This window comes from Rutidosis leptorrhynchoides, chromosome 4 (assembly GCF_046630445.1).
Source record: "Rutidosis leptorrhynchoides isolate AG116_Rl617_1_P2 chromosome 4, CSIRO_AGI_Rlap_v1, whole genome shotgun sequence".
NCBI lineage: Eukaryota > Viridiplantae > Streptophyta > Magnoliopsida > Asterales > Asteraceae > Rutidosis > Rutidosis leptorrhynchoides.
The window spans coordinates 346,117,134-346,189,222 of NC_092336.1; the positions used below are offsets into that span (position 1 = coordinate 346,117,134).

At 34.1% G+C, this 72,089-nt stretch overlaps 1 protein-coding gene across 1 annotated transcript; it reads right to left on the reverse strand.

Moving 5' to 3' along the window:
* Window positions 1–3,411: 3,411 nt before the first annotated feature.
* LOC139841741 (uncharacterized) lies at window positions 3,412–29,651 on the reverse strand. Its single transcript, XM_071831947.1, has 3 exons — window positions 29,496–29,651; window positions 11,222–11,671; window positions 3,412–4,503 (listed from the first exon to the last, which is right to left on the reverse strand). The coding sequence occupies exons 1-3, from the start codon at window positions 29,649–29,651 to the stop codon at window positions 3,412–3,414; spliced, it is 1,698 nt and encodes a 565-aa protein (XP_071688048.1).
* Between the last annotated feature and the right edge of the window lie 42,438 nt (window positions 29,652–72,089).

Here is a 72,089-nt window from a genome sequence, read left to right on the forward strand (position 1 = left end):
TGGATACTTTGAAAAAGGATTTGCCTGATTTTCCAAAAGTTTTACCTAAATCACTTATATCTCAGTTGAAACCTGATGCAGAAGACAAACTTAAAGTGATAAGTGATCAAATAGAACATCTGTCATTTCCTGAGTTAGAAAATTTGTGTAATAATGCTGCTACATCGGTAGATGATGTTTTAAATTTTAAATTATGATCGATATTGCTTGTATTATCTGTTAGTGTATATTATATATGTTTTTACTTTGTTGTTAATTTTGCCAAAGCTTTATATCTTTGATTTAAACAATCAAAAATGATGACTAGTCATATATTGTTTGTATTATTTTTACATCATAACGGTCGTAGATACATTCTATTGTCTGGATGTTCAGTGGATTTCTACGTTATCCGCTGCCATTTCAATCTTTTGTGTATGATTGAACTTTTGCCACCGAAGAAAAAACTTTTCTTTTGCAGGCAGGGATGATACACAGCTTTGTGACATCTGATAAAAATCCTTTGCCGGATAGAAGATTATGAATAGTATGCTATAAGAATTTTATCTGAATTCTTGTTCTTTTTAAAGAAATTTTTACATATATGATTGCATCTCATATACTAAATAGTTGATCATGCTATATGAACTTGCAATACTACACATAAAATTTCTTTAAGCTCATTGCGTTACATGTTCTTAGAATTTCTTCAGCGGAGGGCGCTGCAAGGGTATATGATCCGTTTGGATGTGCCCTTATGATTTTGTAGGGACCTTCCCAACGTGGGCCTAACTTCCCTTGCTTTTCCTGTCTGGTTGCTTCATTGTCTCTCAACACTAAATCTCCTTCTTTAAATTGAACATATCTGATACGTTTGTTGTAATATTTTGCCATTTTTTGCTTAGCATCCGCTTGACGGATAGAGACCATGATCCGCCTTTCTTCTAATAAATTCAAGTTTTCACGTAAAATAGATGAATTACTTTGTGTCGGAACACGGATTTCAGCTGGTATTACTGCCTCAGTACCATATACTAAGCTGAACGGTGTTTCACCCGTGCTCCGTTTTGGCGTTGTACAGTGAGCCTACAAAATATATGGTACTTCATCTACCCACTTAGTTTGACTCAAACCCAATCTAGCCTTTATGCCTGCTACTATTTCCTTATTTGTTACTTCAACTTGACCGTTGGCTTGTGGGTGAGCAACTGAGGTAAATGTTTGTTTGATGTTTAATTCTTCACACCAGCTTTCGAACGGATTATCTGCAAACTGTTTACCATTATCACTTACAATTTCATTTGGTAAACCATATCTACAGACGATATCATTCCACACAAACTTTTTTATATTTTCACCCGTTATCTGTGCTAACACCTTTGCTTCAACCCACTTACTGAAAAAATAAATTACAACCACTAAAAACTTTGCATTTCCTAAACTTCTTGAAAATGGCCCCACAATGTCAATTGCCCACTTACAGAATGGCCATGCAGATGATACTGAGATTAAATCATACTTGGGTAAGCGTTGGATGGTTCCATGCCGCTGACAGGCATCACATGTTTTGATTACCTCTGTTGTATCTCTGTAAATTGTTTGCCAATAATATCCTTGTTGCATTATCTGTCCAACCACGGTTCTATAACCAGAATGTTGTGCACATAAACCTTCATGCATCTCTCTTACAACATCTATTGCTTGATGCGGTGTTAAACACCTTATATTTGTTCCACTGAAGGATTTTCTATAAAGTACCCCGTTTTCCAGGACGTAAAGCGGAGCACTTACCTTTATCCATCTTTCTTATGTGACATCAGTTGGCAATGTTCCGTCCTGCAAATATTTCACATAAAGAGTCATCCAACACGGTCCCCCTTCCTCAACTGTTGCCACCACTACCTTTTCATCAATGGATTTATCTTTTAAAACCTCTACCAAAACCTTCTTGTGCAAATGATCAAATGTTAGCATTGCTAACTTGCTTAAAACATCTGCCTTTTTATTTTTATTTCTTGATATCTGCACAACTTCCAGTGTTTCAAAATTTTTTGAAATGATCTCAATTAATTGTAAATATTGTTTCATAGAGACATCATTTGCTTCAAATGCTCCATTAACTTGTTGTGCTACAATCTGAAAGTCTACATATGCACGTAAATGTTTTATTCCCATCTCAGTCGCTATGCGGTGGCAGGATAGGAGTGCCTCATATTTTGCTTCATTGTTGGACGCATAAAAACAAAACTTTAGTGCATATGTATGTTCTTCCCCTTCTGGACTGGTAAGCACTAATCCTGCATCAACTCCTTCCTCACTTGATGCACCATCAGTGTGCAATTCCCACACGTAATTACTGTTTTTAACATCTTGCAAATAATCTATTTTTTCTGTTGTTTCTAATAGAAAATCTGCTAAAATTTGTCCTTTAACTGCATGTCGCGGTGAGAAATTTATTTCATAATCTCCCAATTCAATTGCCCACTTTGCTAGACGTCCTGAAGATTCTGGATTTCTTAAAATATGCTTTATTGGCTGATCTGTCAGGACGAGAATTGAATGTGCCTGAAAATAACGTCTGAGTCACCTAGCTGTGTGCGTTAAAGCATACACCAATTTCTAAATTGGCGGATAGTTAACTTCACTTTGTTGAAATATCTTACTGACAAAGTATATTGGCATTTGTATGTCATTCCGTTCTGCGATTAAAACTAAAATAATGGCCTCTGTGGATGCAGCCAAATACAAAATTAGCATTTCTCCTGCTATTAGGACAGTTAAGGTAGGCAATTCCTTTAAAAGTTGCATAATATCCTGAAAAGCTGTCTCAGCTTCTTCTGTCCATATAAAATCCTTTTTGTTCAAACAACTTTTTATGACCTTCATGAATGGTAATGATCGATCTGCTGCTCTAGATAAAAACCTTGTTAAAGCTGTCAATCTTCCATTCAAACTCTGCACTTCTTTCTTTATTTTTGGAGATATCATATTTTCAATTATTTGAATCTTTTTTGGATTAGCCTTGATTCCTCTCTCTGTAACAATATGACCTAAAAATTTGCCTTCTTCCACACCAAAAGTGCACTTCTTGGGGTTCAACTTCATATTGACCCTTCGTAATGATTCAAATGTTTCAAGAGTATCTCTGAACATACTGTCTTTTGTATGACTCTTGATAACAATATCATCAACATAGGCTTCTACATTCCTGCCTATTTGATCTTTAAACGCTTTATCAATTACACGCTGGTAAGTTGCCCATGCATTCTTTAATCCAAAAGGCATCATGATGTAGCAAAAAATTTCATCTAGTGTGTGGAATGTTGTTTTATCTTGATCTCGTATTGCCATTGGGATTTGATGATATCCTTTGAATACATCCAAAAAAGATTTAAATTGATATCCACTGACGGACTCTACTTTCCAATCGATTTATGGTAAAGGGTAGTTGTCTTTTGGACATGCTTTATTTATATCTGTGAAATCTACACACATCCTCCATGAATTATCTGGTTTTCTAACCATCACTGGATTTGCTACCCATGTTTGGTATTTTACTTCCCTTAATATTCCAGCCTCCACTAGTTTTTTAACTTCGTCTCTGAGAAAATTTGTTCGATCGGGAGCCATACCTCTTTTCTTTTGACATACTGGTGGGATATTTAGATTCACACCAAGCTTATGTTCAACTATATGGCACGGTACTCCAGTCATATCGGAATCTTGCCACGCGAAAACATCTAAATTGGTTGCTAAAATTTTATAAAGCTTTTCCTTTGTTGCTTTTGCTAGTGTGTCTCCAATAATGATTTTCTGATATGGAAACTCTGGATTTGGTGATACTGACCCATCTTCATGAACAATTAGAATAATAGTTGTTCTATTTATTTGTACACATTCTATTTTTCTTCTCCGTTCAGCGTATAGCGTGGCGATGCCAGCCGGTATGAGAAATTTCATCATTTCGTGTACCGTTGACGTCACAGCTCCAAATGTCATCATAGCTGGTTGTCCTAAAATGACATTATACTGTGAATTTTCTTTGATAACTAAAAACTCGATATGAGCAGTTCTTTTGAATGGTGTTTTTCCCAATACTACTTCTAATACTATGCTTCCCTCTGACCATGACGGATCATTAGCAAAACTTTCTAAGGGAACAAATGTATCCTTTAACTTTTCCTTAACTCTTTTCGGTAGTTGTACAAAACAGTGCTCATACATGATATCTGCACCAGCTCTAGTATCAGTATATATCCTTCCAACAATACAATTTGCTATTCGAGCTTCAATCACTACAGGAGCATCAGATGGATTGGTATTAATCATGGAAGGAAAAGTAATCAATTCCTGTTTCCAATCTTCTAATGCTTCTGCTTTTCTTCGTTGTCCGGCTTGCCATGAGTGTATCATGTTTGCTTCAATAGGTATCGTCTTATTTTTACGCCTTTTGGTGCTCTTGAGAGTCGAGTGATCCTTTAGAACGGATGGCACCATTTGTTGGTACGCTTTTTCGTATAGCGGCTGTAAGGTACCAGTACAAGACAATAACTGCTCAGCGTGTGGCGTATAATGTTGATTGATGTTTGCCCTCGAGAAATAATCTCTGCAGACCCGGAACACGGATGAGTGATCCATGGAGTGGCCTCAATCAATCTGAGGATCAATCTGAAATTGATCCGTATAGTGTACTGCTGCTAAGCAGCTAATGTGCGTTTAGAGTGAGAAAGAACTGTGCGAGAGAGAAAGTATCACACCCCCAAATAGGGCCTGGGTGAATGTGACATCAATATCAAAAATACCAACATATTATGTAATGAGAACGACACTATATGATAAAAACAAACTTTATTGAGTACGCAGCGGAATGAAATGGAATGTCGTTACAAGAATTGAAATTACAAGAATGTAAATAAATGCATAAATAATAAATGTGACTCTTTCTTCAAGACCTAGAGTCCAAGTAGCATCACATAGATAAGAGTAAGCTGAGACAAAACATGCTAAAGTGTCAACCAAAAAGGTTGAGTGAAGTTCATAGGTTTAACAAAATAGTTGACCGTTGTTTAGACCACAAGAATTTTATTTATAAAAGTAGATCTTACAGGGATCTAAAAGTAAGTGCCAAGTTTGTGATATTTAGACTAAATAGTTTCAAAGTTTGCCCCGTGATAAGTTGTACTGTCCTTGTCGGTTTGAATCATTATTAAGTAATACAATGACTTGGTCAATTGTATTGGGGACGTTACTCCCGATAGGCCTACCCCTAATAATTAAGAATGAGTTATGTAAAAGTAATTAAAAATATCACAGTGGGGACTTGCAGGACATAGCCAGGTATAGCACAGTTTAATAGTTGGTACTTGTGTCAAAATTGTAAATATTAAAAGCAGCATGTGTCTCACCCTAGTAAGTTTAAATAAATTACGCAATAGTAAGTGGGGCTATAAAGTTCACCTTAGTAAGTATGAGAAGAGTTTGTTATTCCTCGGAACAGAAGAGTTGGATGAATGTGAGCAGAAAGTCAACCTAATGACATTTAAGAGTAGTTAAATGTTTTCCTAAGTTTAAATAAAGTATGCAAGTATTTAAGTGTAGTTTGTTTTACTAAGTTCCCATTCTTAGTAAGTTTTCCATTTTTAGTAAGTTTCCATGTTTAGTAAGTTAGTGTTGAATACTAGTGAGTTGTCCTTAATAAGTCCACCACTTATTAAGTGTGTAGGTGACTAGGTGTTGTTCACTTAGTGAGTGTATGATTACTATAGTCGGGTTTTATATTGTGCAACATACCCAAACATCTATGCCATCGGCAAGTCACTCGAATGATCTATTGTTACCGGTTGGCCCATGATCTCTTGACCAGAATCTAAGTCTTGGCATTCGAGATCCACAAGCGTCCCATAATGGTACCAAGGATCACCCTAGGCTACAAGTAGCGTAGACGTTCAAGTAATCTCACGTTATCGTGAATGACCATTGTAATCGTAGGTTATAATCTTATAATATAAGTATTATTATATAAGTAGTACATTATAAGTGTTAGTAGTAGTATAAGGGTATAAGTGTTAGGTAGTAGTATGTAGTATATTAGGGTTTAGTAGTATTAAATGTTTTAAATAGTATTTTAGTATTATTAGGTTTAGGGTTTAGTAAATGATTAGATTTAATGATTAAATGATTAGGTTTAGTAATTATTATTATATGATTAGGGTTTAAGTAATTAATGATTAATAATTAAGAAATGATTAGGTAGTGATTATTATATAATTAGGGTGATATAATTAATGTTTAGGGTTTAAGTAGTATTAGGGTTTTATATTATTTAATGTTTATGTATATATAGTATGTATATGTCGTGTATATATGTATGTATATATAGTTTTTTATTTTTTTTATGTATATGTAGCCGTAGATATATATATATATATATATATATATATATATATATATATATATATATATATATATATATATATGTGTGTTATATATTTGTTTTTTTTTACAATTAATAAACATGAGTAATAACATAAACATGATTAAGTTTTAGGGTTGTGAAGATCTAAACATTTTTTTTAAAAGCCGTACATGTATGTGTATGTATATGTTTATATTTTTTTATATATGTATAAGTATACGTGGTATATGTATATATATATATATATATATATATATATATATATATATATATATATTTTGTATATTTTTGACAAGATTACATGCATGTTAATGATCCAAATAATTAGGGTTTAAAGATTCAACAAAATTTCCTTTTTTTTATAATCGTGTATATGTATATGCATATTGTTTATATATTTTTTTTTACATGAACGATATGAATATTAAGAACAACAATGAATATGATTATGAATATAAACATAAATTGAAAGATAGAATTTAAAATATTTGGATCTAGGGTTATACCTTGATGATGTTTGATGAAGATTAACAAAGAAAAGATGAATATTACTTGAAGATGAAGATCAAATAACCCGAATAACGAAGAACACACTTGAAGATCTTGATGAACACGAAGAATAACCCCGGAAAATAAGAAGTAATTAACCAAAACTTCAAAAAGGTGGTGGAGGTGTTGTGGTGGTGGTTTGGCCATGAGCCAAGAGAGGGGGAGGGAGAGGGAGAGATTAATGAGGTGATTAAGTGAGTATGAGATGATGAAAACCCTTAACCTAGGTCCCTATTTATACACACACACATGGATCATTCTAGAGCTAGGGGTAAATTAGGAATACTTGTGGCAAACGTCAAGATTAGGGTTAGGTTTAAAATGGGTGTTTTGGTCGTGGGTTTGGGGGGCAAAATGGTCTTTCTGCCTTGCCCAAAATCGGCTAGGGTTAGAAGAAAGGAGGTGGAACTTTTTCTTTTTAGACCTTGTACATTTGCTTGGTTAAAATGGCTCCTTGTGTGTTCAAGTTTAAATGTTTAAAGGCTACAAGTTTTAGAGTTTTACATTTTGTTCAGGGAAGTTAATAAGATTTTATTTTCATCTTTTATAAACTTTTCAATTATTGTACAAAGTTAATTAATATGTTTTATAATTCTTATTACTTAGCAATTGTTGATTAAAGTTTAAACATTAAGTTTTAATTATATTGTTTGGGTATTTAATATTGGAAGAAATACAGAATGGAAAAATGAGGGTCGTTATAGTACCTTCACGTTACTAGAAACTTCATCCCAAAGTTTTAGGTAGACTTCTCGGATGCATCAGCGTTTGAGAAGAGATGGGGATATTTTCGTATCATTTGGTCTTTACGTTACCATGTATATTCGGGGCCTCTACGCGAATTCCAATGGACTTTAACGATAGGTATGTTGCTTTTACGCGTTTGTTTAACCTCTTCATTCATAATATCTATAGGTTCTTCAACGAAGTGCATTTGCTCATCAATGCGGATATCATCCAAAGGAACAACAAGTGTGTCATCAGCAAGACACTTTTTAAGATTCAAGACATGAAACACATCATGTACTTGGCTAATTTCAGTTGGTAGTTCTAATCGGTATGCCACGGAACTGACTCTTTGAGTGATTGTGAAAGGTCCAACATTTCGTGGACTGAGTTTACTTCATTTACCTAAGCGGATGACACCTTTCCAAGGGGATACTTTCAACATGACTTTATCTCTAACTTGGAATTCTATATCCTTCCGATGCTTATCAGCATAGCTTTTTTTGTCGGCTACGGGCAGTTTCTAATCGTTTCTTAATCTGAACGATCTTTTCGGTAGTTTCATGAATAATTTCAGGACCAGTTAAATGTCTGTCCTCTAATTCATCCCAGCACAATGGGGATCTACATTTCCATCCGTATAAGGCTTCAAAAGGTGCAGCCTTAATACTTGAATGATAGCAGTTGTTATAAGAAAATTCAGCTAAAGGCAAGTGTCTATCCCAACCTTTGCCAAAATCGATTGCACAAGCACGTAGCATATCTTCCATTGTTTTGATGGTTCGTTCACTTTGACCATCAGTTTGCGGATGATAGGATGTACTCATGTCGAGTTGAGTTCCAAGAGCAGTTTGCAAAGTTTTCCAGAACCTAAAAACGAATCGACTGTCGCGATCAGAAATAACTGAGATAGGAACTCCATGACGTGAGACAATTTCTTTAATATAGAGTTGCGATAATTTCTCCATCTTGTCGGTTTCCTTGATCGGTAAGAAATGTGCAGATTTTGTAAGACGATCAACTATGACCCAAATAGTATTGTTACCGTTTGAAGTCTTAGGCAACTTAGTAACAAAATCCATAGTGATACATTTCCACTTCCACTGTGGGATATCGAGTTCTGTCAACAGACCAGAAGGCTTTTGATGTTCAGCCTTGACTTTCAAATAAGTGAGACACTTACTAACATAAGTGGCAATGTCGGCTTTCATGTTAGGTCACCAGTAGAATTCCTTCACATCGTGGTACATCTTACTGGAACTGAGATGAATAGAGTACCTAGTTTTATGAGCTTCATCCAAGACTAGATCACGAAGATTACCGAAGCGAGGAACCCAATTTACCAAAGTACCGTGTACCATTAGCTTTTGCTTGGAGTTGATTCTCGAAACCGATAGGTCCTTCACCTTCGATAAGTGTTGGTTTAATAGCTTCAAGTTGAGCTTCACAGATTCATGATATAAGATTCGATTTGATTTTCTGGTTTTAAGCGCGAACACGTCTAACATTGTCTTTTTGACTAAGGGCATCAGCAACTACATTTGCTTTGCCAGGATAATATCGAAGTTCACAATCGTAGTCATTTAATAACTCAATCCAATTCCTTTACCTCATGTTTAATTGCTTATGGTCAAAGATATGCTGAAGACTTCTATGATCGGTATACACCATGATTCTAACCCCCTAGAGGTAATGTCTCCACATCTTTAGTGCAAATACCACGGCTCCTAATTCCAGGTCATGTGTGGTATAGTTCTTCTTATGTTTCTTCAACTGTCAAGATGTATAGGCAATAACCTTTTCACGTTGCATTAAAACACAACCAAAGCCTTGCTATGAGGCATCGCTGTAAACAACAAAATCATCAGTACCTTCAGGTAAAGATAGAATCGGGGTTGTGGTCAATTTATCCTTCAGAATCTTGAAAGCAGATTCCTGTTCTTCGGACCACTCAAACTTCTTCCCTTTGTGAGTCAACTTTGTAAGGGGTTTAGCAAGGAGGGAAAAATCTTTTATGAATCTTCGATAATAACAGGCAAGTCTCAAAAATTGACGAATATGCTTTGCAGTCTTTGGTATCTCCCAGTTCTGAATAGCAGTAATCTTAGCTGGATCGACATGTATTCCGTTACGATCAACAACATGTCCGAGGAATTGTACGGTTTTGAGCCAAAACTCGCACTTTGAAAACTTAGCGTAGAGTTGTTCCTTTCGTAAAAGTTCAAGAATTATGCGCAAATGCTGCTCATGTTCCTTCTCACTCTTTGAGTAGATTAAGATGTCGTCAATGAAAACAATAACAAATTTGTCGAGATATGGTTTGCAGACATGATTCATAAGATCCATGAACACGGTGGGAGCATTAGTTAAGCTAAAAGGCATGACACAAAATTCATAGTGCCCATAACGAGTAAGAAAAGCAGTCTTAGGAATATCATATTCCTTGACCCTAAGTTGGTGATAACCGGACCTCAGATCAATTTTTGAATAAACACTCGACCCTTGAAGTTGGTCAAATAGAGCATCAATACGCGGTAATGGATAACGGTTCTTGATAGTAAGCTTGTTGAGTCTGCGGTAATCAATACACATCCTTAGCGTACCATCTTTCTTTTTAACGAATAGAATAGGAGTTCCCCATGGGGACGAGCTTGGATAAATGAAACCTTTATCCAATAGTTCCTGGAGTTGGTTAGAAAGTTCCTTCATTTCGGAAGGTGCTAAACAGTATGGTGCTTTAGCATCAGGAGCAGCACCAGGAGATAAATCAATCTGAAATTCGACTTTTCGAGGAGGTGGAAGACCAGGAAGATCTTCAGGAAATACATCGGGATAATCTCTAACCACCAGTACGTCATCAATAAGCTTTTCCTTTGGTTCGACTATCTTAACATGGGCTAATATCGCGGGATAACCTTTCATAAGGTATTTACGGGCTTTGATGCAAGAAATGATGTTGAGCTTGGAACCACTCTTGTCACCTTGAATGACGAGAGTCTATCCATTTCCCAATGGAATATTAATGGTCTTATCGAAACACAAGATTGCAGCATGTAATGGACGTAACCAGTCCATTCCAACTACGATATCGAAGCTTTCTAACTCGACCGACAAAAGGTCAATCTTAAATTCTTGGTCGGCTAGCTTTTGATTACAGTTTTTATAGATGTGATCAACTTTCATAACTTTTTCGTTTGCTACCTCTACCAGTCATTTAGTTTCTAGGGGTTGTGGCCTCTCAGTGAATAAGGTACAAAATTCACTAGACACATAACTCTTATAGGCACCCGTATCGAATAAAATGTTTTCGTAGCAATTATTGAAAAGAAACATACCCGTAATGACTTCATCTTCCTCACGGGCTTCCTCAGCCGTTATGACAAATGCACGGCTCTTCGCATTGGTGGTATTGGCTCAAGTAGCAGGGGTATCTTTCTTCTTCGGGCAATGAGGACTAACATGCCCCTTCTCTCCGCAGGTGTAACAAGTAGGAGGAGCTTTAGCAGGAACAACAGCTTTATCTTTCGGAGGAGTCTTACAAGTCTTAGCTACATGTCCCACTTTCTTACATAAAGAACAAGTAGCTGTGCACCGCCCTGGGTGGTGCCTTTCACAACGAGCATAATATGACTTAGTCCCTATGTAACCGGTCCTAGTACTATCAGCTGGCTTCTTAGCAATATTCTGGTTTGAACCCTGAGACGGCTCAAATTTTATTTTACCATCACTACTCTTAGTATCAACTTGCTTACTAGCCAAAACTCTTCTTCTTTTGGCCATCATCAGATTTTGAGCCATGAGAATCACTGTATCAAGGGTAACTTTCTCAGCAGCGATAACATTTCCCTGAACATCCTCAGGGAGACCTTCAATGTATCTTTCGATCTTTCTCGACTCAGTAGGAAACATTTTAGGACACAAGGTAGAAAGCTCTAGAAAATGATTAGTGTAGCTTTCAATGTCGGTACCCTTAACTTTAAGTTCCCAGAACTCGGTTTCAAGCTTTTATACATGACTTCTAGGACAAAACTTAGTAACCATCATGCCTTTGAGTTCATCCCACGAGGTTGCATTAGCATTATCGATTCCCACAGACTTAGTATGAGTGGTCCACCAAGTCAGAGCTGAAAGGACCCGTTCATATACATTATAAACAATTCACAATAGTTGATTTCATTGTGAGGTACTTGACCTCAATATGATACATTTTACAAACATTGCATTCGTTTTTAAAAGATAAACTTTCATTTACATCGAAAATTGATGGCATGCATACCCTTTCATAATATATCCATCTATAATTGACTTAATAATAATCTTGATGAACTCGACAACTCGAATGCAACGTCTTTTGAAATATATCATGAATGACTCTAAGTAATGTCTCTAATATGAGCTAATGCACAGCGGAAGATTTCTTTCATACCTGAGAATAAACATGCTTTCTGTAGAGACCCGTCCTAATCAATCCGGACGAAGTCCATATCGATTATAAATGATTCACAACAGTTGATTACATCACAAAGTACTTGACCTCTATATGATACATTTTACAAAACATTGCATTAGTTTTTGAAAAGACAATCTTTCATTACATCGAAAGTTGACGGCAGGCATACCATTTCATAATATATTTAACTATAATTGACTTAATAATAATCTTGATGAATTCAACGACTCGAATGCAACGTCTTTTGAAATATGTCATGTATGACTCCAAGTAATATCTCTAAGATGAGCAAATGCACAGCGGAAGATTTCTTTCATACCTGAGAATAAACATGCTTTAAAGTGTCAACCAAAAGGTTGGTGAGTTCATTAGTTTAACAAAAATAATCATTTCATAATTTTAATAGACCACAAGATTTCATATTTACATTTCTCATAAACGTACGTACCATGCATAGAGACAAAAATATCATTCATATGGATTGAACACCTGGTAACCGACATTCACAATATACATATAAGAATATCCCCATCATTCCGGGATCCTCCTTCAGACATGATATAAATTTCAAAGTACTAAAGCATCCGGTACTTTGGATGGGGCTTGTTGGGCCCGATAGATCTATCTTTAGAGTTCGCGTCAATTAGGGTGTCTGTTCCCTAATTCTTAGATTACCAGACTAAAAGGGGCATATTCGATTTCGATCATTCAACCATATAATGTAGTTTCAATTACTTGTGTCTATTTCGTAAAACATTTATAAAAATTGCGCATGTATTCTCAGCCCAAAAATATAAAGGGTAAAAAAGGTAAATGAAACTCACCTATTGTATTTTGTAGTAAAAATACATATAACAACATTGCACAAATGCAGGGTTGGCCTCGGATTCACGAACCTATATCAGGTATATATATTAACAAATATAATAACATTTAAACAAGTTCGTATATTAATATTTATTAATAAATAACTTAGTTACATCTAATTAGATAGTTTAAATAAATGCTTAAAATTTAAATATTAGATTCATATTAAAGTGTTTTAATTAAAATATATAATGTATTAAAGTTTATATATATATGAATATATTAAGATATTTTCATATATTATGTGTAACTTAAATAATAATAATACTTTAGTTTTAAGATATTATTATGTAATATGATATATGTATATAATAAATATGGTTTTGTAAAAACATTATTTTTTGATAATATAATAATTATAATAATAATAGTAATTCTAATAATAATAATAATAATAATAATAATAATAATAATAATAATAATAATAATAATAATAATAATAATAATAATAATAATAATAATAATAATACCTAATATAAACAACACGCGTTCTATTAGGGTTTCCCCAAAAACAGATCAAGATAGCAGAAGTACCACAGAGAAGGGTTTCATCATCGAGCAATCGTTCAAAAATAAAATTATCATCATCCTCATCATCATCTTATCTTCCCTTCCACATCATTATCATCGTCAATCGAGCACTCAATTTTTTTATTGGTATAGTTACAATAGTTTGAAATTAGATTTCAATTTCCCATGAGTCCGTATGATTTTGTGTAACCCTAACTGTAATTTATTATGAATTTGTTTGTAATTTGGGTTTTTAAGTGGCTTCTGTTGAATGAGGGGTGTATCGAAGCTATTTCATAGCAGAAGAACTCGTTATGGTATTCGACGACTCCGGCAGTTAGATTCACCTCATTTGACGCCAAATTTACACCGTCGCCCCATAGACCGTTGACATCATTACCATTGCGTATCGGTATTTGTCAAAAACTTAACTAATTAAAATTCATTTTCCTATTTGTAAGTTCTGTTTTACCTCTAATCTTAGTTATAAACCAATTGCTTATGATTCGAACATAATTCAGTAATTGTAGTAGCAGTAGTTGTATGAATTTAATTATTTGTGTGATCTTCGTATAGAACAGAAATAGAATAGGTAGTTATAGGACGATGATGATGAAGGTGTATTATTTTGATGGTGGGAATGATACCATTTGTGTGTGAATTGACTTAGAATTAGTAGTAGTAATGACTAATTATTATATGTGTGTATTTGCGTTGGTGTTCTTATATGTGCAGCAGGTTTATCAAATCGCAAGATAAGGTAACGGGCAGTGGTAGCTTGAGGTTTATTGGTGGTTGGTTTTGTGCAGCCCATGAACGAAAAGTATATGTAGTTTTGTGTGAGGGGGTTTGATATAGTGCACAATATGAAGTGGAACAAATTGTAGGTGTAGCAGTTTCAAGATACGGTGTTGTTGTTTGGACAAACAAAAAGGAAGTAATAGCAGCAACATATGTTAGTATTTTAATGGTGCCGGTTGGGATTTAATGCGAACAGAGAATAAAGTAGTACCGCAGTAGAAGTTACCTGCAATTCGTGACGTGTTGTGGTTTCAAACAAGGGTAATCGCAGCAGCAGAAGTAACTAAGGTGGAGAGGTGGTTTGGTGTTCTCTGGTGGTGGTGATTTTAATGGGGTTCGAATAAACCGAGATCAAAGGAACACGTGCATTAGCAACAGCCGAAGGTTTGCAGGTTGTGGTCGTGGCTTCCCAGTTAGACAGAAGCCGAAAATAGAAGTTACCAGTGGCAGTTGGTTACAGAAGAAGATGAAAGAGCAAGAAAGATGGTCATGGGTCAAAGTGGTTCATGAGTGAATTGGTTCAATGTATATGTATGTATATATCAATAATATAGGTAGATAAAGATATATGAAGGTAGATAAATATAGATAGTGATAGATTGTGATAGCTAACAGAAAGGTGTACTAGTGTGTAGTAAAAGAGATTAATAAATGGAATTTGAGTTCGATTTTTGTGGCCATCGAATATATGGAAGATATATAATAGGAGACTTATAAGTGGTCTCTTTAGTAGTGATGTTAAATCATACAGAAAATGCAATCTATATATATATACTATAGATGTTAAAGTCCAACACTAAAAACAAAGGAATATATATACCGTAAGATTTGTTGAAGATGAAATTGATATTCTTTGAATATGAAAATAGAAAAGAAGTAGAAATAAGAACAATTTAAATGATGATGGTTGTTTTGTTAGTAAGAGACGAGTAGTCTCAGTAGGCAAACAAAATTAGTTGTTGGATGATAATGATAAGTAGGGTACCTATATATATAATAAGATAATTAAATTACATTCAATCAACTAATATCAATACCCATCAATTAGTTAGTGGCAAGGGAATCAAACATCACACACTCATTATATTTGTTATATTTATATATTTGTTTTGATAGTTTATAATTAGTATTACTAATAATTATTATTATTATAACTATAATAATAATACTATCAATGTCATAAATATTAATAACACAAGTTTATAATGATATAATAGTAGTAATATTATTACTAATGATAATGATAACAATTACCATGAATGTATAGTAATAATATTGTTAATATCAATAATTCGAATTTTACTAATATTATTAATAACAACAGCAATATTAATAATAATAATAATAATATATATCAATTTTCATATATTAACTTATTCATACCAAATTTCAAATATTATATATATATATATATATATATATATATATATATATATATATATATATATATATATATATATATTTAGTTGCTTACAATCATTTGTTCGTGAATCGTCGGAAACAGTCAAGGATAAATGAATACATGATTACAGTTCAAAGTTTTTGAAACATCAATATTACAGACTTTGCTTATCGTATCGAAATCAAATAAGATTTAAGTTTAAATTTGGTCGGAAATTCCCGGGTCATCACAGTACCTACCCGTTAAAGAAATTTCGTCCCGAAATTTGAGTGAGGTCGTCATGGCTTACAATAAATATATTTTCCTAACGAATATGAGCTGATAAATAGAGTCTTATCATTATTGAATAATATGGATAAAACAATTCGATTACTCGAAGCGTAAGAGTGAAGCTATCACAAAAGATTGAAATAGGAAAAGTAAAGATTCGTCTTAACTTTTGACAGAGTCAGGGTTGAATTTTGAAAGTAAGGTGTATCTTAACTTTTGACGTAGTCACGATTGAATTTAGAAAACAGTATGCGTCTTAACTTTTGGCGTTGTTTTGGTTGAATTCCGGAATTCAAGGGATATAAAGAAAATTTTCGAAATCTAAAAGATTTGATTCTTTGGTGAATAAAGGAATTAAGATCTCTATAATTAAATACGAGAATCTGCCTCGATTACTCTGTCTGATATTTCCATTATAAATTAAGCTCTTCCGTTCCATTATTCTCACCATTCCTATACTTTCTTTCTTAGTTCATATATCCAAAAGATTGTGAAAATGCTTAATCCAGTTCTAATCTTTGATATTTTTCTAATTATCAGTTCTGTCATCCTTCTTTTCAATCTTCCATCAGAAGAATCTGTTTACTTCTACTATTACCTTGTGGTGATACTATTCTTAATTATACCGTGTCTTTATATTACTATTCGTATTAATATCCACGGTTTGTAATCTCCGTGTTGTTATTGGGCTTTATATTTTCCCTTATATATCGAAGCTTCATGCTCTTAGTTTTCTCTTCCCGACTTTAAATCAAGCGAATAATGATCCAGAATTCCTAAATGTGGAGTTTCAAATGAATTTAATGTTCTAAACAAGAAAGAATGTAATCGCACGATTTGATTTGTCAAATTACCCGAATCTCTGAGAATAGAACTATCAAGAATATATTTTCTTGATATGTTCAGAAGTTAAGTAGAATGAGAGAGTTTTGTAACATGGCACGTGATGACGTTATGATCTGTGAATCATCACGTCCCATTAGAAACTCAGCATGACTTACTGTAATATAATCACGGTGATCAAGTGTCATTATATTATACTAACTCATGCATCAATTCCCAACATTACTTCAAAATCATTCATAATTTAAACTTGAAGGTTTACAGAATATAGAAACTAACAGTTTCTATATGATGTAACACTGATAGCATGAAGAGATTAATGATTTCTGATAAGATTAGTTATGAAAATATATTCAGAATATCGAGGATATTTATAATGAGAGATACGATAATATCTCGGAATATCTAAGATCAAAGGATGATAGAAACTATTGTCTGCAAGGGTTTAGAGTAAAGAGCAAGATATTCACTAAAGACTTTAGTAGACGTTGAATCATTTGGATTCTTTGAAGTCAAACTTATTCTTTGTGATTTGTCCACAGCTTTCTTCATAGTTTCGCATAATCTGCTTTTCGGTACTAAATTTTCTATTGAATGTTTCCAACATAATGATACACAGGAAGCACGAAGAGGTATATAATTTCGGACGAGAATATTTATGAAAATATTCTCTGAAATATCGAAGATATTGATGATGATATTTTGGAATTTCTAAGTTCGATGGTTGATGAGGAAGATTTTCCGCAAGATTTTAACATGAGTACGGAGCAAGATATTCATTGAAGGTTTCATCGGATCCAGAATTACCTGGATTCTATGAATATATGGTATGGTACTTGTATTTGTCCTTGGTCTCCTTCGTGGTTAGCTCACTCCGTTTTCCTGTTCCAACTTTTCTGAGCTTTTCCAACATACTATTCTTTATCATCAAACTTTCGATGATTAAGGTCGTTTACGGTTGTCTATGGTTTCTGCTGCTTCATTCAGCTTTTTCAACATTCAGAGTATTGATTTGTGACTGAGTGCTTTTCAGAATTTCAGACCAAGATATCATAATTCTAAGAGATAAATGTCATACATATAACTGTTGATGTAGATATGCTGTGAGTTTTCAAAGTACCGATTGCTGATTCATGGTAATTGTTATGGCAGTTCTCGTTACAAGATGCGGATGAGTATATGATAGGGTTTCAATGGATAAATATAGTGATTTATCGGAGAGGTTTAAGCCAAGGAGCAATGAGGTTGCTGGTAAGTTTACTGCTAATGTGGTGGAATATAAACGGTTCCCCGGTAACGATGAAAAAAGGTAAACTTATATATCAAAGTTATAATAAGACTTATTCGAATGAAAGGTCGATGTACTAGCTGGAGCTGTGACAAAATTTGCTACTTTGAAAAGGGATCGTAAAATTATTTTTGCTAATAAATGCCAAAGGATCTGACGCGGCTACGTGTTAAACTTTTACTCAGTTGTTGAGAGTTTCTCAGGTGCATAACTAGATGCATAAATCTTTTCTTCCGTAGATGAAGTGTGGTTGATTCATCCTATCATTTGAGGTGTTTTCAAGAATCATGAGAAGTTTGAACGCAGATTGTAATCGTCAAGATACAAATGAGGTTTAAGATGAAATCAAGTGGCAAACTTGAAGAGATGTTTAGTTTCATATGTTATAATCAATATTTTAATTCATTTTAATTGTCCAATTTTATTAGTCCATAGTCGATAATCCACAGTTGACAGTCCAATAATTCATATATAATTTAATATATAATATTCGAATTAATTAATATGTATCGTGACCCGTGTACATGTCTCAGACTCGATCACAACTCAAACTACATATATTATTTTAGAATCAACCTCAACCCTGTATAGCTAACTCCCGCATTACGGCATATAGAGTGTCTATGGTTATTCCAAATAATATATATAGATGGGTCGATATGATATGTCAAAACCTTGTATACGTGTCCCGACATTTAAAATGCGTAAAATAAATAACAGAATTTAAATGACGATAAATAAAGTGCGTAAAGTAAATAAAAGAAATTAAATGACGATAAATAAAATTGCGATAATTAATTTGCGATAAATAAAATGTAATCAGTTAGCTAGGAACAGTTAGCTAGGATTTTGTTAGCGTGGATTCTTAACAAAAATTTCTCATAGTTAATTTGTTTGTTTCTAACAAATTTTATTTTGTCCAATGTTTTCTTCATTATGCCACTTGTCGAATTCTGATATGTCAAAATACAAATATGAAATTGAATGAAAATGGTTATTCTGTGGCGAACGGATTCGTATAGCTGTGGTTGCAAGTAGGATAGTAAATGACTGTTGAATCAGATTCGAAGAATGTACAGTGTAACTTATAAATGCGAAATCTAAATATTCCTCGGGTATTACCTACCCATTAAATATTTTTACCATTAACAGTTTGTACAATAAGAATTTTAATTACAATCTTTATGAAAACATATATACATATATATTTTCTTCAGACGTAATTATGGATTTAATGAGTCAATGTGATATTAAACTCGACAGTTTTACGGCTAGAACGAGGGTACATAATCTTTAAAATATTAGAGATTACATAATCACCATGAAGGACGAAGATAGTTTATGTAGAACGATTCGTAAAATGATTCGTAGAACAATGATTATGCTTGAGGTATAGATTGCGAGGTTGAGACGTGTGATGATGTTGTTGTTGTAGGTACTCCTTGGTATCCATGGTGCGTATGACGTTGATGTTCGAGGTATAGATTAAGACGTTGAGGTGTGGGATGCGGATGTTGATGTTGGTGGTAGTACTGGTTATGCTGCTGGTGCTGCTGCCGGTGTTTGTAACCTTCGCACCATATTCTCTAAAGTCACTACCCGAGCGCGAAGCTCGTTGACTTCTTCTATTACACCGGGGTGATTTTCGGTTCGGACTAGCGGATAAATATAATCTAGAATTTGGTATAGTATATAATCGTGGCGAGATACTCTGGAAATGAGAGAAAAGATGGTGTTTCGAACAGGTTCACCGATAAGTGCTTCAGGTTCTTCGCCAATAGGGCAATGTGGCGGATGAAAAGGATCACCTTCTTCTTGTCTCCAATGATTGAGGAGGCTACAAACCCATCCCCAATTCATCCAGAATAGATGATTACTAATTGGTTGATCCATTCTGGTCACACTACTTTCAGAGCTTGAGTTGGATTCCATTTCGGAATCTGAGGGACTTGAACTAATGACGAATTCCATTTCATACGATTGAATAAAGGATTTTTTTAGATATGAAATGATTTTTTTGGCTAACGGATGGTATTCTTAATTACATAGAATATCCATATATATAGAACAAAAGGTTTCGTAGATTACGGAGAAATTTACGGGATACGCCAGGTAAGGTTTACAGTAACAGATAAGCTAAAATATGAATCTTGTCTATACACTATTCATGCAATCAATGCAGCAAGACGTGTCTAGACTAAGAATGATAAGCAGATAATTTTCGACACAAAATGATAAGCAAAACTTTTTGACATGCAGACCAGGTCGAAGTCCATACTTACTAATGCATTCTAACGACTATCAGTTAGACTCACTAATGCAAGACCTGGTTCGCTAAGACCACCGCTCTGATACCAACTGTAGTACAGTTGGGGACAATCACCGTCCCACCCAGTGCCTTCCCAGCTAACTACCTGGTGACCACTGAGTGTACCTCAGATACTGATTTTAGGGCCTACCTCTTGGCAATTTCCAACCCTCGTGAGGGATAGCAAGGAGTAAGAGCCAATGCTTCGTCACAGGTAACACTGTGAGAACCTCCTTTACGAATATCTGCCACACATGGACGACGTTATACCAGCTCTGATACCAACTGTAGAGACCCATCCTAATCCATCCGGATGAAGTCCATATCGATTATAAACAATTCACAACAGTTGATTACATCGCAAGGTACTTGACCTCTATATGATACATTTTACAAACATTGCGTTCGTTTTTAAAAAGACAATCTTTCATTACATCGAAAGTTGACGGCAGGCATACCATTTCATAATATATTTAACTATAATTGACTTAATAATAATCTTGATGAACTCAATGACTCGAATGCAACGTCTTTTGAAATATGTCATGTATGACTCCAACTAATATCTCTAAGATGAGAAAATGCACAGCGGAAGATTTCTTTCATACCTGAGAATAAACATGCTTTAAAGTGTCAACCAAAAGGTTGGTGAGTTCATTAGTTTAACATAAATAATCATTTAATAATTTTAATAGACCACAAGATTTCATATTTCCATTTCTCATAAACATACGTCCCATGCATAGAGACAAAAATATCATTCATATGGATTGAACACCTGGTAACCGACATTCACAATATGCATATAAGAATATCCCCATCATTCCGGGATCCTCCTTCGGACATGATATAAATTTCGAAGTACTAAAGCATCCGGTACTTTGGATGGGGCTTGTTGGGCCCGATAGATCTATCTTTAGAGTTCGCGTCAATTAGGGTGTCTGTTCCCTAATTCTTAGATTACCAGACTAAAAGGGGCATATTCGATTTCGATCATTCAACCATATAATGTAGTTTCGATTACTTGTGTCTATTTCGTAAAACATTTATAAAAATTGCTCATGTATTCTCAGCCCAAAAATATAAAGGGTAAAAAAGGTAAATGAAACTCACCTATTGTATTTTGTAGTAAAAATACATATAAGAACATTGCACAAATGCAGGGTTGGCCTCGGATTCACGAACCTATATCAGGTATATATATTAACACATATAATAACATTTAAACAAGTTCGTATATTAATATTTATTAATAAATAACTTAGTTACATCTAATTAGATAGTTTAAATAAATGCTTAAAATTTAAATATTAGATTCATATTAAAGTGTTTTAATTAAAATATATAATGTATTAAAGTTTATATATATATATGATTATATTAAGATATTTTCATATATTATGTGTAACTTAAATAATAATAATACTTTAGTTTTAAGATATTATTATGTAATATGATATATGTATATAATAAATATGGTTTTGTAAAAACATTATTTGTTTGATAATATAATAATTATAATAATAATAGTAATTCTAATAATAATAATAATAATAATAATAATAATAATAATAATAATAATAATAATAATAATAATAATAATAATAATAATAATAATAATAATACCTAATATAAACAACACGCGTTCTATTAGGGTTTCCCTAAAAACAGATCGAGATAGCAGAAGTACCACAGAGAAGGGTTTCATCATCGAGCAATCATTCAAAAAGAAAATTATCATCATCCTCATCATCATCTTATCTTCCCTTCCACTTCATTATCATCGTCAATCGAGCACTCAATTTTTTTATCTGTATAGTTACAATAGTTTGAAATTAGATTTCAATTTCCCATGAGTCCGTATGATTTTGTGTAACCCTAACTGTAATTTATTATGAATCTGTTTGTAATTAGGGTTTTTAAGTGGCTTCTGTTGAATGAGGGGTGTATCGAAGCTATTTCATAGCAGAAGAACTGGTTATGGGATTCGACAACTCCGGCAGTTAGATTCACCTCATTTGACGCCAAATTTACACCGTCGCCCCATAGACCGTTGACATCATTACCATTGCGTATCGGTATTTGTCAAAAACTTAACTAATTAAAATTCATTTTCCTATTTGTAAGTTCTATTTTACATCTAATCTTAGTTATAAACCAATTGCTTATGATTCGAACATAATTCAGTAATTGTAGTAGCAGTAGTTGTATGAATTTAATTATTTGTGTGATCTTCGTATAGAACAGAAATAGAATAGGTAGTTATAGGACGATGATGATGAAGGTGTATTATTTCGATGGTGTGAATGATACCATTGGTGTGTGAATTGACCTAGAATTAGTAGTAGTAATGACTAATTATTATATGTGTGTATTTGCGTTGGTGTTCTTGTATGTGCAGCAGGTTTATCAACTCGCAAAATAAGGTAACGGGCAGTGGTAGCTTGAGGTTTATTGGTGGTTGGTTTTGTGCAGCCCAGGAACGAAAAGTATATGTAGTTTTGTGTGAGGGGGGTTTGATATAGTGCACAATATGAAGTGGAACAAATTGTAGGTGTAGCAGTTTCAAGATACGGTGTTGTTGTTTGAACAAACAAAAAGGAAGTAATAGCAGCAACATATGTTAGTATTTTAATGGTGCCGGTTGGGATTTAATACGAACAGAGAATAAAGTAGTACCGCAGTAGAAGTTACCTGCAATTCGTGACGTGTTATGGTTTCAAACAAGGGTAATTGCAGCAGTAGAAGTAACTAAGGTGGAGAGGTGGTTTGGTGTTCTCTGGTGGTGGTGATTTTAATGGGGTTCGAATAAACCGAGATCAAAGGAACACGTGCATTAGCAACAGTCGAAGGTTTGCAGGTTGTGGTCGTGGCTTCCCAGTTAGACAGAAGCCGAAAACAGAAGTTACCAGTGGCAGTTGGTTACAGAAGAAGATGAAAGAGCAAGAAAGATGGTCATGGGTCAAAGTGGTTCATGAGTGAATTGGTTCAATGTATATGTATGTATATATCAATAATATAGGTAGATAAAGATATATGAAGGTAGATAAATATAGATAGTGATAGATTGTGATAGCTAACAGAAAGGTGTATTAGTGTGTAGCAAAAGAGATTAATAAATGGAATTTGAGTTCGATTTTTGTAGCCATCGAATATATGGAAGATATATAATAGGAGACTTACAAGTGGTCTCTTTAGTGGTGATGTTAAATCATACAGATAAGGCAATCTATATATATACTATAGATGTTAAAGTCCAACACTAAAAACAAACGAATATATATACCGTAAGATTTGTTGAAGATGAATTTGATATTCTTTGAATACGAAAATAGAAAAGAAGTAGAAATAAGAACAATTTAAATGATGATGGTTGTTTTGTTTGTAAGAGATGAGTAGTCTCAGTAGGCAAACAAAATTAGTTGTTGGATGATAATGATAAGTAGGGTACCTATATATATATAATAAGATAATTAAATTACATTCAATCAACTAATATCAATACCCATCAATTAGTTAGTGGCAAGGGAATCAAACATCACACACTCATTATATTTGTTATATTTATATATTTGTTTTGATAGTTTATAATTAGTATTACTAATAATTAGTATTATTATAACTATAATAATAATACTATCAATGTCATAAATATTAATAACACAAGTTTATAATGATATAATAGTAGTAATATTATTACTAATGATAATGATAACAATTACCATGAATGTATAGTAATAATATTGTTAATATCAATAATTTGAATTTTACTAATATTATTAATAACAACAGCAATATTAATAATAATAATAATAATAATAATATATATCAATTTTCATATATTAACTTATTCATACCAAATTTCAAATATTTATACATATATATCTATATATATATTTAGTTGCTTACAATCATTTGTTCGTGAATCGTCGAAAACAGTCAAGGATAAATGAATACATGATTACAGTTCAAAGTTTTTGAAACATCAATATTACAGATTTTGCTTATGGTATCGAAATCAAATAAGATTTAAGTTTAAATTTGGTCGAAAATTCCCGGGTCATCACACTTTCAAGTGTCAACCAAATGGTTGGTGAGTTCATCGGTTTATCATAAAACAATAAAATTCATCATTTTGATAGACCACAAGATTTAAATCCTGCATGGTACAAATGGGCTCGAATCCTATACCCACCTGTAATGTACATGCGATATCTTTTAAATACAGTACATCTTTCTCGTGTACGAAATCATCTTTCATAAATCTTAGTAACCGTACACATATCTTGTGCAAAAAAATAACATACACAAAACCTGTATATAAAATCATTCTCTCGATACATAACATTCACTTTTCATTGCTTTCATAGCTTGGCTTGGTAACCGACCTTAACATATAATGCGCATAATAATATCCCCAAAACAGAACATCTCGTCTATATCATAATCATATAAACTTCGAAGTACTAAACACCACGCCCACTAGCCCTTCCGTCTAGTGAACATTCTGGGTGGGGGTGTTAAACCCGGTAGCTACCTTTAGGATTCGCGTGAATTAGGCGTGTACTAATTCTCAAAATTAGTGATGTTCCCTAATTCTTAGGTTACCAAGCAATAATAATCAGGGGAAAAATATTCATATCAATTGTGGCAATTATCACGTCCACATAATTCATTGGTGGCAATTATCACGTCTACATAATTCATTCGAGGATTGTTTTGCTTGTGTCTATCTCGTCAAACATTTATAAAAGCATTTCATGTATTCTCAGTTCAAAATGTATTTCAAAAGCATTTAGTAAAGCAGTTGTAATAGTAGCGCATGTATTCTCAGTCCCAAAAATGTAAAGAGTAAAAGGGAGCAAATGAACTCACCTAATGTATTTTGTAGTAAAAATACATATGAGTATATTGAACAATGCAGGGTTGGCCTCGGATTCACGAACCTATATCAGGTATATATATTAATACATATAATTATAATCGAAAAAATTTATTCTTAGTTTATATATCGCTTATAATTAATTTGTAATAAATGTATTCTTATTTTGAATTATTTATTTGTTATAATAATATTGTTAATGTGAAAATACTACTAATGATATTTTATTATATTAATATAGATGTTAATAATTAATAATAATACTAATCATAATAATAATATTAATGATCATAATAATATTAGTAATTCATTTAAATCATATCTTAATTATAATTTTAATCAGTCTCATTAAAATATTTCTATTTATACTTCTTATTTTTATGTTTATAATCTTATTAAGAATCCTACATTCATAATCTTAATTATATTATTAATGATAATATTCATAAAATCAATATTAGTATTAGTGTAACAATAATAATAATAATAATGATAATAATAATAATAATAATAATAATAATAATAATAATAATAATAATAATAATAATAATAATAATAATAATAATAATAATAATAATAATAATAATAAAATTAATAATAAAATTAATAATAATAAATAAAAACGATAAAAAAACTACCTTAATGCAAAAAGTCCAACAAAAAAAATAAACACCTCTGTCCGAGCTTGAACCTGCGACCTCCGCTAACCCAAAAAATTCCTTAACTACTCCTCTAACATAATCTTTGTCAAATTATTCGAACCTAATATCTATATATCCCATTTTTTGGTTTTTCCTTCTTCTTCAACAACCCTTATACCGTATCGTTATATATATATATATATATATATATATATATATATATATATATATATATATATATATATATATATATATATATATATATATATATATACCATCATCATATAACATCATTATCCTTTATCTCGTCACTACGTAATCATCATATTCATCTCGTTAAACAACAGTAACAAGCAGAAGTAATCCCAAAATCTCAGTTTGTTAGAAGTAAATGGCCCAACATATATAAACATAGCGGCCCATTAGAGATCAATACTTAGGCCTACTAACAAATCCTACTTGTAAATCTATTAACTAATAAATGGCCCAATATTATAAAATGGAACACGGCTGATAATATAGAATTTAAAGGCCTGCTATTGTATTCCTATTTTAACCTACCGATGGAGTGGGTGTGTGGGATGACGTCGCTCATTCCAATTAGATAAATCAACAACAAATCAATCGGTCTAAGTTTTTGGTTCATCAATCAATTAATCAATCAGATGTAGAAGGAAATAGCTGCAATAGATTTTGAACGGAGGAGCATCAGTCTTAAACAAGTGGTGTTCGGTTGATGTCTGTTCAAACTAGGGCGAAATCAATAATCACAATAGTGTAATTATAGAGTCTGTATCAGATCATCGTTATCGACTTAATCATCATCATTTGCTCCTGAAACTGCTTCATTAATTCATCAAGTATGTAATTGATTCATTACTATTTCTCTTAATTTCATTACTCCCTTTATAATTTCTGTAAAACTATTTGATAGAACAATCGCAGCAATAATTGATGTTCTTGGTGATTTGATGATGGTAATCGATAAAGAAATTTATGAGATTGTTTAACAGTAATCGTTTGATGTTGTTTGGGTGGTTCATGTTTGAAATAGAAAACAAATTGCATACAGCAACCGTATTGATGACGATTTGGGCGTGGTGTTTTGGGCTGTAGAAGAAAGAAATGAGCAGTAGCACAAGCTCTATTGATGATGATTACATCGAGTAGGTATATTACACGAATAGCAGTGGTTTTGTTGGTGATAGTTTGTTTGTCCGATCGAAACAGAAAGAAAGTATAGCATAGTAGTAGCAATAGAATTATTAGGTGGTGGTGATTATGATTTGAAAGGGTTGTGACTCGATAGGAAAACTGAGGCAGCAGCAGTATCATTAATATAGCATCGGTGGTGGTTTTGAAGTGATTAAAGAGTGGTGTTCCTAATGGTAACCGAGGTAAGAAACAGGAACACAAAATGAAACCTGCATCCCAATGATCAATGAAACCATAACAGCGAGCATAAGAAGGATCGAATAGTAGTAGGGCAGTAGCAAGCTTGATCAATAGGTGGTTGTTTAGTGGTTCAAAATGATGGGTGACGGTTGATGTGGTCTTTTGTTGAAGAAAGAAGCAGAGAAGAGTTATGGGTTTGATATGTATGTTAGTTGGGTTTAACAACTAGTAACACAATTGGGTTATATGCATGAAAGGTGAAGTAGGGCATATTTGCAATTAACGTTTGAAAAGACAGAAAGGAACGAATTATATTGTCAATGCTTTTGACACAAGGAAAGAAACAAGAAGTTTGGGAGTGGGTAACAATGAGTGGATATAAAATATATCTATATGTATGACTTAGCAAAAAAATCAATGCATGTGAAAGTGTAGGGTAATAGATTTTGAAAGATATTGAGGTGAAATGCATGTTTGCACATATGTATATGTTAATGCTTTTGTTTTATAGCATAAAGAGGATTGAACATATACTCATCAATTATATTCGTTGGTCCCAATTGCAAAATAAAGTAAAGCAAACAGTGGTAAGGAAAAGAAATGAAGCACACATTGCTATCTGTTTAGCATTGTATGAATGATTAGATTCCATAAGACAAAAAGAAAAAAAAACTGACTTTGTCAAAGAGGTGGGATCGGGTTAACACGAGTTCTTAAAATTTGGTTCACAGTCACATTGTTAAATTGTTAAATCAAAATTTAAAAGATTAACTTAATTAACACTAGGTCACATCATCTAGTATATTACTTAGAACATTTCCCATATATAAACTAGTTGAAAAGGGCACACAACACACCTATTCTAATTTCTCTGTATGTATAATATTTATAAATTATGTATATATTATAAGTTACATATTAGGAATATGTATAGGAATTATTACACATTATAGTACACTTGTACACATATAATTATTTATTACAAATTTATTTAACAATAAAACGAGTGTTTCTATATAATCAAAATATTATATATTTAAAATTTCGTTTTAATAACAATTTTTATTATTTACATTATTTTACATCTTTAGTTCTAACAACTAAATAGTATAAAATATCATTAACGTGTTTCAAATTATTATATATATATATATATATATATATATATATATATATATATATATATATATATATATATATATATATATATATATATATATATATACATATCTATTTACTAACAGTTGTTCGTGAATCGTCGGGAATAATCAAAGGTTAAATGAATATATTAAAACAGTTCTAAAATTTTAAGACTCAACATTACGGACTTTGCTTATCGTATCGAAATAATATAAAGATAAAGTTTAAATTTGGTCAGAAATTTCCGGGTCGTCACAAGAGCATTGCCAGCTAATGAACTAGTGGCATATTTAACTCGATCATTGTACTTGCATTTGCAGACACAGAAGATGGACTCTAGTTTTTCGAAACATCGGACTAGTTCAATGGCCTCTTCACTTCCCTTGAAAGCGGGAGGGTTGCAGTTCATAAAGTCCTTGTAAGAACAAGGTTTTGGTTGATTGTTAACATGATTAGGTTGGACGTTGCCTTGGGCGGTAGCAAGTAATTGTTGAAATTGCTCATTAGTTAACACAATGTTGTTAACGGTAGGTGTGCGAGCCATGATGCTTCACTACATAAAAGTGAACATAAGTTTGATAAGTTGACAAGTTATAAGTTTGAGCAATTACAAGTATGATAAAGATAAAGTATTGATATCAACATGATATAAATGAAACACTTTATATTATTAGAAACGAGGCATTAAATAAGCCTTTTTACTACACGAGTTGAATATAGAAATAGTTTTAGGCAAAGCCTTTACATAATTAGGAAATAAAAGAATGAAAAAACAAAACAAAACAGATGTCGGGTTCACTTCTTCTTCTCAGCCTCCTTCATAAACTTCTCTACTTTCTCGTAAAGGAACTCGAGATTATCATAGACATTAGTAACATTACTATTGAATACATTGCATTCGTAGTCTCTTAGAGCAAGTTGGTGTTTGACACGGTTTTCCTCCATCTTCAATCTAAAGTCGACATCTTCTCTCAAATAAGCGAGAGATTGCTTCCCCCATCGGGCACTTCTTTCACTTTCATATTTCACCAACTTTATCTCTTTCTTTAACTCAGCATTCTCCTCCAATAGTTTCTTGATCGCTAGGTCTTTTTCATCCATCCGAGCCTCGACCCATGCAACATGGCGAAGCAAGCCATCAAAGTTCTTCTCGGTAGTTTTTCGCAGATTCGTGATTTCACACATAGCGGCATAGTTATCGTAGGAAGGAGATCAGGCTCTTTTCTTAGACGATCCATCTTCTTTAAAATAAGCAGGGCGTTTCTCTTTACTTTACGATCTTGGAGTCGAGTGGTATTCGGGAGACTTAGATGAATCTTGGAGAGCGTTTGGACTGTAGTTCAATGGTGGTGAGTCAGGACCATAAAGAGGGCTTCGGACTGGTCTTGCAGTTGAAGGGTATCCAGTATCTTCTTCGGTGGCAGGTTTGAAGTAAGCCATTACTTCAGATGATTTGAAGAGAGTTGTTTTGTTGGTTTGATTAACGCTTGACATCCTAACATTAGGAAAGAGACTTTGATTAGAATTTTAAGCCAAGATTATTAAAGCAAAGTTGTTAAGATTATAAGGTAATCCTAAGTGCTTTAAGTCTAAGGCAGGAAAGGTTATAGTTTCCTAGATTGCTAAGGCACCCTACCTAGCAAGTAAGGCACACATAAAGATGCAATCCTGGTTCTCTATAACATCCTGGTTACACTTTGATACCAATCTATCACCCCCTCAGTTAGGGCCTGGGTGAATGTGACATTAATATCAAAAATTCCAACATATTATGTAATGAGAATGACACTATATGATAAAAACAAACTTTATTGAGTACGCAGCGGAATGAAATGGAATGTCGTTACAAGAATTGAAATTACAAGAATATAAATAAATGCATAAATAATAAATGTGACTCTTTCTTTAAGTCCTAGAGTCCAAGTAGCATCACACAGATAAGAGTAAGCTGATCAATCGTAACCTGAGACAAAACATGCTAAAGTGTCAACCAAAAAGGTTGAGTGAAGTTCATAGGTTTAACAAAATAGTTGACCGTTGTTTAGATCACAAGATTTTTATTTATAAAAGTAGATCTCGCAGGGATCTAAAAGTAAGTGCCAAGTTTGTGATATTTAGACTAAACAGAAAGTTTGCCCCGTGACAAGTTGTACTGTCCTTGTCGGTTTGAATCATTATAAAGTAATACAATGACTTGGTCAAATGTATCGGGGACGTTACTCCCAATAGGCCTACCCCCAATAATTAAGAATGTGTTATGTAAAAGCAATTAAAAATATCACAGTGGGGACTTGCAGGACATAGCCAGGTATAGCACAGTTTAATAGTTGGTACTTGTGTCTAAATTGTAAATATTAAAAGCAGCATGTGTCTCACCCCAGTAAGTTTAAATAAATTATGTAATACTAAGTGGGGCTATGAAGTTCACCTTAGTAAGTAGGAGAAGAGTTTGTTATTCCTCGAAATAGAAGAGTTGAATAAATGTAAGCAAAAAGTCAACTTAATGACATTAAAGAGTAGTTAAATGTTTGCCCAAGTTTAAATTAAGTATGCAAGTGTTTAAGTGAAGTTTGTTTTACTAAGTTCCCATTCTTAGTATGTTTTCCATTTTTAGTAAGTTTCCATGTTTAGTAAGTTAGTGTTGAACACTAGTGAATTGTCCTTAATAAGTCCACCACTTATTAAGTGTGTAGGTGACTAGATGTTGTTCACTTAGTGATTGTATGATTACTATAGTGGGTTTGATATTGTGCACCATACTCAAACATCTATGCCACCGGCAAGTCACTCGAATGATCTATTGTTACCGGTTGGCCCAGGATCTCTTGACCAGAATCTAAGTCTTGGCATTCGAGATCCACAAGTGTCCCATAATGCTACCAAGGATCACCCTAGGCCACAAGTAGTGTAGACATTCAAGTAATCTCACGTTATCGTGAATGACTATTGTAATTGTAGGTTATAATCCTATAATATAAGTATTATTATATAAGTAGTACATTATAAGTGTTAGTAGTAGTATAAGGGTATAAGTGTTAGGTAGTACTATGTAGTATATTATGGTTTAGTAGTATTAAATATTTTAAATAGTATTTAAATAGTATTAGGTTTAGGGTTTAGTAAAGAAATGATTAGATTTAATGATTAAATGATTAGGTTTAGTAATTATTATTATATGATTAGGGATTAAGTAATTAATGATTAATAATTAAGAAATGATTAGGTAATGATTATTATATAATTAGGGTTATATAATTAATGTTTAGGGTTTAAGTAGTATTAGGGTTTTATATTATTTAATGTTTATGTATATATAGTATGTATATGTCGTGTATATATGTATGTATATATAGTGTTTTATTTTTTTATATGTATATGTATATGTAGCCGTAGGTATATGTATATGTATTATATTTGTTATTTTTTTCTACAATTAATAAACATGAGTAATAACTTAAAACATGATTAGGTTTTAGGGTTTTGAAGATCTAAATTTTTTTTTAAACCGTACATGTATGTGTATGTATACGTTTATATATATTTTTTTTATATATGTATATGTATACGTGGTATATGTATATATATATTTTGTATATTTTTAACAAGATTACATGCATGTTAATGATGCAAATAATTAGGGTTTAAAGATTCAACAAAATTTCCTTTTTTTATAATCGTGTATATTTATATGCTTATTGTTTATATATATATATATATATATATATATATATATATATATATATATATATATATATATATATATATTACATGAACGATATGAATATTAAGATCAAGAATGAATATGATTATGAATATAAACATAAATCAAAAGATAGAAATTAAAAGATTTGGATCTACGGTTAAACCTTGATGATGTTTGATGAAGATTAACAAAGAAAAGATGAATATCACTTGAAGATGAAGATCAAATAACCCGAATAACGAAGAACACACTTGAAGATCTTGATGAACACGAAGAAAAAGCCCGGAAAAGAAGAAGTAATTAACCAAAACTTCAAAAAGGTGGTGGTGGTGTTGTGGTGGTGGTTTGGCCTTGAGCTAAGAGAGGGAGAGGGAGAAGGAGAGATTAATGAGGTGATTAAGTGAGTATGAGATGATGAAAACCCTTAACCTAGCTCCCTATTTATACACATACATGGATCATTCTAGAGCTAGGGGTAAATTAGGAATACTTATGGTAAAAGTCAAGATTAGGGTTAAGTTTAAAAGGGGTGTTTAGGTCGTGGGTTTGGGGGGAAAAATGGTCTTTTTACCTTGCCCAAAATTGGCTAGGGTTAGAAGAAAGGAGGTGGAACTTTTTCGTTTTAGACCTTGTATATTTGCTTGGTTAAAATGGCTCCTTGTATGTTCAAGTTTAAATGTTTAAAGGCTACAAGTTTTAGAGTTTTACATTTTGTTCAGGGAAGTTAATAAGCTTTTATTTTCATCTTTTATTAACTTGTCAATTATTGTACAAAGTTAACTAATATGTTTTATAATTCTTATTACTTAGCAATTGTTGATTAAAGTTTAATCATTAAGTTTTAATTATATTGTTTGGGCATTTAATATTGGAAGAAATATAGAATGGAAAAATGAGGGTCATTATAGAAAGTGTACTTCTCTCTGACTGAAGTTCAGATGTGAAATGTGGTGACCCAGGGGGTCTATTTATAGGCACAGAATGTCTGAAATTCTCGGGATACACGTATCAATTAATGAGTGGTTCTGTTACATGAAATATCCGGAAGTTCGATGGCGTGTGCTGACATGGCTACGTGCCGTTCACGCGCTGAGTTAAAGGGCTTAAGCATAAAAGCTGGCTGCAGAGCTTACGCTTGACGCTGGGCGGCCTGCTGTACGATGGGCGGCAAATACTAAAAATCGCCAATTTTTGTTATCTTTTATGTTGTTTGATCCGTTTTTCTGTATAAAAATGGTGTTTTATGCGTGTATCCCCTAGGATACACCATTAATATGAAAGTCATATGGAACATACTTTAAAGGACATTAATTTATGAGAGTCTTATTATAATGTAACATATTAGGTCATATGATAGTTAGGTACTATTAAGTTAACGTTTTATAATAATTTAACCCTTTGATAAGACAGATAGTTTTGGGGTTGTAACAATCATATGATGTTATAGGACACTTGGTATGAAAGTCAGATGAAACTAACTTTAATGGACATTTATTTGTGAGTCTTATCATAATGTAACATATTAGGTCATTTGATAATTAGGTACTATTAAAGGCAAATATTAGGATACTTTAACACTTTGATAAGACGGATAGTTTTTAGGGTTGTAATAATCATATGATGTTATAGGACAATTGGCATGAAAGTCATATGAAACTAACTTTAAACGACATTTAATTGTGATAGTCATATTATTATGTAACCTATAAGGTCATTTGATAGTTAGGTACTATTAAGTTAAAATTTTAGGACACTTTAACAATTTGATAAGACGGATCATATTATTTTATAGGACTCCTTAGTTATGGATACTAAAATATATGACTTTATAAGACATTTAATTGTTTTTTATCTTATCAGTTGTTAATGTAATAGGAAATTTGATAATAAGGTTATATTAAATGAAATTTTAGATAACTTGATTGATGTTTGTATTATATATTTAATTTTCTATTCTATTTACATATAATAGCATTGCTTACAGAGTGGTTTATGCATTATGGTTGTTAATGGTTTGTCATGGGTTCAAATCCAAAGACTAGTTTGTAATTTTTTTTTATTGACAACCCCTATATAAAACATGAGCTAAATTATGTATATGAGCAGATTTGAGATTTAAAAAAATGTACGGACAATTATGCAAGTTTTGAAGGAAATGTAGTACCAAAAACATAGCCTCGAACATAAAGGCATAATGAAATATCGAATCATCACGCAATCAAGTGATGACCATTACACCAGCCCGAGGACACACTTATATTTGGTTTTTTAGTGGTTCTTCTATTCTATCAGCCCCGAAATCCAATTCATCATTGTGAAGTCTTGATCAATTACAAGGATCTCGTGTGTATTCCAAAATCGACCTCCATTCTGGTTATCATCAATTGAGGGTTAAGGGAGAAGATGTCTCCAAACCCACTTTCCGAACTCGTTACGATAGTTATGAATTTCTTTTAAGTGTCGTACAGTAACTAAGGCTTCGTCCGTATTCATGGATCTTATGAATCACGTATGTAAACTTATCTAGACAAATTCATTATCGTATTCATAGATGATGTCTTAACCTATTCAATTCAAGTGAAGAAGAAAACGAACAACATCTTTGTCTTACGCTCGAACTCTTGAGAAAAGAGCAACTCTACGCAAAATTCTCCAAGTGTGAATTTTGGTTGAACGAAGTCCAATTCCTAAACCATGTTGTTAGTGGTCAAGGTATTTAAGGTAGACCCCGCCAAAAATCAAAGTCACACGTAATCCGGAAAACCTCACGACTCCGACTTGTATTCGTAAAATCTTGGATATCGCCGGTTATTACCGAAGATTCATTTCCAACTTTTCCCGTATCGCTCGTCCCTTAACCTCTCCGTGTCCGAACCTTGAACGTGATTATTTACACCAACCTTACTAGCCAAATTCGTGTAGAACTCAAATATGGAAATATTTCTACGTGGACGCCTGAAATGCATCCTCTTTCGACTCGAAATCAAGGGAATTGAAATTTGTTACATTCGTATGAAGAATTGGAATACTTAATTACAGACCCGATCAATCTTCTCATCAACACGTACCACATTACATAACTCTGTTATTTCACTGTTACTGTCTGATATTACTGGAACCTAAGATAACACACAATCCAAGGATACCTCTTTCTTCTTTGACTTATCGTCCTTATGCTTCTGATATACGGCCAACTACTACTCAAATTCAAGCTATACAACTACGTGTACTACCTCGTTCCCACCAAGTCTCAACATTTGGCCACAAGATGCAAGATATGGCTACATCAAGATGTTAACTTATCCTATTCTAAATTCTCGTTTTACTCCTATCTTTTTCTAGTATTCGCCACGAGGGTGAATAGCCCAGACGAACATTTTCAGTAGCCGATAAGAAACTTGTTCCAATGAACTTTTTCGAGCCCTAACTAACTTGTTCAAACATATCTTAAGGAATCCTACCCCAACATGGTTTTCAGTACCCTTATCAATTATTCCGACCAAGATGCTGTTTCACTTCTAGACTTTGGGGTGCCTTACAAGAAACCATGGAAACACGTTTAAACGTGAGTACCGCACATCATCTATAAACTGACGGACCAAGCCAACGTATGACTCAAACCCTGGAGGACATGTTACAAATTTATATTGTTGCCTTTAGCCGTTTCCTTTTTCAATGATAGTTATCATTCGAGTATTAACGTCGCACCTCTTCGAAAATTTATATGGCCGCAAATAACGTTCTCCTATTCATTGGGCCGAAGTAGGTGACAAGCAAAACACCGGACCCGAACCCATTCACGAAACAACCGTTAAGATCGTTCCAATCCAAGAAAGACCCAAGACGGCCCGTAATTGCTGCTACGCCAATGTTAGACGTAAACCTCTCGAATTCCAAGTGGGTGGCCGCGTAATATTAAAAATCGCTCCTCGAAAAGGTGTAATCCGTTTCGGAAAATGTAGAACGCTAAATCCGCGACATTTGGATCCTTTTAAAATCTTGGGGCGTTTTGAACCTGTTGCTAGCCGTTTAGATTTTTTGACTCATTTGAGTCTCCATTCATCCTACATTCCACGTGTCAAACTTAAAGAAGTGTCTTGCGAAAAAAGAACTTGTTATCCTCTTCGATGAGCTTACTATCGACGATACACTCACTTCCTAGGAGAACCGGTTGAAACTATGAATCATGAAACCAAACTTTAAAACAACGTAAAATCCCGACCGTCAAAGTTCGTTGAAATGCCCAAAGATGTACCTTCACTTATTTGTAGAATTAGCAACACAAGTTCTCGAGGAAGAATCAACAACTACTACTTCCAACTAAATTTCGGGACGAAATTTCTTTTAAGGTGTGGGTAATGTAACATCACGCATTTTTCCGTTAATTTTATTTTTAACACCGTCTTTTTTTTAGATAATATCTTTCGTTATCTAAATTCGCATCTTTTGCTAACTAGCGTTTGTAATATTTTCGTTATTTGATTTTAACATCTCACGTTTACTCTAGCGTTTTAAAATATTTGTTTGGTTAATTCCTGCACCCGACTACAAAATTGAGGGACTAATCTTGCCATTTGGGCAAATTTGGTTAACTAGTAACCCACCACCACCACTCATTTCATTCCATCATCTCCTCACTACTTCCACTTTATTCCCTCAAACAACAACTCAAGGATTCATCATCTAAATTTGATTTAGGGAGCTAGCAATAAAACAAATTACATATTCGTGATCCTCTCATCATCCTCTACATTTTGGTACCAATTTCATTTCGTTTGGGTAACATTTCTAAAACTCTAGATTTCATGTTCTTAGTGTTTTTGACTAGAAATGGTGTTAATTAGTGTCTATAGCTCAAGTCTAACATGTATATGTGTTTAGTTTGCTCGATTTGTTGTTTTGAGTAACTAGCATGAACACTTGAAATGGGTGTGCTTAATCTTTGATTTTGGATGATTAAATGTTGTTTAAATGTTAAAGTTCATGTATTAAAAGTGTTACTAGCATCATTAGCTTCATTTTTATGTGTAGGTTGATTTGGAAAACATCACTAACATGATTATGATTTTTGTGATTCTTGGTTAGAGTTTGATAGCTTTTAAAATGAACTTTTGATGCATTGAATGCTTTGAAATGTTATTAATAAGTGTTTAATTGTATGTTATGTTTAATTACCTTCAAAATGGCATATCGTATGTGTAGATTGGATTCCCGAGTCAAGAAATGCATTTCATGAACTTGAAACTTTGATTTTGAAAGTTTAACGATCATTCGATGAGGTTTTTGTTTTTGTTAATGATGGATTTGATTGATAAAATGTGTTTAGTTGTATTCCTCATTAAATTACCTTTCCAACGATATAAGATACGTGTTTTAAATGTTTACGGTTCATAAGTTATGGTTATTTTAATTTGAAATCGTTTAAGTGTTTAAACTGAGCCAGAATTGCTGAACTAGGTCCAGATGCCGCGCATCTGCCTTGGATGCGGCGCATCTGAGGCAGACTGCCTAAAAATGTCTGTTTTCATTTAATTATAGCTATGCTATGCACCCCCGATTGACATTAAACTTGGCCAACATGCTCATATATGACTTCTAAGCTCAGAAAAATAGTTCGGGTCCTGACCCGAACGTGTTGACTTTTTCATTGACTTTAACCAAGTTTGACTTTTAGTCAAACTTAACAAAATGCTTTTGCAATCGTTCTATATATTCTTGCATGAAACTTGATAACGTGACTCACATGATATATATTCGAGTCGTAGTGAGCCATAGGACTAATTGAACACATTTAGCCCGACCTTGTGTCGTAACCGGTTAATTGATACAACTTACTTGTTTAGGTTAAGGTTAAGTAACTATCATGCACACGTTTACTTTGTGAAGTACATTTATACTCGTGCACACGAGGTGAGATCATAGTCTCATCTTTCAACAACTTTTATACTTTTAAATCATGGGATGAGAAACATATACAGTTTTATACTACATACTTTATGCTTTGAACACAAGAACGAAAACAAACATTCCACAGCGAGTTTGAACAAAAATCCTCAATTCAATTATCATTAGTTGCAATTGTAGGTGTAAGCGTGAACTTATGTTGTGTGGATCCATACGGGCTAGACGAGCCTCATTCGGACGGTTCGCTACCGTTGACGGATGAATATATTTTCAATTTTAGTGTAAGTTCTAACACTACGTAACAGGGTACCAAACAGTAAAGTCTTGATAATTGGGTGCACGCGAACATACTTTTGGAATGCAAATAATTTGGATAATCAACTATATTAAATCTTGTGGTTCAAAAACAACATTTATTACTACACCTATGATTTCACCAACCTTTTTGTTGACAGTTTTCTATATGTTTTCTCATGTCCTTGAATGCTATGTGATACATGCTTCTGCCTACTATTTTTGATACTTCTTTGGATGTCGAGTATACATGCATACATGGAGAATCTTTGACTTACTTTTAAATTGTGTCGCATAGGTTTCATTTGTACGTAAAGCATTGTAATGTAACTAGTCGTTGAACTGTGATCACCCGTGAATTTCTGACCAAATTTAAACTTAATCTTTATATATTTCCGACACGATAAGCAAAGTATGTAATGTTGAGTCACAAATATTACGAACTGTTTCATATATTTGTTTGACTTTCGACCATTCTCGATGATTCACGAACAACTATTTGTAAATAGATAACATATATATATTTAAATAGGTATTTATAATTTGAAATATAATTTAGAATATTATATAGTATGATTATTAGGATTTATATTGTAAAATAAATAAAGTAAAATGTGATTAATGGAAACTATAAAATATATAGATATATGTATAAATATGTAAATAAATATTACTTGTAAATATATAAAGTTATATTAAATCTATTTGTTTAAAAATATATAATATTTTTGTTTTAGTATTTAACTTTGCTATTTGAAAACTGTTTATATATAGAAAGGGAATATAAATGATTTCGAGCTCAATTAGTAAACGTCAGTAATACTCGGTTGATATTTCGTTAGCGTTCATATAGATTTAATATAAGTTTATGATGGATTAAAATAAAAGCTGAACTGTAAATTGATTACGAAGATTTTAGATTTATTAAAAGTATTTTTACCTTTTTAATTTTAAATATTAGTACTCCGTACATATAAATCGGAACAGAAAATAAATAATTTTCGAACCTTTTCGATCAGGTTTCAAACAGTTAATGAGTGAAATAATTAAATATATTTAATCTAAAAATTTGGGATTTTTAGGAACAACTTTATACGTTAGCTATTTAGCAATGGACACGATATACCCACTCCGTGAAAACTATCGACATAATAATGGACTGGTAACAGTACACTCACATGTTTTATGCCTTTATTGAATTCTTATGATAAGAGTATTATTATTTTAATATTACTTTCTTATTATTATTAAATCTATACTTACATATATATCTTATATATATATATATATATATATATATATATATATATATATATATATATATATATACAAGTGCGTACACATATACAGACATTGGATCCCCTTCACCATCGTTTATCTTTTGATATCGATCATCATCTCCGGTTAACCACCACAAGTGTCGGACACCTTCACCTTCCATAACAACCATCGTAAACCACCAAAAAAAAAAAAAAAAAAAAACCACCATCGACTTCTATGATTATCGTTTTTATTTTCTAGGAAACCCTTAATCACCACCGGTTACCAACATGAGCACCACCACCACAACCACCCACCGGCCACCTTCCATCATCAAGGAAATCTTCACCCTTCATCTCTCTCTCGTTCTCTCTTTTGTTGAAACCGTTATCCACCATCTCCTATCTCTTCATCTACGTGACAAACCACCACCCACCATTGTAATACACCACCTCCTACTGGTCATCACCCTCACCATCAAACTCACCACCACTGCCGTCTGCTGCAGATGCAACCACTGTCTCTTTCTCTACCTTCTTGCTCTCTCTCTCATCTTCAAACCAACAAACAACTTGCAATTACCTCTGTCATTGCTGTTGCTGTGTTGTGACTGCTACAGTTACACTTCAAGTTAAAATTCGATGATCTTGTGAGGTTTAAAACGTAAATATTAAAGATAAAATAATGGTGAGATGAGACCGATGATGACATTGATGAAGAGAATATAGAATTATGATGATGAAGATTGTATGTTGTAGTGATGTTAAGTTATGATTATAATTATAATTATAATGATGAATGATAATGGCGATGGTGTTAATTGATGATGATAATGGATGTTGATGATGTTATGATGATGAATGACGATGATGATATGGTATTAGTGAAGAAGATGACTGATAGATATATCGGTTATATAGAATTTGAAAGCGATTTAAAACAGAAACGTAATTAGGAGAGCAATGGTTAAGAGTGTTGGTGGAGAACAAGAGGTCCTGGGTTCGAACCCAAGCTTCTGCAAGTATAATTTTTTTTTAAAAAGTTGTCTTGTGAGTGTGGGCTTGTGTAATGGGCTGTTAAAAGATTTGATACTTGGGCTGCACAAGAGAGTTGGACTGAAAATATAGTTGGACTGAAAATATAGTTGGGCTGAAAAATAGGTTAAATATATATAAATCTCGAAGTAAATAAGAAAGGACGAGTCAGATGAATGGTTATGGGAGGTGACGGGTTACCGAGAGGTCGTAGGTTCGAGTCTTGGCGGAGATAGTTTTATTTTATTTTGGGAGATTATACCTTAAGGTAGTTTATTTTTATTTTTGATATTAATATTATTATTATTATTGTTATTATTATAATTAATATTATTATTACTACTAAGATCATATAAGTATTTAAAATCATTAAGATTATTGGTATTATTATTAAAATTATCATTTTTATTACTATTTTTATCATTAACATGATTATTATTATTATTATTATTATTATTATTATTATTATTATTATTATTATTATTATTATTATTATTATTATTATTATTATTATTATTAGTATTATTATTATTATTAACATTATTTTATCAAATACATATTAGATACATAAAAATATATTTGATACATAATATAATTATATTAATATTACATAAGATATTAGAATGAAAATATTGACATTAATTATATAAACATTACCTTTAACAAATTACTGATTTTTGATATAATACTAACTACTTATATATATATATATATATATATATATATATATATATATATATATATATATATATATATATATATATATATATATATATATATATATATAATATAACTATATGTATAAATATTAATAAATATATGTAACACATAATTGAGGATATAATATGTAAGTAAAGTATATATATAGATATGTATATATCTTAAATAGAATTTAGTATGATTATTACATAATTAAAATACTTAAATAAATACCATATGATTAATAAATAGAATTATGTGTTTATATGTGTTAATATATATTACTGATATAGGTTCGTGAATCTGAGGCCAACCCTGCGTTGTTCAGTTCAGTTGTTCAATGCCGTCATATGTATTTTTACTATAAAATACAGTATTGTGTTATATTTTTGGGCTGAGAATACATGCGCAATATTTATAAATGTTTTACAAAATAGACACAAGTACGTGAAACTACATTCTATGGTTGAATTATCAAAATCGAATATGCCCCTTTTTATTAAGTCTGGTAATCTAAGAATTAGGGAACAGACACCCTAATTGACGCGAATCCTAAAGATAGATCTATTGGGCCTAACAAACCCCATCCAAAGTACCGGATGCTTTTGTACTTCGAAATTTATATCATATCCGAAGCGTGTCCCGGAATGATGGGGATATTCTTATATATGCATCTTATTAATGTCGGTTACCAGGTGTTCACCATATGAATGATTTTTATCTCTATTTATGGGATGTGTATTGAGATATGAAATCTTGTGGTCTATTAAAATATTTAAATGATTGTTATGATAAACTAATGAACTCACCAACCTTTTGGTTGACACTTTAAAGCATGTTTATTCTCAGGTATGAAAGAAATCTTCCGCTGTGCATTTGCTCATTTTCAAGATATTACTTGGAGTCATTCATGACATATTTCAAAAGACATTGCATTCGAGTCATTGAGTTTATCAAGATTATTATTTAGTCAATTATAGTTAGATATATTATGAAATGGTATGCATGTTTTTAACTTTCGAGGAAATGAAAGATTGTCTTTTCCAAAAACGAATGCAATGTTTGTAAAATGTATCATGTAGAGGTCAAGTACCTCGCGATGTAATCAACTGTTGTGAATTGTTTATAATCGATATGGACTTCGTCCAGATGGATTAGAACGGGTCTCTACATGAACTACTTTTGTAAACTTGAAACATCTTTACATTTGAAATGAATGCGACATATTTTGGTCAAACGTCATCTGAAAGACTTACGACAACGTAAAGGGAACTAAGTAGACGGCGCCGTCAATGATGATTTTGTCGGGTCGCTACAGATAGCGACCCGACAAAATCGTCATTGATGGCTCCGTCTACTTAGGTCCCGTTACTTGGTCATAAGTCTTTAAGATGACGTTTGACCAAAATATGTCGCATTCATTTCAAATGTAAAAGTGTTTCAAGTTTACAAAGGTAGTTCCACGACTTGTTACATGAAAATGTTTAACGTACAAATGAAACATATGCGACACAATTTTAAAAGTAAGCCAAAAGATGCTCCATGTATGCATATATACTCAACATCCAAGCAAGTATCAAAAAGCGTGCAGAAGCATGCATCACATAGCGTTCAAGGACCTGAGAAAACATATAGAAACTGTCAACGAAAATGTTGGTGAAATCATAGGTGTATTAGTAAACGTTGTATTTGAACCAGAAGATTTAGTATAGTTTATTATCCAAATCGTTTGCATTCCAAAAGTTTGTGGAGCACCCAATTATCACGACTTTACTGTTTGGTACCCTGTTACGTAGTGTTAGAACATACACTATAATCGAAAATATATTTCATCCGCCGACGGTTGGGAATCGTCCGAATGAGGGCACGTCTAGCCTGCATGGATCCATACAACATAAGTTCATGCTCACACCCGCAAGTGTAACTAATGATAATTGAATTGAGGATTTTTGTTCAAACTCTCACGTGGAATGTTTGTTTCGTACTTGTGTATAAAGTATAAATGTAAGTTGTATAAATTGTATATGTTTCTCATCCCATGTTTTAAAGTACAAAAGTTGTTGAGAAGGTGGGACTATGATCTCACCTTGAGTGCATGAGTAAATAAGGTACTTCACAAAGTAACGTGTGCAAGAACGAATGCTAGTCTTGACCTAAACAAGTAGGCTGTATCAATAATGGTAAACACGATTGGTCAAAGATGTTCAATTAGTCATATGGCTCGTTACGACTCGATTAATGTAGCATGTGAATTAAATTGTCAAGTTTCATGCAAGATTCAAGTATAAAAGCATGTTAGAAACGATCGCATAAGTATTCGGTTAAGTTCGATTAAAAGTCAAATTTGGTCAAACTTGGTCAAAGTCAAAGTCAACGGGGTCGGGTCGGGTATCCGACAATTTTTCTTTGAAATATAAGCATATATAAGTATGTTGGCCAAGTTTCATGTTAATCGGACATGTATAGCATATCGGGAATTAAACGGAAAAAAAATTGGATAGTAGCAAATCATCACTTACAATAATCTAAACCAAATTGAAAGCTCATTAAATGCTCACAGTAAATGTTTTCAAGTTCATAAATGCACTTAGATGATTCGAGAATTTAATGCACACATGTGGTACGCCGTTTTGTAAATAATTACTCATACAGTACAACTAAACTCTTACAAACAACATTGCAAAGCATTTAATGCATCAAAAGTTCATAATCAAGCCTATCAAACCCTAACCCAAATCACCAAAACAATAATCAAGTTAATAAAGTTTCCTTAATTAACCTACACATCAAAATGAAGCTAGTGATGCTAGTAACACAATTATTACATGAACTTTTAACATTTAACAACATTTAAACAATCAAATCACCAAATCAAACATACCAACTTTCAAGTTCATGCTAGTTACCTTAAATAATAAGATCGAACATATAAATCACATATTCATGTTAGTCTTGAGCCATAGACACTAATTAACACCCTTATAAGTCAAAATCATCAAGAACACAAAATCTAGTGTTTTTAGAAAGTTACCCAAATGAGATGTAATTGGTATGGATTCGAAGAGGAAGATGCAAGGATTCCAAATATGTAATTTGTTTGAATTGATGCTTGCTAGATCTTGAATAGATGATGAATTTGTGTTGAGTGAATTGAGAGAAAAGTGGAAGTATTAGAGAAAAAGGAAGAGATGAAATGAATGGATGAGAGGTCATGGTTGACAAGTTGACCTAGTCAAAACTATGGCCTCTTGGCAAGTTTAGTCCCTCAACTTTAAATTCGGGTGTGTGAATTACCTAAACGAAATATTTTAAAACGCGTATTAACGGAAGATGTTATAATCATATAACGGACTTTAAATAAATAAACGGACTGTAAACAGAAAAAGGCGGGATGTTACATTACCTACTCCTTAAAAGAAATTTCGTCCCGAAATTTAAGTAGGCGTAGTAGTCGTTGTTTCTTCCTCGGAATCTTGCGTTTCCGAATACGCGAATAAATGAGGGTATTTCTTTTGCATTAGATCTTGTCTTTCCCAAGTAAACTCGGGTCCCCTTTTGGCATTCCAACGGACCTTAACGATTGGGATTCTACTTTGTTTTAGCGTTTTGACGGAGGTGTCCACAATTTTAACCGGTTCCTCCACGAAATGAAGTTTGTCATCGAGAGTAAACTCTTCGAGAGGGATGACGACATCGGGTTTGGCAAGACACTTCTTCAAGTTTGCTACATGAAAGGTAGGGTGAACGGAGCTCAATTGAGGTGGAAGATATAAACGATAAGCGACGGTTCCAACACGCTCCAAGATTTCGAAAGGACCAATATACCGCAAATTTAGCTTCCCACGTTTCTCGAAATGGATTACACCTTTCCAAGGTGCGACTTTTAACATTACGTGGTCACCAACTTGAAATTCGAGGTCGTGGCGTCTTTTGTCGGTATAGCTCTTTTGACGACTACGGGTCGTCCGGAGCCTATCTCGGATTTGAACGATCTTCTCGGTTGTTTCATGAATGAGTTCGGGTCCGATGATTTGTATGTCACCTACTTCGGCCCAACAAAGAGGTGAACGACATTTTCGGCCATATAACGCTTCGAAAGGTGCGGCGTTGATACTCGCGTGGTAATTATTGTTGTAAGAGAATTCGGCGAGAGGCAAGTGCTTGTCCCAAGCTTTTCCGAAATCGATAACACAAGCTCGTAGCATGTCTTCCAAGGTTTGAATTGTGCGTTTGCTTTGTCCGTCAGTTTGTGGATGATATGCGGTGCTCATGTCTAAACGCATTCCTAACGCTTCTTGTAAAGTACGCCAAAATCTAGAAACAAAACGGCCATCTCGGTTGGAAATAATCGATAAAGGCACATCGTGACGGGCAACGATCTCTTTAATGTAAAGTTATGCAAGTTTTTTCATGTTGTCGGTTTCCTTCATGGCGATGAAATGTGCAGATTTGGTAAGACGGTCAACAATAACCCAAATAGTATCATAACCGCCGACTGTCTTTGGTAGTTTGGTGATAAAATCCATCGTTATCCTTTCCCACTTCCATTGCAGGATTTCAGGTTGTTGAAGTAGTCCGGACGGTCTTTGATGTTCGGCTTTGACTTTGGAGCAAGTTAGGCACCTTCCAACATAAGTAGCAACGTCTCTTTTAATGTTCCGCCACCAATATTGTTCTTTGAGGTCGTGGTACATCTTATTAGCACTGGGGTGAATCGAGTATCTTGACTTATGGGCTTCATCTAGAATAAGGCTTCGCAAGTCCCCATAACTAGGCACCCAAATTCTTCCTGCGAAATATCGGAGTCCGGTCTCCTTAACTTCGAATCGAGAGGTGAGGATGTTCAAGTGTTCGAGAGAGATGTTTTCATCCTTGAGAGCCTCATCTTGGGCTACGCGGATTTGACTATTAAGATTGGTGTAGATGGTGATATTTAAAGCTCGGACACTGTAGTGACCCGAACTTTTCCATGTTTATATATATATTAAATGAAATTGTTATTTACATGATTAAGTGTTTCCAACATGTTAAGCAATCAAACTTGTTAAGACTTGATTAATTGAAATAGGTTTCATATAGACAATTGACCACCCAAGTTGACAGGTGATCCACGAACGTTAAAACTTGTAAAAACTATACGATGACATATATATATAGTTAACATGATTTTATTATAAGTATGTATCTCATTAGGTATTTTAACAATGAGTTATATACATAAAAATGAGACTATTAATTTAAGAAACTCGAAAACGATATATATAACGATTATCGTTATAACAACGTCTTACTAGGTACATATGAATCATATTAAGATATTGATACACTTGGTTAATTATGTTAAATGATAAGTAAATATATTATTAAGTGTATTAACAATGAAATACATATGTAAAAATAAGACTACTAACTTAATGATTTCGAAACGAGACATATATGTAACGATTATCGTTGTAAAGACATTTAACTGTATATATATCATGCTAAGATATATTATATATCATAATATCATGATAATATAACAATTTAACATCTCATTTGTTATAATAATTAATGGGTTAACAACATTCAACAAGATCGTTAACCTAAAGGTTTCAAAACAACATTTACATGTAACGACTAACGATGACTTAACGACTCAGTTAAAATGTATATACATGTAGTGTTTTAATATGTATTCATACACTTTTGAAAGACTTCAAGACACTTATCAAAATACTTCTACTTAACAAAAATGCTTACAATTACATCCTCGTTCAGTTTCATCAACAATTCTACTCGTATGCACTCGTATTCGTACTCGTACAATACACAGCTTTCAGATGTATGTACTGTTGGTATATACACTCCAATGATCAGCTCTTAGCAGCCCATGTGAATCACCTAACACATGTGGGAACCATCATTTGGCAACTAGCATGAAATATCTCATAAAATTACAAAAATATGAGTAATCATTCATGACTTATTTACATGAAAACAAAATTACATATCCTTTATATCTAATCCATACACCAACGACCAAAAACACCTACAAATACTTTCATTCTTCAGTTTTCTTCATCTAATTAATCTCTCTCAAGTTCTATCTTCAAGTTCTAAGTGTTCTTCATAAATTCCAAAAGTTCTAGTTTCATAAAATCAAGAATACTTCCAAGATTGCAAGTTTACTTCCAAGTTTTCTAAATCCATTCCAAGTAATCATCCAATATCAAGAAACCTTTGTTACTTACAGTAGGTTATATTTCTAATACAAGGTAATAATCATATTCAAACTTTAATTCAATTTCTATAACTATAACAATCTTATTTCGAGTGGAAATCTTACTTGAAATTGTTTTCGTGTCATGATTCTGCTTCAAGAACTTTCAAGCCATCCAAGGATCCTTTGAAGCTAGATCTATTTTTTTCATTTCCAGTAGGTTTATCCAAGGAACTTGAGGTAGTAATGATGTTCATAACATCATTCGATTCATACATATAAAGCTATCTTATTCGAAGGTTTAAACTTGTAATCACTAGAACATAGTTTAGTTAATTCTAAACTTGTTCGCAAATAAAAGTTAATCCTTCTAACTTGACTTTTAAAATCAACTAAACACATGTTCTATATCTATATGATATGCTAACTTAATGATTTAAAACCTGAAAACACGAAAAACACCGTAAAATCGGATTTACGCCGTCGTTGTAACACCGCGGGCTGTTTTGGGTTAGTTAATTAAAAACTATGATAAACTTTGATTTAAAAGTTTTTTTTATGGGAAAATGATTTTTATTATGAACATGAAACTATATCCAAAAATTATGGTTAAACTCAAAGTGGAAGTATGTTTTCTAAAACGGTCATCTAGACGTCGTTCTTTCGACTGAAATGACTACCTTTACAAAAACGACTTGTAACTTATTTTTCCGACTATAAACTTATATATTTTATGTTTATATTCATAAAATAGAGTTCAATATGAAACCATGGTAATTTGATTCACTCAAAACGGATTTAAAATGAAGAAGTTATGGGTAAAACAAGATTGGATAATTTTTCTCATTTTAGCTACGTGAAAATTGGTAACAAATCTATTCCAACCATAACTTAATCAACTTGTATTGTATATTATGTAATCTTGAGATACCATAGACACGTATACAATGTTTTGACCTATCATGTCGATACATCTATATATATTTCGGAACAACCATAGACACTCTATATGTGAATGTTGGAGTTAGCTATACAGGGTTGAGGTTGATTCCAAAATATATATAGTTTGAGTTGTGATCAATATTGAGATACGTATACACTGGGTCGTGGATTGATTCAAGATAATATTTATCGATTTATTTCTGTACATCTAACTGTGGACAACTAGTTGTAGGTTACTAACGAGGACCGCTGACTTAATAAACTTAAAACATCAAAATATATTAAAAGTGTTGTAAATATATTTTGAACATACTTTGATATATATGTATATATTGTTATAGGTTCATGAATCAACCAGTGGCCAAGTCTTACTTCCCGACGAAGTAAAAATCTGTGAAAATGAGTTATAGTCCCACTTTTAAAATCTAATATTTTTGGGATGAGAATACATGCAGATTTTATAAATGATTTACAAAATAGACACAAGTACGTGAAACTACATTCTATGGTTGAATTATGGAAATCGAATATGCCCTTTTTATTAAGTCTGGTAATCTAAGAATTAGGGAACAAACACCCTAATTGACGCGAATCCTAAAGATAGATCTATTGGGCCTAACAAACCCCATCCAAAGTACCAGATGCTTTAGTACTTCGAAATTTATATCATATCCGAAGGGTATCCCGGAATGATGGGGATATTCTTATATATGCATCTTGTTAATGTCGGTTACCAGGTGTTCACCATATGAATGATTTTTATCTCTATGTATGGGATGTGTATTGAAATATGAAATCTTGTGGTCTATTGTTACGATTTGATATATATATATATATATATATATATATATATATATATATATATATATATATATATATATATATATATATATATATATATATATATATATATATATATATATATATATGTTAAACCTATAACTCACCAACATTTTTGTTGACGTTTAAAGCATGTTTATTCTCAGGTGAATACTAAGAGCTTCCGCTGTTGCATACTAAAATAAGGACAAGATTTGGAGTCCATGTCTGTATGATATTGTGTAAAAACTGCATTCAAGAAACTGATCTCGATGTAACATATTTGTATTGTAAACCATTATGTAATGGTCGTGTGTAAACAGGATATTTTAGATTATCATTCTTTGATAATCTACGTAAAGCTTTTTAAACCTTTATTTATGAAATAAAGGTTATGGTTTGTTTTAAAAATGAATGCAGTCTTTGAAAAACGTCTCATATAGAGGTCAAAACCTCGCAACGAAATCAATTAATATGGAACGTTTTTAATCAATAAGAACGGGACATTTCAGTTGGTATCCGAGCGTTGGTCTTAGAGAACCAGAAAATTTGCATTAGTGTGTCTTATCGAGTTTGTTAGGATGCATTAGTGAGTCTGGACTTCGACCGTGTTTTCTTTAAAAATGATTGCTTAACATTTTTGTTGGAAACTATATATTATTAACATGTATATATTATGTGCTATATTAATCTCTTAACATGTTAGATATTGTGTGATAGATGTCTACCTCTAGCACAAATCCCATTGAATCACCTAATGATAACGAAGAGTCGAATCTATATTGGACTGATTCACAAGTTCCCGAAGAAGAACCGAAACAAGAATCAGAACCGGAAGAAGAATCAGAACCGGAAGAGGAGGAACCAGAGGAGGAAATAGAACCGGTGGGGGAAATAATAAAACGGTTAAGTAAAAGAAAATCCTCAACCAACCGACCAAGGTTAATTATGGTCAATGGTGTTTCCGCCAAGGAAGCAAAATATTGGGAGGATTACCAATTCTCCGATGAATCGGATTCCGACGAGAATACCGATGATGTTATAGAAATTACCCCAACTGAATTTAAAAAGGCAAAAGAAAATAATAAGGGAAATGGCATAAAAATAGAGAAATCTAATTCCAACCCCGATGAACTTCATATGTATCGTCAACCCCCGAAGCTCTTAAGTTGTAAAAATGACCCGGGAACCTCTAAACCACCAGGTTTTTCTAAACCGTTGTGGAAAACGACAGCTCGTATTAGGGGAACATCATATATCCCTAGAAACTTGGCAAAACGAACCAAAACCGAAGAAGAAGAAACGAGGGAGTCGGAATAAGATAGTTGTATTCGTGTGGTGTAATATATGTAATATAGTGTGCTTATGCTTTATGATATATGTAAAAATTGCTTGTATTAATAAGTTTTTTTTTTATGAATCTAACTCTTGTCTATTTTACAGTTTAAAAACACAAAATGGATAGACAACCCAATACTTTAAGAGACCTACCCGGAGACATGATTGATGAAATCTTGTCTAGAGTCGGTCAGAATTCTTCGGCACAACTATTTACGGCGAAATCAGTTTGTAAGACATTCGAAGAACGTTCCAAGAATGTCTTGGTTTATAAGAGACTTTCGTTTGAAAGATGAGGGATATCACATTGGGAAACCCATAAGTTACGATGTGTTTACTTTGACGCATATATTGCGGGGAACCCAAATGCTATTTTACGCAACGGGTTAAGAAATTATTTTGACTCAATGTATCCGAATATAGGACTTCATGATTTAGAAAAAGCAGCTAACATGCAACATAAAGAAGCGTGCTATGCTTACGGGTTAGTAATGTTCGCTTCTCACCAAAGTGAGAAAAAGAACATCGGGCTACAACTATTAAACAAAACGTTCCCACAAGTGACGGAATCGGTAATTGGGGTAAGAAATGAGGTTTTTAGGTTATTACGAGACTGTTGGTCATTACGTAACCCTCGTCCCTTTGATGAAGTTACAACACGCTGTCTTATCAACGGCCATAACGGTTATGTTCCACAAGACCAAGGATGAGAAGTAGTCCTAGTAAAACCAGAATGCATGACTTGTTTCTGCACGTATGAATTACGTGTCTTTATTGCCTTTGCTGAACGACTTGTGTACTAGCTAGAATTATCTTCACCACTATCTTGTGTCAAAGTTATTGTGTGCTATATTTCATGCTTTATGTAAAATAAGCGGTATTGTAAGTTTGTAAAATATTGTATAAAAGTTTGAACGCGAAATATTATTATAATCAGTTTTTCATATAGAATTGTAGTAGTTGAATTGTATATTAGCTACTAAGTATGAACTTAACGGGTAGGTACTATCCGAATTTAAACTTATAAAACGCTAATATGAAGAAAAAGCTTTTATAAATGAGTTCATATTATGCTACGAAATACTATTAACTACTCTTAATATTCTGTATGATTACCTTGTTCCATTTGACTATTTTGAAGGAAATGGCACCGACTACTCGACACACCGTGAATATGAATGAAGAGGAATTCTGTACTTTTCTAGCTTCAAACATAGCCGCAGTACAGGCTGCGCTACATACCAACAATAACCTTGGATCTAACAGTACAGGAAATCGTGTAGGATGCACCTACAAAGAATTCACTGTCTGCAAACCTTTGGAATTTGATGGAACCGAAGGACCGATCGGATTGAAACGGTGGACTGAGAAGGTCAAATCGGTGTTTGCCATAAGTAAGTGTACTGAAGAGGACAAAGTGAAGTACGCTACGCATAGCTTCACAGGTTCTGCGTTAACATGGTGGAATACCTATCTAGAGCAAGTGGAACAAGATGATGCGTACGCACTACCATGGTCAGCATTCAAGCACTTGATGAATGAGAAGTACCATCCCAGAACCGAGGTCAATAAGCTCAAGACAGAACTTAGAGGGTTACGAACCCAAGGATTTGATATTACCACGTACGAAAGACGATTCACAGAATTGTGCCTATTGTGTCCGGGAGCGTTCGAAGATGAGGAAGAGAAGATCGACGCGTTTGTGAAAGGATTACCGGAAAGAATCCAAGAAGATATAAGTTCACACGAGCCCGCCTCCATACAACAGGCATGTAGAATGGCTCACAAACTAGTGAACCAGATTGAGGAAAGAATTAAAGAACAGACGGCTGAAGAGGCCAATGTGAAGCAAGTCAAAAGAAAGTAGGAGGAAAACGGTGATAAGAATCACCAATACAACAACAACAGCAATTACAATAATAATCGCAACAATTATCCCAACAATCGCAACATCAATCACAACTACAACAAACAGCCCAACAACAACAACAACAACAACTACAACAATCATCCCAACAACAATAACAACCGCAACAACAACAACAATCAGAAGCAGCTATGCCAAAGGTGTGAAAAGTATCACTCGGGGTTCTGCACCAAATTTTGCAACAAGTGTAAAAGAAATGGTCATAGCGCGGTGAAGTGTGAGGTCTACGAACCAAGGGTTAACAGAACGAAAGGAACAAATGGTGTCGGAACGAGTAATGGCGGAGCAAGTAGTGTCGGAGCAAGTTATGCCAATGTAGTTTGTTATAAATGTGGAAAACCGGGCCACATTATTAGAAATTTCCCGAACCAGGAGAACACGAATGGACAAGGCCACGGAAGAGTTTTCAATATTAATGCGGCAGAGGCACATGAAGACCCGGAGCTTATTACGGGTACGTTTCTTATTGACAATAAATCTGCTTACGTTTTATTTGATTCGGGTGCAGATAGAAGCTATATGAGTAGAGATTTTTGTGCTAAATTAAGTTGTCCATTGACACCGTTGGATAGTAAATTTTTTACTCGAATTAGCAAACGGTAAATTAATTTCAGCAGATAATATATGCCGGAATCGAGAAATTAAACTGGGTAGCGAAATATTTAAGATTGATTTGATACCAGTAGAGTTAGGGAGTTTTGATGTAATAGTTGGCATGGACTGGCTGAAGAAGGTGAAAGCAGAGATCGTATGTTATAAAAATGCAATTAGCATTGTACGAGAAGAAGGAGAACCCGTAAAGGTGTATGGAGAAAAGGGCAACATGAAGCTACATCTTATTAGTAATTTGAAGGCACAAAAACTAATAAGAAAAGGTTGCTATGATGTTCTAGCACACGTCGAGAAAGTACAAACGGAAGAAAAGAGCATCAATGATGTTCCCGTCGCAAAAGAATTTCCCGATGTATTTCCGAAAGAATTACCGGGACTACCTCCACATCGATCTGTTGAATTTCAAATAGATCTTGTACCAGGAGCTGCAACAATAGCTCGTGCTCCTTATAGACTCGCACCCAGCGAGATGAAAGAACTGCAAATCCAACTGCAAGAACTATTAGAACGCGATTTCATTCAACCAAGCACATCACCATGGGGAGCTCCTGTTTTGTTTGTCAAGAAGAAGGATGGTACATTTAGGTTGTGTATTGACTACAGAGAGTTGAACAAACTTACCATCAAAAACCGTTATCCACTGACGAGAATTGACGACTTATTTGATCAACTACAAGGCTCGTCGGTTTATTCGAAGATTGATTTACGTTCTGGATATCATCAAATACGAGTAAAGGAGGATGATATTCCAAAAAATGCTTTTAGGGCGCGTTATGGTCATTACGAGTTTATGGTTATGCCGTTTGGATTGACTAACGCACCAGCTATGTTCATGGACCTTATGAACCGAGTGTGTGGGCCATATCTTGATAAGTTTGTCATTGTTTTCATCGATGACATACTTATTTACTCAAAGAATGATCAAGAGCACGAAGAACATTTGAGAAAAGTGCTAGAAGTATTGAGGAAAGAAAAACTGTACGCTAAGTTTTCAAAGTGCGCATTTTGGTTGGAAGAAGTTCAATTCCTCGGTCACATAGTGAAAAAAGAAGGTATCCAGGTGGACCCGACAAAGATCGAAACGTTGAAAAGTGGGAAACCCCAAAAACTCCGAAGCATATACGTCAATTTTTAGGATTGGCTGGTTACTACAGAAGATTCATCCAAGATTTCTCCAAAATAGCAAAACCCTTGACTGCATTAACGCATAAAGGGAAGAAATTTGAATGGAAGGATGAACAAGAGAAGGCGTTTCAATTATTGAAGAAAAAGCTAACTACGGCACCTATATTGTCATTGCCTGAAGGGAATGATGAATTTGTGATTTATTGTGACGCATCAAAGCAAGGTCTCGGTTGTGTATTAATGCAACGGACAAAGGTGATTGCTTATGCGTCTAGACAATTGAAGATTCACGAGCAAAATTATACGACGCATGATTTGGAATTAGGCGCGATTGTTTTTGCATTAAAGACTTGGAGGCACTACTTATATGGGGTCAAAAGTATTATATATACCGACCACAAAAGTCTTCAACACATATTTAATCAGAAACAACTGAATATGAGGCAGCGTAGGTGGATTGAATTGTTGAATTATTACGACTTTGAGATTCGTTACCACCCGGGGAAGGCAAATGTGGTAGCCGACGCCTTGAGCAGAAAGGACAGAGAACCCATTCGAGTAAAATCTATGAATATAATGATTCACACTAACCTTACTACTCAAATAAAGGAGGCGCAACAAGGAGTTTTAAAAGAGGGAAATTTAAAGGATGAAATACCCAAAGGATCAGAGAAGCATCTTAATATTCAGGAAGACGGAACCCGGTATAGGGCTGAAAGAATTTGGGTACCAAAATTTAGAGATATGAGAGAAATGGTACTTAGAGAAGCTCATAAAACCAGATACTCAATACATCCTAGAACGGGGAAGATGTACAAGGATCTTAAGAAACAATTTTGGTGGCCAGGTATGAAAGCTAATATTGCTAAATATGTAGGAGAATGTTTGACGTGTTCTAAGGTCAAAGCTGAACATCAGAAACCATCAGGTCTACTACAACAACCTGAAATCCCGGAATGGAAATGGGAAAACATTACCATGGATTTCATTACTAAATTGCCAAGGACTGCAAATGGTTATGATACTATTTGGGTAATAGTTGACCGTCTCACCAAGTCAGCACACTTCCTGCCAATAAGAAAAGATGACAAGATGGAGAAGTTAGCACGACTGTATTTGAAGGAAGTCGTCTCCAGACATGGAATACCAATCTCTATTATCTCTGATAGGGATGGCAGATTTATTTCAAGATTCTGGCAGACATTACAGCAAGCATTGGGAACTCGTCTAGACATGAGTACTGCCTATCATCCACAAACTGATGGGCAGAGTGAAAGGATGATACAAATGCTTGAAGACATGCTACGAGCTTGTTTTATTGATTTCGGAAACAGTTGGGATCGACATCTACCGTTAGCAGAATTTTCCTACAACAACATCTACCATTCAAGCATTGAGATGGCGCCGTTTGAAGCACTTTAAGGTACAAAGTGCAGGTCTCTGATTTGTTGGAGTGAAGTGGGGGATAGACAGATTACGGGTCCGGAGATAATACAAGAAACTACCGAGAAAATCATCCAAATTCAACAAAGATTGAAAACCGCCCAGAGTCGACAAAAGAGCTACGCGGACAGTAAAAGAAAAGATATAGAGTTTGAAATTGGAGAAATGGTCATGCTTAAGGTTTCACCTTGGAAAGGCGTTGTTCGATTTGGTAAACGGGGGAAACTAAATCCAAGGTACATTGGACCATTCAAGATTATAGATCGTGTTGGACCAGTAGCTTACCAACTGGAGCTACCTCAACAACTCGCGGTGGTACATAACACTTTCCACATCTCAAATTTGAAGAAATGTTTTGCTAAAGAAGATCTCACTATTCCGTTGGACGAAATCCAAATCAATAAAAAACTTCAATTCATTGAAGAACCCATCGAAATAATGGATCGTGACGTTAAGAGACATAAACAAAACAAGATACCGATTGTTAAGGTTTGATGGAATACTCGTAGAGGACCCGAGTTCACCTGGGAGCGTGAAGATCAGATGAAGAAGAAATACCCGCATTTATTTCCAGAATATATGTCAACACCTCCAACTGCTTAAAATTTCGGGACGAAATTTATTTAACGGGTAGGTACTGTAGTGACCCGAACTTTTCCATGTTTATATACATATATTAAATGAAATTGTTATTTACATGATTAAGTGTTTCCAACATGTTAAGACTTGATTAATTGAAATAGGTTTCATATAGACAATTGACCACCCAAGTTGACCGGTGATCCACGAACGTTAAAACTTGTAAAAACTATACGATGACATATATATGGTTATATATATAGTTAACATGATTTTATTATAAGTATGTATCTCATTAGGTATTTTAACAATGAGTTATATACATAAAAATGAGACTATTAATTTAAGAAACTGGAAAACGATATATATAACGATTATCGTTATAACAACATCTTACTAGGTACATATGAATCATATTAAGATATTGATACACTTGGTTAATTATGTTAAATGATAAGTAAATATATTATTAAGTGTATTAACAATGAAATACATATGTAAAAATAAGACTACTAACTTAATGATTTCGAAACGAGACATATATGTAACGATTATCGTTGTAACGACATTTAACTGTATATATATCATACTAAGATATATTATATATCATAATATCATGATAATATAACAATTTAACATCTCATTTGTTATAATAAATAATGGGTGAACAACATTTAACAAGATCGTTAACCTAAAGGTTTCAAAACAACATTTTCATGTAACGACTAACGATGACTTAACGACTCATATAAAATGTATATACATGTAGTGTTTTATTATGTATTCATACTCTTTTGAAAGACTTCAAGACACTTATCAAAATACTTCTACTTAATAAAAATGCTTACAATTACATCCTCGTTCAGTTTCATCAACAATTCTACTCGTATGCACCCGTATTCGTACTCGTACAATACACAGCTTTTAGATGTATGTACTATTGGTATATACACTCCAATGATCAGCTCTTAGCAGCCCATGTGAGTCACATAACAGTTCCCTGAACCATCATTTGGCAACTAGCATGAAATATCTCATAAAATTACAAAAATATGAGTAATCATTCATGACTTATTTACATGAAAACAAAATTACATATCCTTTATATCTAATCCATACACCAACGACCAAAAACACCTACAAATACTTTTATTCTTCAGTTTTCTTCATCTAATTAATCTCTCTCAAGTTCTATCTTCAAGTTCTAAGTGTTCTTCATAAATTCCAAAAGTTCTAGTTTCATAAAATCAAGAATACTTCCAAGATTGCAAGTTTACTTCCAAGTTTTCTAAATCCATTCCAAGTAATCATCCAAGATCAAGAAACTTTTGTTACTTACAGTAGGTTATCTTTCTAATAAAAGGTAATAATCATATTCAAACTTTAATTCAATTTCTATAACTATAACAATCTTATTTCGAGTGAAAATCTTACTTGAAATTGTTTTCGTGTCATGATTCTGTTTCAAGAACTTTCAAGCCATCCAAGGATCCTTTGAAGCTAGATCTATTTTTATCATTTCCAGTAGGTTTATCCAAGGAACTTGAGGTAGTAATGATGTTCATAACATCATTCGATTCATACATATAAAGCTATCTTATTCGAAGGTTTAAAATTGTAATCACTAGAACATAGTTTAGTTAATTCTAAACTTGTTCACAAATAAAAGTTAATCCTTCTAACTTGACTTTTAAAATCAACTAAACACATGTTCTATATCTATATGATATGCTAACTTAATGATTTAAAACCTGGAAACACGAAAAACACCGTAAAATCGGATTTACGCCGTCGTAGTAACACCGCGGGCTGTTTTGGGTTAGTTAATTAAAAACTATGATAAACTTTGATTTAAAAGTTGTTTTTATGGGAAAATTATTTTTATTATGAACGTGAAACTATATCCAAAAATTATGGTTAAACTCAAAGTAGAAGTATGTTTTCTAAAATGGTCATCTAGACGTCGTTCTTTCGACTGAAATGACTACCTTTACAAAAACAACTTGTAACTTATTTTTCCGACTATAAACCTATACTTTTTCTGTTTAGATTCATAAAATAGAGTTCAATATGAAAACATGGCAATTTGATTCACTCAAAACGGATTTAAAATGAAGAAGTTATGGGTAAAACAAGATTGGATAATTTTTCTCATTTTAGCTACATGAAAATTGGTAACAAATCTATTCCAACCATAACTTAATCAACTTGTATTGTATATTATGTAATCTTGAGATACCATAGACACGTATACAATGTTTTGACCTATCATGTCGACACATCTATATATATTTCGGAACAACCATAGACACTCTACATGTGAATGTTGGAGTTAGCTATACAGGGTTGAGGTTGATTCCAAAATATATATAGTTTGAGTTGTGATCAATATTGAGATACGTATACACTGGGTCGTGGATTGATTCAAGATAATATTTATCGATTTATTTCTGCACATCTAACTGTGGACAACTAGTTGTAGGTTACTAACGAGGACAACTGACTTAATAAACTTAAAACATCAAAATATATTAAAAGTGTTGTAAGTATATTTTGAACATACTTTGATATATATGTATATATTGTTATAGGTTCGTGAATCATCCAGTGGCCAAGTCTTACTTCCCGACGAAGTAAAAATCTGTGAAAGTGAGTTATAGTCCCACTTTTAAAATCTAATATTTTGGGATGAGAATACATGCAGATTTTATAAATGAATTACAAAATTGACACAAGTACGTGAAACTACATTCTATGGTTGAATTATCGAAATTGAATATGCCCTTTTTATTAAGTCTGGTAATCTAAGAATTAGGGAACAGACACCCTAATTGACGTGAATCCTAAAGATAGATCTATTGGGCCTAACAAACCCCATCCAAAGTACCGGATGCTTTAGTACTTCGAAATTTATATCATATCTGAAGGGTGTCCCGGAATGATGGGGATATTCTTATATATGCATCTTGTTAATGTCGGTTACCAGGTGTTCACCATATGAATGATTTTTATCTCTATGTATGGGATGTGTATTGAAATATGAAATCTTGTGGTCTATTATTACGATTTGATATATATATATATATATAGGTTAAACCTATAACTCACCAACATTTTTGTTGACGTTTAAAGCATGTTTATTCTCAGGTGAATACTAAGAGCTTCCGCTGTTGCATATTAAAATAAGGACAAGATTTGGAGTCCATGTTTGTATGATATTGTGTAAAAACTGCATTCAAGAAACTGATCTCGATGTAACATATATTGTAAACCATTATGTAATGGTCGTGTGTAAACAGGATATTTTAGATTATCATTCTTTGATAATCTACGTAAAGCTTTTTAAACCTTTATTTATGAAATAAAGGTTATGGTTTGTTTTAAAAATGAATGCAGTCTTTGAAAAATGTCTCATATAGAGGTCAAAACCTCGCAACGAAATCAATTAATATGGAACGTTTTTAATCAATAAGAATGGGACATTTCAGACACGAAGTGGCACCGCTCTTTCTTTTCGACTAAAGGCATCGGCTACTACATTTGCCTTCCTGGGATGGTAACGAAGCTCGCAATCGTAGTCATTTAAGGTTTCAATACACCATCGTTGTCTCATGTTTAGTTGCTTTTGATCGAAAATGTGTTGGGGGCTTTTATGATCGGTGAAGATGGTACTTTTGGTTCCATAAAGGTAGTGTCTCCATATTTTAAGTGCAAAGACAACGACTCCGAGTTCAAGATCATGCGTCGTGTAGTTCCGTTCATGAATTTTTAGTTGTCGAGAGGCATAAGCAATGACTTTCTTTTGTTGCATAAATACACACCCAAAACCATGTTTAGAGGCATCACAATATACAACAAAATCATCATTACCTTCGGGAAGTGACAAGATAGGTGCGGTGGTTAGATTTGTCTACAAGACTTGAAACGCGGATTCTTGTTCGGTCGAACAAATGAATTTCTTTCCCTTGTGAGTCAACGTGGTTAGAGGACGTGCAACCAAAGAGAAGTTTTCGATGAATCTACGATAGTACCCGGCGAGACCCAAGAATTGACAAATGTGAGTAAGAGTAGTAGGAATCTCCCATTTGCTAATGGTTTCGATTTTTGCGGGATCGACTTTAATACCTTGATCACTTAAAACATGACCAAGAAATTGAACTTCCTTCAACCAAAATTCACACTTGGAGAATTTTGCATAGAGTCGTTCTTGTCTCAAGAGTTCGAGCACGAGTCGAAGGTGTTGTTCATGTTCTTCTTCGCTTTTAGAATAGACCAAGATGTCATCGATGAACACAATAACAAATTTATCGAGATACGGTTTGCACACACGGTTCATAAGGTCCATGAACACCGCCGGTGCATTAGTGAGACCAAATGGAATTACAAGGAATTCATAACTACCATAACGAGTCCGGAAAGCGGTTTTGGAGACATCTTCCCCCTTAACCCTTAATTGATGATAACCCGAGCGGAGATCAATTTTCAAATATACACGAGATCCTTGTAATTGATCAAAGAGGTCATCGATTCATGGAATAGGATATCGGTTCTTAACCGTCAATTTGTTTAGTTCACGATAGTCGATACACATTTGTAGGGATCCATCTTTCTTCTTAACGAATAAAATCGAAGCGCCCCATGGTGAATGGCTAGGTTGGATAAAACTACGGTCAAGTAGTTCTTGGATTTGACTTTACAATTCTTGCATTTCGGAGGGAGCAAGTCTATACGGTTCACGTACTACGGGTGCGGCTCCCGGAATAAGATCGATTTGGAATTCTACCGGTCGATGAGGTGGAAGACCCGGCAATTAGTCGGGAAATACATCGGAAAAGTCACGAACAATTGGCACATCATTGATATGCTTCTCATCGGACTCAACTTCCTTAACGTGGGCAAGGATCGCAAAACAACCCTTACGGAGTAATTTTCTAACTTTAAGGCACTAGACGAGGTTGAGTCCGGTGCAACTCCTTAGCGCCATAAACAATCAAAGGTTCACCATTCTCGATAGGAATTCGGATTGCGTTAAGATCACAAAGGATGTGAGATTTTGTTTTGACTAACCAATTCATACCGATTATTACATTGAAGCTCCCTAGTTCCATGGGTATCAAGTCAATTTCAAACTCATTACCCAAAATGTTTAACGTACACCCCCGGTAATATGTTTCGGCGCTTAATAGGTTCCCGTTGGCCACCTCAATGGCATAAGTAGTATCTAGGGGGAGTGGTGGAGTGCAAAGAGTATGAGTCAAAGCCTTGGATATAAAACATTTATCGACACCCGAATCGAATAAGAAAGAAACATAAGAGTTGTTGAGAAGAAACGTACCCGTGACTAGTTCATTGTCATCTCGGGCCTCTTGGGCGTTAATGTTGAAAGCTCGACCGCGTGTATTGGGGTTGGCTTTCTTCTTTGGGCAAGCATCCCTATAATGACCCGTTTGGCCACATCTGAAACAAACACCCGGTTTTGGTGCATTGGGCCCCTTTTGAGAGACGGGAGCGGTATTTCTACAATCGTTGGCCACATGGCCACTTCTTTGACATTTGTTGAAAAATGGCTTGCCACATTCGCCATAATGATGTTTGTGGCACTTGTTGCAAAAGGGTTTATTCCCGGAATAACTTTTCCTATCATCGGAGGTGAAAGGCTTTTTGGTGAAGGTGTTGTTGTTGTAGTTATTTGATGGGGTGGCTTCCCATTTTCTTCTGTTGCCACCCGATTTATCCTCTGCCTTAGGTGCCGGTACTACGATTTTGTCCACTGTTTCTATCAATTTGCGGACCATATTCAAAGCTTCTTGGTGATTAGTGGGTTTGGGTGACATTACCCCGTGTTTGATGCTCTTAGGGAGGCCATCCATGTAAAGTTTGACTCGAAGGGATTCGGGAGTCACGAGAGCCAGACACATTAAGGCTAGTTCAGCAAACCGTTGATTATAAGCTTTGAGGTCATTTCCGACCGCTTTTAGAGTTCTTAGCTCTTGCTCGAGCTTGCCAGTTTCTTCACGTGGGAAGTATTTGGTAATCATCTTCCCCTTTAAGTCAGATCAAGAGAGAGCGTGGGCTTCATCGGTACCCACCGATTGTACATACATGTTCCACCACATTAGAGCGATACCGGCAAAAGTGTGGGTGGAATATTTGACCTTGTCTTGGTCTCAGCAACCGCTTACGCTAAAAACGGCTTTCGTTTGTTCGAACCATCAGGTGAGAGTAACCGGTCCCCTGGTTCTATCAAAAGTATGAGGCTTGCACCCCATAGAAGCTTTGTAGGAGCATCCCTTATTTGAATTTCCGGCTCCATTGTTGTTGTTGTTGTTGTTGTTGGGGTTGTTGGTGTTGGTTGAATGACCGGCCATGGCCGCATCTACGGTGGTGGTGATCATTCGTTCAAGAGCTTGTTCGTGTGTTTCATGGCATGGTACACGGCGAGGAGGCATTGTTCCTTCAAAACTCAAGAATATCATTGATTAGTATTCTCAATAATACTAACCATGATATGGAATGAGGATAAAGAGAAAATTTTCCTTGACTCGCCTTAAATTCCTTATGTTATAATTTCGGAACGTTCATATGAGTCACCGTAATATAATCCCGGCAATTATATTACCCTAATTCATGTGTGCATTCGACATTATCACATAAGGTCAAGATGGCGTGTTAATCAAATTAAACAACGTGAGATTTAGATGTAATAAGAGTTAGATACGAATAGAAGAGTTCTAGTATAAATGCACAAGTAGTCAAGTAATTCCTACTTTAAGTCTATATGCCGGTTATTGTCTAGACTCACCAATGTACCCTATGACTTGGGGTTGACACCAATGAACTATAAATCCCTACAACCAATGCTCTGATACCATCTGTAGCGACCTGACAAAATTGCCATTGACGGCGCCGTTTACTTAGGTCCCGTTACGTGGTCATAAGTCTTTAAGATGACGTTTGACCAAAATATGTCGCATTCATTTCAAATGTAAAAGTGTTTCAAGTTTACAAAGCTAGTTCCACGACTAGTTACATGAAAATGTTTAACGTACAAATGAAACCTATGCGACACAATTTTAAAAGTAAGCCAAAAGATGCTCCATGTATGCATATATACTCGACATCCAAGCAAGTATCAAAAAGAGTGTGGAAGCATGCATCACATAGTGTTCAAGGACCTGAGAAAACATATAGAAACTGTCAACAAAAATGTTGGTGAAATCATAGGTGTATTAGTAAACGTTGTTTTTGAACCACAAGATTTAATATAGTTGATTATCCAAATCGTTTGCATTCTAAAAGTTTGTGGAGCACCCAATTATCAAGATTTTACTGTTTGGTACCCTGTTATGTAGTGCTAGAACATACACTATAATCGAAAATATATTTCATCCGCTGACAGTTGCGAACCGTCCGGATGAGGACACGTCTAGCCCGCATGGATCCATACAACATAAGTTCACGCTCACACCCGCAAGTGTAACTAATGATAATTGAATTGAGGATTTTTGTTTAAACTCTCATGTGAAATGTTTGTTTCGTACTTGTGTTCAAAGTATAAATGCAAGTTGTATAAATTGTATATATTTCTCATCCCATGTTTTAAAGTACAAAAGTTGTTGAGAAGGTGGGACTATGATGTCACCTTGAGTGCACGAGTAAATAAGGTACTTCACAAAGTAATGTGTGCAAGATCGAATGTTAGTCTTGACCTAAACAAGTAGGTTATATCAATAACGGTAAATACGGTTGGTCAAAGATGTTCAATTAGTCCTATGGCTCGTTACGACTCGATTAATGTAGCATGTGAATCAAATTTTCAAGTTTCATGCAAGATTCAAGTATAAAATCATGTTAGAAACGATCGCATAAGTATTCGGTTAAGTTCGATTAAAAGTCAAACTTGGTCAAAGTCAAAGTCAACGGGGTCGGGTCGGGTATCCGCCAATTTTTCTTTGAAAGATAAGCATATATAAGTATGTTGGCCAAGTTTCATGTTAATCGGACATGTATAACATAGCAGGAATTAAACGGGAAAAAAATTGGACAGCCGCCATCAGATATGCCGCATCTGCAAGTGATGCGCCGCATCCAAGGCAGATGCGCCGCATCTGTATCTGATTCAGTGAAACTGCTTTAAAAATTTTACAACTCTCGGACCAAACTTCAATTTATCGTAACTAATGAAATGTAAACACGTAAAACGCATACCATACATCGTTGGAAAGGTAATTTAATGAGGAATACAACTAAACACATTTCATCAACCAAAATCATCACTTACAATAATCAAAACCAAATTGAAAGCTTATTAAATGCTCACCATAAATGTTTTCAAGTTCATAAATGCACTTAGTGTTGGGATTTAACAAGTTTATAATATACTTAAACCATTTTAAGAATTAAGAAAAAGCGGAAGCATGTTCATATTATCATTTAAAACTTGTTAATCTTTAACCAATTAAAGTTAAATCCCAATTAGGATCAAGTTGTGATATATACTTACAAACTACAAGCAAGTAAAGAGATGTACCTACTCCAAGTTAGGAGGTTACAAGATGATGAAGATGATGATGAAATAGCAACTTCTAACTTGAAGTCTCAAGTGTGTAATACCCCAAGCTATAACCCCAACACTCTTGCCTTTAGTTAGAATTTGTATGACACTTGAATTGAGCTTGTAAAAAAAAATTGTGAACACTCCTTTTAGCTCCAAAGGCCACGGCCTAGCAGCCCTTTTGCTGCAGAATTATCCAGTTTTTTTACTAGCTTAGAATGTGTATTTCACTTGAAAAATGATGGTCAAGCATGGGTACAAGTAATATGCCATGCTCCTATGTAGTTGTGTATGTTGGAAGTAACAAAAGGAGTATGGAATCTTGTCTTGGAGACCAAAATTCTGCACTCTACTTATTTTATAAAACCATGTCTTAATAAAATATATGAACATGTTATCTACATATATTTATAAACATGTAATAGTTTTGTTACTTTTATATTTTATAAACCTTTTATAAAATATAACACAACATAATTATTTAAACTTATAAACAATTATATATAAATTATCCAAATAATTTATCTCAAGTGATATTATTTTAGAAAACCGATTTTCTAAAATCCAAGTGTCGCGTATTTATATAACGATCCAACCGTTAAGATTAAATACTTGTAAAGTGTCGGTAAGCTTGTTATTGGGTATGACCCGACTTGGATCATAACATATTAGCCACATTAATTAAATATGTCTCTCGGGCATACGAAAAACCTTCAATCTCCCACTTGCACGAGGAACATAAGAAATTAATGCAAGTCATGGATACCACCTAACGACCGTCCATCACCCCCAATATGTTATGACTTTTGCCATTCAATAACATCATCCCTTTCGAGTTTCCATCTCGAATATGAATAGGTGAATCTTTCATTATTTCCTTTCGTCCTAGATGTCATGTTAAATCCAAGAGACACAGATTGATCACTCTCTTCTAGATTTAACTTTATCAGGCCTTAGACATCTGACTCTCAACGAATAAGAGGGACAAATTCCATCTTGACTACATACGTCCTAAATATGTACCTTGCATTGTACCTGAGCTCTTCCTTATGAACTACCATATTTCAGAATAGCGAAGGAAAGAATCAAGGCACCATACTTGGTAAATATCCGAACCCAATATGTATCTCAGGTCAGAGGATACAATGATATTCGCCTTTACTCAAGATTACATGTAATCAACCACAAAGGCTCCATTTAGTAAATCTTGAGGGCGGGTCTTCCAATATTTGTATCCCACAAATATCTATGAACCTTGGTTGCAACCTTGCCCCACATTCAGTCCGTGAATGTATACCAATCCAAGTTTATAATAGTCTAGACCTCACACTTGTTCCCACAAATGTGATCAACTACGGAATTTAGAATAATAGTTTATTCATGGATAAAATATGCAAAATAGGAACTTAACTCAAAATAAATTAAACCATAATTATATTAATGAGTTTGAACAATTTCGTTCCGTTACAATACTTAAAACAGATCATGACCAATCACTAGAATATCGAAGCCCTAATGCACAAACATGTCCTGCATGTTTTGATCCATGTAAGAGCTTCGTGAGAGGATCCGCTATATTAAGATCTGTGTGAACTTTGCGAATACATATCTTTCCCTTTTCAACTTCATCCCTTATGTAGTTGAATCTCCGCTCAATGTGACGGGTCTTTTGATGAGCACGAGGTTCCTTGATTTGTGCAATCGCACCTTCGTTGTCACAAAAGATCTCAAGAGGGTCCTGAATGGAAGGGACTACTCCTAAGTCGTCGATGAATTTCTTCATCCATGCAGCTTCCTGAGCTGCCAATGATGCGGCGATGTACTCTGACTCTGTAGTGGATAGAGCAACAACATCCTGTTTTGAACTCTTCCAAGAGACTGCACCTCCATTTAACGTGAAGACATAACCGGATTGTGATCGAGAATCATCTCGATCAGTTTGGAAACTCGCGTCCACGTAACCTTTTACAGCGAGTTCCTCCTCACCAGACCCATATATTAGAAACATATCCTTAGTCCTCCTAAGGTATTTCAATATACTTTTAACAGCAATCCAATGACTGTTTCCTGGGTTATTCTGGTATCTGCTTGTCAGGCTAAGAGCGCATGACACATCCGGTCTAGTACATATCATTGCATACATGATTGACCCAATGGCAGATGCATATGGGACTTTCTTCATTCTCTCTTGTTCATCTTTCGTGGTGGGGCACTGAGATGAACTAAGGAGTGTTCCTCTTTGAATAGGTACCAAACCTTTCTTAGAGTTCTCCATCTTGAACCTTTTCAAGATCTTTTCAATGTATGCACTTTGATTCAAACCTATCAGTTTCTTGGATCTATCCCTGTAGATCCCAATCCCCAAAACGTATTGTGCTTCTCCAAGATCCTTAATGGAGAAGCATTTACTTAGCCAAGTTTTAACTCTTTGCATTTCCGGAATATCATTTCCAAATAACAATATATCATCCACATATAGTACAAGGAACATGATAGTGCTCCCACTAGCTTTCTTATATACACAAGCTTCATCACCATTTTTAATGAAGCCAAATTTCACGGCTTCCTCATTAAAACGATGATTCCACATTCTAGATGCTTGTTTCAATCCGTAGATTGACTTCTTTAACTTGCATACCTTTTTAGGATATTTTGGATCAACAAAACCCTCAGGCTGAACCATATAGACATCTTCCTCAAGATGTCCGTTTAGGAAAGCGGTCTTGACATCCATCTGCCATATTTCATAATCATAATGAGCAGCAATGGCAAGTAATATCCTAATAGACTTTAGCATTGCCACAGGCGAAAAAGTTTCATCATAGTCAACCCCTTGAGTTTGAGTGAAACCTTTTGCTACAAGTCTAGCTTTATATGTATCCAAGTTTCCATGTATGTCGGTTTTCATTTTGAAAAGCCATTTACAATCAACTAGCCTTGAGCCAGCAGGTTGTGTAACAAGTTCCCAAACTTGGTTGTCATACATGGATTGCATCTCAGCGTTCATGGCTTCCTGCCATTTATCTTTATCAATCCTTGATAAAGCATCTTGGTAGTTTATTGGTTCATCCAAATCAACCACATAGCAACCATCCATGAGAAACCCATATCTCTCAGGAGGATTACTAATCCTACCAGATCTGCGAACATCTTGTGTATTTTGATCATCCATTTGATCATCCTCAACATATTCATGTTGAGTGCTAGTGTCAACCAATTGTGTATCATCTACTTGATCTTGAACCTCCTCAAGATCTATTTTCCTTTCACTATTTCCTTCCATTAGGAACTTAGTTTCAAGGAATTCCGCCTTCCGAGCAACAAATACATTCTGCTCGGATGGATCATAGAAATAATATCCCATATCATTCTTGGGATATCCTATGAAGATACACTTCGTGGATCGAGCATTCAACTTATTAGGGACGTAACGCTTAGGGTAAGCTTCACATCCCCATACCTTTAAGTATGATAGAGATGGAGGTTTTCCAAACCACATCTCATGAGGTGTTCGTTCCACTTTATTAGTTGGGGCCATATTTAAAATACGAGCCGCGGAGCTTAGACAATAACCCCAAAATGATAGAGGTAACGAGCTTCTTGCCATCATAGATCGAACCATATCCATTAGGGTTCGGTTCCTCCTTTCGGAAACTCCATTTAGTTGGGGTGTTCCGGGTGGAGTAAGTTGTGAGATAATCCCACAACTCCTAAGATGATCTTGGAAATCATCGCTTAGGTATTCACCTCCTCTGTCGGTACGAAGTACCTTAATTGTCTTATTGAGTTGATTTTGTACTTCGTTTTGATATTCTTTGAATGCTTCAAACGTTTCGTCCTTGTGTCTTAAAAGGTAGACATATCCGAAACGACTAAAGTCATCAATGAAAGTAACGAAGTATCTTTCACCATTCCTAGTCATGGGCTTAAAGGGTCCACACACATCCGAGTGTATTAATCCCAATAAGTCTTTAGCCCTTTCGTAGGTCCCTTTGAAAGGTGCTTTAGTCATCTTGCCTTGTAAACAAGATTCACATACATCAAACGAATCCATTTCATTTGATTTCAAAAGTCCATTCTTTTGAAGTGTATGCATTCGGTTCTTGTTTATGTGACCAAGGCGACAATGCCATAAGTAGGAATCACTCAAATCCCTTTTGAGTTTCTTGGTGCTTGTATGGTACATTGAGCTACTAGATGATGTGTCATCATGAACCAATTCATAAATTCCATTTGAAGGCGAAGCCTTGAAATAGAACACATTATCTAAACAAACATGGATATCATCATTAATAAAATTAACATTAAAACCCCATTGTTTCAAACGAGAAATAGAAATAATGTTTTTACACAAATCCGGAGCATACAAAAAATTTTCTAAAATAAGTTCCAATCCGCTTGGAAGCTTCAAAACAAAATCTCCTTGAGCTTTAACATGCACCTTTGCACCATTGCCCATGTAGAGACTCGATGTTCCCGCCATATGATCACTTCTTTTGAACCCCTGCAAAGAATTGCAAATATGAGTTCCACATCCAGTGTCTAATACCCATGTATTAGAAGAAGTAATACTAAGCTCTATATATACCATATATATATTACCTGAGGTTTGCCCTGCATCCCTCTTGTCCTTCAACTCCTTAAGGTAGACCGGACAGTTTCGTTTCCAATGACCCATCTCACCGCAACCGAAACACGGGTCTTCTTTGGGGTTTGCCTTCTCGGTGACCTTTTGCTTCTTGGCCTTGTTGATGGTTGGGGTAACCATCTTCCCCTTCCCTTTGCCTTGATAGGCGGGTCCTTTTCTCTTAGCCACCTTTGGCTTAGAGGTGTTACCTTTGGACCCACCTTGATCGATTGCTAACACGGGTAAAGCCCTTTTACCCATGCTAGTTTCCGCCGTTCTAAGCATACCGTGAAGCTCACCTATGCTCTTATCCATCCCATTCATATTGTAATTAATTACAAATTGATCAAATCTTTTTGATAGGGAATTAAGGATAAGATCGGTGGCTAACTCATTTGATATGTTTAGGTTAAGACGGTTAGCACGATCAATAAGGCTCTTCATTTTAAGGACATAAGAGGAGACGGATTGGGTGTCATCCATACGACATGCATGTAGCGCTCGAACCGTTTCGAAGCGCTCGACACGTGCTTGTTGAAGGAACATCTCCTTCAATTGCGTAATCATGTCATATGCACTATGATGTTCGAAATCCTTTTGGAGTTCGGGTATCATAGTCCCAAGCATTAGACAAGCGACTTGCACCGAATCGGCGCAATACTTGTCATAATAAGCCATGCCCTCTATATCTTCCTCATCCGGTTGGTCGGGAATAGGGTCCTCCAACACATACGCTTTGTCCTCAAGTTTGAGGACAATCCTAAGATTACGGAACCAATCCATAAAGTTCGTATGGTTGAGTTTGTCTTTCTCGAGGAGAGACCTTAATGATAGGTTGTTTAGGTTAAGTGGTGCATTTTGCATGTTGTTGTTATTTGCGGCCATCTACAAAATTTAACAAAGTTCATTTTAGTATCGATTTTAAATTTAATAAACAACACCCTTTTATAATTAATTGTTCTTATTAAATATTAGAATCCAACGGTAAATCAAATTTCGGTTAGGTGACCTTTATCCCGTTATTTGATTTAGCTAGGTAGTCATTTATATGAAAATTGCAATCCTTTTGCAACTTCTAAATTATGGGATCATGCAATCCTTTTGCATGGCATATTTATCCCATCAACGCCTATTTGTTCCTCATGCTTCGGTGACCCTAAGTTCATGATTCCCAAATCAAGTCGTCCTACTTGTGTAAACATGTAAAATTAACATACAAGTGGTTAGGTGACCTTTATCCCACAAGCATGCGAATTTTACCTTAAGCATATTAGTTAGTTCATAATGGTTAGGTGACCTTTATCCCATTATGAGTTCCCTACTATGTTCAAGTGTTCTCACAAAAGGATGGCGTTAAACTTGTTTACCTTGTTTTAGTTAAGGGATTTTAAGTTTTCATTAATTCTAGTTTGAGAAAACTTTTATGCCATACACTAACATGCATTTAGTGTATGGTTCTTATGAAAATCCATTTTCATGTCTATAAACCATTTTATATATATGATCCTAATCATGATCTTAATAACCGTTTATTAATGTCCTTTTAGCCATTTTTAATTTAACCAATTAAATTGTCGTTTTGCATGTTGTTAATTAATGTATAATTTAACCAATTAAATTTCCATTTTGCTTGTTGTTAACTTGTGTGATTAACTTGTAGCATACAAACATACAATCCACATAATCATACAAAACAACCACGCATGCAAAATCATATGTTCACAATCAAGCCATATTGGTAGACATTTGTTTAGCCGAAAACAAATGCCACCGGATAAGGGGTAATTACACAAAGTAGGAGATTTCAAATCTCCCACTTAACCTTGCATCCAAATGCTTCTTCATGTGTTCTTCAAGTCTTCATCATTCTTCATCATTTTACAAAATATATCCTAATACATTTTGTCTAAAAAAATGAAATTACAACCTAATCTATTTTACATACCAAATATAAAATAAATTACACAACCAAATGAATTATTACATGCCAAATGAATAAATATTATTACAAACCAATTGAATAAATATCAATCAACCATGCATGCAACCAAACACAAGGTCAAGGCTTAGATTGTGAACATTAACTACACAAGTGATAGGCAATACAGAATCACAAGTGATTGGAAACACAGAATCACAAGTGATCTGCAACACAGAATCACAAGTGATTGGCAATACAGAATCACAAGTGATCGGCAACACAGAATCACAAGTGATTGGCAGTACAGAATCACAAGTGATTTGCAGTACAGAATCACAAGTGATTGGCAGTACAGAATGCAGAATCACAAGTGATTTTGGCCAAAAGATAAACCACCCAAAACCGAAAATTTTACATTCTACTTCATGCATGTTCATAGAATGCAAAATTATAGTGGGTTTTATAACCATCTCGAAGCATATTTCAACAACTTCGGCTCTAGATACCATTGTTGGGATTTAACAAGTTTATAATATACTTAAACCATTTTAAGAATTAAGAAAAAGCGGAAGCATGTTCATATTATCATTTAAAACTTGTTAATCTTTAACCAATTAAAGTTAAATCCCAATTAGGATCA

What these genes read in the sequence shown, in the direction of transcription:
- LOC139841741 (XM_071831947.1), bottom strand. Translation starts at nt 29,651, where the DNA reads ATGTGTGAAATCACGAATCTGCGAAAAACTACCGAGAAGAACTTTGAT. An exon ending in TAAAGAAAGAGATAAAGTTG is followed by an intron (nt 11,672 to 29,495) that starts GTGAAATATGAA and finishes CATGTATAAAAG; the next exon opens with CTTGAAACCGAGTTCTGGGA. An exon ending in TATGTAAGAAAGTGGGACAT is followed by an intron (nt 4,504 to 11,221) that starts GTAGCTAAGACT and finishes GGTACCTTACAG; the next exon opens with CCGCTATACGAAAAAGCGTA.